At 32.1% G+C, this 72089-nt stretch overlaps 4 protein-coding genes across 4 annotated transcripts; 2 read left to right on the plus strand and 2 right to left on the minus strand.

Annotated features, from left to right (window-relative positions):
• Positions 1-3275: 3275 nt before the first annotated feature.
• LOC133880416 (NADH--cytochrome b5 reductase 1-like) lies at positions 3276-11331 on the minus strand. Its single transcript, XM_062319365.1, has 9 exons — positions 11172-11331; positions 9963-10104; positions 8375-8465; positions 8222-8299; positions 6441-6521; positions 6175-6264; positions 4386-4451; positions 3481-3567; positions 3276-3384 (listed from the first exon to the last, which is right to left on the minus strand). Exons 1-9 carry the CDS (start codon positions 11290-11292, stop codon positions 3292-3294), a joined length of 849 nt encoding a protein of 282 aa, XP_062175349.1. The 5' UTR covers positions 11293-11331; the 3' UTR covers positions 3276-3291.
• A 4574-nt stretch (positions 11332-15905) lies between these two features.
• On the plus strand, positions 15906-16652 carry LOC133878923 (NAC domain-containing protein 41-like). Its single transcript, XM_062317485.1, has one exon. The coding sequence runs from the start codon at positions 15906-15908 to the stop codon at positions 16650-16652; it is 747 nt and encodes a 248-aa protein (XP_062173469.1).
• A 24547-nt stretch (positions 16653-41199) lies between these two features.
• LOC133880410 (NADH--cytochrome b5 reductase 1-like) lies at positions 41200-49346 on the minus strand. The gene is made up of 9 exons (XM_062319356.1): positions 49188-49346; positions 47979-48120; positions 46387-46477; positions 46234-46311; positions 44451-44531; positions 44185-44274; positions 42396-42461; positions 41487-41573; positions 41200-41390 (listed from the first exon to the last, which is right to left on the minus strand). Exons 1-9 carry the CDS (start codon positions 49306-49308, stop codon positions 41298-41300), a joined length of 849 nt encoding a protein of 282 aa, XP_062175340.1. The 5' UTR covers positions 49309-49346; the 3' UTR covers positions 41200-41297.
• Positions 49347-53934: 4588 nt separating this feature from the next.
• On the plus strand, positions 53935-54681 carry LOC133878924 (NAC domain-containing protein 41-like). The gene has a single exon (XM_062317486.1). It carries the CDS (start codon positions 53935-53937, stop codon positions 54679-54681), a length of 747 nt encoding a protein of 248 aa, XP_062173470.1.
• The last annotated feature ends 17408 nt before the right edge of the window (positions 54682-72089 follow it).

The following is a 72089-nucleotide window of genomic DNA, read 5'->3' on the forward strand; positions in this document are numbered from 1 at the left end:
AAAAACTGACATTTGACTCTTTGAAGTTTAGTTTGTAACGGACATTTAGTGGGAGGGGAAGCAGTATTGGAGTAAAAGATTTTACTTGAAGGAAGAGAGAGAGAGGTAGAAATTACTGAGAATTTAATGACAACAAAATTAAATGTTTCTATTCATTTTCTATTCAATGGAAGAGATTTGATTAGGAATATTAAACGCACCGTTTATTTCACTTGAAATATATGGAGCAGTTCAATTTTACTCTTTTTTTTTTTTTTTTTTTTTTCCTCTCTTTGCTTTGAGCACCACTCTCTGGTAATGTAAACAACATTGCAGTTTTGCATAACCACAAACCATTACTTCTCCATATATTTATTTGAGAAAGCCATAGATATTGGAGTGACTTTTGACATTTTCCAAAGAAAAAAAAAAACTGACATTTGACTCTTTGAGGTTTAGTTTGTAACGGACATTTAATAAGAGGGAAAACGGTATTGGAGTAAAAAATTTTACTTAAAGGAAGAGAGAGAGAGAGAGAGAGAGAGAGAGAGAGAGAGGTAGAAATTAGTGAGAATTTAATGACAACAAAATTAAATGTTTCTATTCAATAGAAGAGATTTGATTAGGAATATTAAATGCACCGTTTATTTCACTTGAAATACATGGAGCAGTTCAATTTTACTTTTTTTTTTTTTTTTTTTTTTCTAGTTTTACTTAAAGGAAGAGAAAGAGGTAGAAATTAGTGAGGATTTAATGACAAAAAAAATTTGACGTTTCTATTCATTTTTTATTCAATATAAGATAGTTAATTAGTCATATTAAATGCACCATTTATTTACTTGAAATACACAGACTGGTTTAGTTTTACTTAAATTACCAGTTTTTTACTCAAATGGCCGGTTCAATATTTAAAAAGTATGGATTTATGTCACGTGTCCTAATTCTAGGCCAACTCTAAGTTGGAACTCGGCTTTTAAATATATTCATTTTTTATTTAATATAAGATAGTTAATTAGTCATATTAAATGCACCATTTATTTACTTGAAATACACAGACTGGTTTAGTTTTACTTAAATTACCAGTTTTTTACTCAAATGGCCGGTTCAATATTTAAAAAGTATGGATTTATGTCACGTGTCCTAATTCTAGGTCAACTCTAAGTTGGAACTCGGCTTTTAAATATATATGATATAATATGATATGTTTCAATAAAAATAAAATCCATATAATTTTGAACATTAAAAAAAGAAAAAAAAAACATTTCAAATTTAATGCTTAATTAACTCTTTAGTGTTTTAAAAGCATTTATATTCCTTTTGTGTGCAATAATCAAATAAAATTTTACATTTTTTGACTTTCAAAAGCAGAATAACACTTGCAAAAAATAATTGAAAATCGTAAAAATCACATAAAAGAAAAACAATCATCTCATAAAACATTTAAATGAATTAATACATAAGGCCTTTATTTTTAGTTTAATTCATGTAAATTAAAACATGTTAAAATATTTGTTCACATAGGTGTAGTTTAGAATGAAAATAAGTATGAAAAAGAAAAATAGTAAGAAGAAAACCACGATTTTGATTATCAAAATATAGAATAGAAAATTAGTAGGAATTCTTTTTAATGTTGGTGTGATACCTATTATATTCCAATCCTATATAATTCTAAACATTCGAAAAAGCAAATGAACAAAAAAAAAAATCTCATAAACATTCAAATGAAGAATTGTTCAATCACAAATTTCAAATCCATATAATTTTGAAAATTAAAAAAAAAAAATCAAATTTAATGCTTAATTAACTCTTTAGTGTTTTAAAAGCATTTATATTCCTTTTGTGCACAACAATCAAATAAAATTTTGCATTTTTTGACAGTGAAAATCGTAAAAATCACATAAAAGAAAAACAAATATCTCATAAAACATTTAAATGAATTAATATATAAGACCCTTATTTTTAGTTTAATTCATATAAATTAAATGAACAAAAAAAATTTCATAAACATTCAAATGAAGAATTGTTCAATCATAAATTTCACAAACAAAATGGAAACATATTTAGATTTCAACCAAAAATATAAAAATACCAAATTGTCATACTTAAATCATTAATTGAGAGAGAGAAGCTACTTGTATCATTAATAGAGAGAGAGAGAGAGATTAAATAGACCGGTTATATTTAGATTTCAACCAAAAATATAAAAATACCAAAGAGTCATACTTAAATCATTAATTGAGAGAGAGACTACTTGTATCATTAATAGAGAGAGAGAGAGAGAGAGAGAGAAAGTGAGAGATTAAATAGATAGATTATATTTAGATTTCAACCAAAAATATAAAAATACCAAAAAGTCATACTTATATCATTAATTGAGAGAGAGAGAGAGAGAGGCTACTTGTATCATTAATAGAGAGAGAGGGAGAGATTAAATAGACCGGTTCAATTTTATTTAAAAGACCGGTTCAGTATTTAAATGACCGGTTTAGTCAATAAAAAGTATAGGTTCATGCCACGTGTCACTATTCTATGTCATTCTAAGGAAAAACTCAGCTTTTATATATATATATATATATATGATATATGATATATGATATGATAGAGAGAGAGAGAGATTAAATAGACCGATTATATTTAGATTTCAACCAAAAATATAAAAATACCAAAGAGTCATACTTAAATCATTAATTGAGAGAGAGAGAGAGAGGCTACTTGTATCATTAATAGAGAGAGAGAGAGAGAAAGGGAGAGATTAAATAGACCGGTTATATTTAGATTTCAACCAAAAATATAAAAATACCAAAGAGTCATACTTATATCATTAATTGAGAGAGAGAGGCTACTTGTATCATTAATAGAGAGAGAGAGGGAAAGATTAAATTGACCGGTTCAATTTTATTTAAAAGACCGGTTTAGTCAATAAAAAGTATGAGTTCATGCCACGTGTCACTATTCTATGCCATTCTAAGGAAAAACTCGGCTTTTATATATATATATGATTAGTAGTTTGGGAGTGTATGTGTACTTTTATCTATAAAAAAAACAAATACCGAAAAATAAATAAATAAACAAACATGGTCTTGATAGGTGTAATTTTTTTTTTTTTTTTTTTAATAAACGCCATTGGCCTTCTTTTTTTCTTAATGTATACTATATATTTATCATTCTTAACAAATTATTTTGTTATTTTGTGAAATTGTTTTTTTAGGGACAGCTTCAAATGCTTTGAAGGAATTTAGATCCAGTTCTACATATATAAAAAAACACATACTGAAAAAAGAAAGAAAAAAAAAAAGGACAAGTATTAATAAATTAGAACTCGAACTGCATCCTTAATGTATATCCAAGCGCATTCAGGTGAGCTGCCATAGCCTTGTTCATGGCTGGTGGGCCGCACCTCAGTATCTGCAAACAATCAGTTTTAAGCTCAATGAATTGTGATTCTACTAAACAAACAATTCAAGTGGCATGACATTTTGGAATTAAATATTTTATACCAACCTGAATATCTTTGGCTGGTGCGGGGCAATGAGTTTGAATCATTTCCTTGGATACAAATCCAGTGCCACCATTCCATGGCACAGGAGGCTGGCAATAATGGGTTAGAGTGAGTATCAGTGATAAACATTTTGCTACTAACGACTAAGCTATGAAAGGAAATATAAATGTTAACTAAAATGGGGCAAGATGTATAATTTTTCCTTTTACTTCCTCGGGGCAGGGTGTAAGCATTGAAGGTCTCATACTCATCCTCCAATTGGATAATTTGTTGCAAATTTCAGATGAGTCAGCAGACATTTTGGAATGGAGGCTCATAGAACTGCTGAAATGGAGGCCCATGGCCTCAGACGTAATTTTCATTGGCCTACACTAGTAGCCCAAGGGAATGGGGAACTGTTGATATTCTATTGATATCAACCCTTCCCAAGAAAGCAGTATCCGTTGAGCATCCAAGAAAGGCAAAAATTACCAAAGTCAAGGGCAGATCACAAAGGAAAATCTCTAGCATGATCGACGATTCGACAGACAAAAGCAAGGGATTAATTGATGACAATTCCCTTACTCAAACACACGACCAAAACAAGACTTAGCCTATATAAGGCCAAGAGGAGACTAGGCTTGGATATGCTCTACTATTCTCATATATCTCTTTTAAGCTCATTTTCCCCTCATTTTGTTACTGACTATAGCACTGGAGGTGGTGCCATCACCCCAACAGCGCGCCACTCTGACCCTTTGTTGTCTTGCAAGATTCTTGTGTTGTGGGCTAAATGTGCGTAGTCATTTTATTAACACATTTGACACATATACACGCTAAGTGGATATCTTTGACTAGTGTTACCTAAAGCACCGAAAAATAAGAGGAAAAAGAAATTTAAAAGAAATGTCGTAGCAAATGAACCGACCTGATTCAAAACATAATAGACTTTGAAGCGGCTAGGAAATTTGCTAGCGAAGGCATCTAGCTCTTCCTGCAGAAAGTCCAGAACAAATCCATTCCCATCAATAGTACATCAGATAAAACAGAAGTTGAAGACTTTCTGTATTACAATAAAGTATTGATTTTAATTGAAAATTAGGAGAAAAGCTTTAAAGAAAGAGATCTGACTTTGTCTCATATTGAAAAGAAATAGGAATACTAAGGCCTGCCTATCTATCATAAATAACTTAAAAAGTGAGCCACCATGATGTGTTCTCAGCATGTTTGCCTTACATAGAGACAAAGATATCGGGTAATTTCTTATAGATTTGGTCCATCGTCTTTTATATGTAAGTAAATTGGTTGCAGAAGGAAACATGATTTAGAGACTTTTGAACAGATATAATAGCTACAGCATATACAAAAAATAGATCAGAAAGACCATGTTGTGCATCAAGGCAGTTTTCTTGGACTCTTGGTGATAATTACTTCTTCAGTTCTTCCTAGTATTGAAGTGGAAAAAACTAGAGTTAAACATGCAAAAACCAATGACAAGGATGAAAACTTAAGAAGGCAAAGACAAATCTGCTTTTAAGCTCTGGATTTCATATTGTCACTTATTCAACTAGTAAAGCTAAACAGGCAGGATTTTCATAGATTCCAATGCTGTCAAAGCTCGCAGATTCATTGTCATATTATATATGCATTTTTAAAGATGTTAAAGCTGCTTAATGGAAGCAAAAGGATTGATAACCTCCCCTCAAATGCCAATAGACCAATACTTTTGTGGCCATATGGAGAATGTGAGAAGTTTCTTGTTGGTGTTCAAAGCTCTGTGTGTCTCCTAGGGTTAAGAGGTAGCAGGGCCCGTTCTTAAGCAGTAGATTGGCAATGGGGAGTCAAATTTTTCTTTTCCATGATATTGGCACTCAGACGGACCTCTTATGTAAAAATGTGGTCAAAGAACAATTTTGAGGGTTACTGTCTAAAGTGTTACTTAGCAGGTAGCTGGCACTGACAACCTGCTAGATCTGAAGTTTTGGTTGATGTATAAATGCAAATGCTTAAATTTGCTTATTGATGAAGATTCAGCTGCTTAGGAATCCTCAAATCAGGAGTTTATGTTCAGCTACTTGGTTTGTAGTAATAGGTTCAATTTCTAGAGTTCTTTGTTGGAGAGTCATCTGGTCTCTGAAAACTGTTCCAGGGCACTCTTCTATTGCCTAGTTAACTATTTAAAATAGGGTCTCCACTGAAGACAATTTGATTTGAGGGGCTATAATGGGATCATTGTCTGCAATATTTGAGGGGATTATTTATGGAAACCAGAAATCACCTTTTTTATGAGTATGTTTCCTGAATGATTTGGAGGAGATTACTACAAAACTGTTTGGTTGAGCTCTATTGGATGTCAAAGGCTTGAAAGGGTCTGGCTTTTATTGTGGTGTTGTTCAACTGGTTTGGAAGGCCTTTTACATATCATATTTGGATGGAAGAGAAAACTCCAGTAATCATATGCAAGTGTGCAAAGATGAAGAGGTTGTAGACAAAGTTACTGTTTCTGATTTAAGATTAAGAGTTGCTTTCTTGCATAAAGATTAATGATTTAGAAATTGTTAAATCACCACTTATCTCAAAAGCTTAAGCTAATAGGAATAGGTAAATTTAATCAATTGAATTAATACTTTAACACTCTCATTTATGTATGTGAAATATTTAATTGAAATGAAGTTACATTTGAAGTACATAAAAGAAAGTGAAGCAAGCCAAATTACCTTCAAGAGAATGTCATCCGCCGTGACGTTGGCATAAATAAGATGCACATTGGTCTTATCTTTTGGGTTTTTTAGTATGGCTTGAATGAGCTGGAGCCCCAAAAGGTGGACAAAGAGACAAAGAAAGAGAAGTAGATATGAGAACCTTGAAACCAGCTAATGCTTGAAAAAAACAAAAAACAAAATAAAAGAACAATAACAATAACCATAAGCAAGAAGAAGTCAGAAGACAAAAGTTCTTGCTTTTTAAAAGCTCACATATGTACCTGAAACATCGGGGTTATGCCAGAGCCACCAGCAAGCATTCCAAAAGCTCGAGCTTGGCCAGGTTTGTATTTAAAATGCCCCTTTCAAGCATGAAAATTTGATATTAAAATGCTCAAACAAAGAAATTAGAAAGTTTAGGTTCTAATGAATGTATTTGTAAACAAAACGTGAAATCCCAACTGTATTTAAGAGACCCCCGGCATGGTATCTTAATTTTAGTTGTTTGGCACTGATCGTGAGAGCATGAAGAACATCTAAGAACATGCGGTTCACATCATACCGAAAACCGTTCTAACAATTTGTAACTGCATTTTGAATGGAAACTCAGAACCATTAATTTTTCATTGATAAACTATATATAGCAGTGTTATATTATGATTCATATATTTGTTTAAAATACATGTGATTTATAGATTAAACTGAAAGAATTTCTTACAACTTAGTTTGGAAGAAAACTTTGTCTCTCTTAGCATGTGATTATCTCGCTTAACAGTAGTTTAAAATGCATGTGATAATCACATTTTTTTTCTATATAGTGATTCTGTTTCTTATCAAATTGTCATACAGGGGGTGCTTGGTATCAAGGTCAAGATCATGCTTGATTGGGATCCTAAGGGAAAGGTCGGCCCCACCAAGCCCATACCCGATCTGGTTACCATCCACACTCCCAAGGAGGAAGAGGAACACTTCCGGGCCCCGGTGGTGGCAACTGATATTGAGCTCCCAGTGGCTTAATTGCTGTCCGGAATTATTAGAGCCATCCGTGTTATACTTTATTGTCCTGCATATCTAAATTCTGTGGAGTTTTCTTATTGCCAATTTTGGTTTCTAAGGACTTGTGATGGGTTGTTTGATATCTTCTTTTAGGATGTTTCCCTAATTTTGGTATATCTTAAATCACTATTTTTCCTTGGATTTATTTATATTTATTTAATTTATATTTTTTTTTTTATCATTTTCTTATTTTCTTGTTCTTGACAACCATTTTTTCTTTAATTTCATGGCAAAGAACTGACAGATGGCCACTTTGTATTGAAAAATCTAGCACTAGTTAATTGTTGGAAATTTGGTGGCTGCTTTCAGGACCTAATGTTGTTTCGAGTGTTACTAGTTTATTATAACTGGTTTAATTTCAAAGACTGGATTTTCGTGCAAGCAAACGAAAGCGAAATTTATTTCCTATAATTGGCTGTTTGAATTACATGCAATTAGAATAATTCCCAAAAATGAGTTTAAAAAAAAAAAAGCAAGAATAATTCCCAAAGCAGGGTTTGTTTGTTTAGGGTGCGTTTGGGATTGCGATTTCGTAGACAATAAGTGCAATTTTAAATCAAATCGCAGAACATAGATCGTTTGAGAACTGAGTTTTTAAGAATTGCGATTTGAAAACGCAAAAAATCTGCTTTTCAAATCGCAGATAAGATGGTGTTTTTTTGAAAACGCAGAATTTTAAAGGTAAATTCGCGATTTTAAAGGCTAAACTACGATTTTGCCAAACGCTTAACTGCGTTTTTAAAAATCACTTTTTTCAAATCGCACTTTTTGAAATCGCAAACCCAAACGGACCCTTAGCTCAAAAGGCGTAGAGTATTTTTGGATCAAATAAATTATTATAAATACTAGTGCTGTAATTAAACCTGCATGTATCTCAAACTTCTTCCAGTAACAATGACTGATTGGAAAATTTACTTGACAACATATTTTGAGGAAGAGTAATGTTAGATTTATTGATTACATATATTGCTTAACATGTGATTATCTCCATAAATATACCATGTACCTGGGGGCCTTTAACAGGCAGGCAATCACCTTCTTGCATCTCTCTGAAATGGTGGGACATTTTTCCCTCGGGATACATCTTTCACAGGAAAAATCAAATAAGAAACTGAGTTCCAACTGAAAAACATTATGGGAGAGGTGGGACATCACATACCTTTACAACAAATTCAAAGTAACCAACATCAGAGTCCAAAGTGATTGGGGTGTATGGTGCAATGACTTCTTCACCTTTACTGTCCTTTCCCCTGCTTAACTAAATGGAACACAAACTGTTTTTAGTATTATCACTCGTCATTACGACTGTAAATGAACAAGGTCACTCGTGAACAAGCTTGGTTCGGTTAAGCTCCATAAACATATATAGATAATCAAAGGAGAACTTTAAGGTTCTGTTTGTTTCGACATTAAAAGTTTTTTGAAGGTCATTTTTTCAATTTTTCAATATTTGGTACGACCAAAAATCTCAGTCCATTTGAAAACGTTTTCGGCTAACCAAAAACTTTCTTTAATTTCCATTAAATGGTTATCCTTGATCATAATTTCTGAGAAAAAATAAAGAGAGCAAATGAATATATAATTTAATTTTAATATATAATATAAACAATTCTATTATAACAAATAGAATTTACTATAAAGAATAAATAATAAATATATATCTAGATAATAATTTATATTGAATAATATAAAAATAAGAAATAAAAATAATCCCTTTTTTAAAAGGGTTAAATACCTTTCACCCTTATATGGTTTGACAACTTGATTTTTTTTCCTGCCTATGTTTTATTTTGTAAGGCAAATGGTAAAAGAGATGATACATGCTTTCAACTTCCATTCATATATTGACGGAAATCCACGTCAATGCCTTAAAAATACTAACACGTGGTCTATGCTTCATTAAAAATAATAAAAGAAAAGATAGAAAACTAAAAATATTAAAAACATTATAAAAAAATGGATACTTGCACCATTGGTCCCTATAATTACAAATTGATCCCTTGAGTCAAATTCTATTAAAAAATTTAACAGATTCTGTTAAATGCCACGTCAGTGCCACACCAAACCAATAAGATGGCGACACATGTCCATCTGAATAAAAAAATATAAATTTATTAAAAAAGAAATAAATAAACTTATTAAAAAAAAAAAAAAGGTGGGGTGGCCCTAAGGACCTTCTAGGGTGGCCTTTGGCCACCCCTGGACCTTCTAGGGAGGCTGCGGCCACCCCTAAAGGTGGCCGGGGGTGGCCAAGACACCCCCTTCCCTTTTTTGTTTTTGTTTTTTTTTTAAAAAAATTAAGTTTATTTTTTTAATAAATTTATATTTTTTTTATTAAAATGGACATGTGTCGCTATCTATTGATTTGATGTGACGCTGACGTGGCATTTAACAGAATCTGTCAAAAAATTTAACGAAATTTAACTTCAGGAATCGATTTGTAATTATAGTTTACCACAAAGACCTCCCTTGAACTTTTTAAACCATAGGGAGTGATTTGTAATTATGGCATGCTCAATAACCAATGGTATAATTATCCCTTAAAAAAAAAATAAAAATAAAAAATAAAAAATAAAAAAAGCCACCCTTATAACTGGTTTGGGGCAGCCAAACTACTCTTATTGACCTTAGTCGTGGTTCGCTGAAAACATTTTGTTGAAAAACATTTTTCTAAAAACATTTTACGTCGAAACAAACGGAGCAAAAACTCCTGAAGTGTAGAAACTAACAGAGGCAGTTACTTGAACCTGCAAAGTACATGTTGTCCGACAGGAAGACCCAATACTGAAGAAGCTGTAGGAAGAGCAAATCTGAACTTTGCAGTATCGTGGCTCAGCCGAGTTTTCTTAACAAGTTTGAATTCAATGAACTTCTTAGGATTTAAGCAACCTAGAAAGACATATCATTCAAGTAATCAGTTTTTGGGCAAACAAGAATTAAGACAATTAGAAAAACAAACAATGAATAATGATTGTTTTGTTTGATAATTTCCATGTTGCACCAGGCATGTACAAAACTACAAAAAAAGCCAGAAAATGAATGTGGAGTTGACAACCTCCAAGAATACGAGAAACAAAGTATAGTAAAAGATCCAAAGGCCGTGCAAAAACATCATAGAATTTATTCACAGGTGTATCCTCCAACAATCTCCTTCATATATGAGTCTTCCATACCAGTATGTTCATATATACTATGAATCCGTTTGAATCTGTGCTTCTAAAAAGTATAATTTAAAAAATGGCGATTTCAAAATGTACGATTTGGATTTAGAAACATGAATCTTAAAAAGGTAGTTAAACGTTTAGTAAAATTGTGATTTGTCCTTTAAAATCGCAGCTTAAAATTAGCATTTAAAGCCGTGTGTTTTTAGAAATGTATCCCCTAGCCTGCAATTTAAAAACGCAAATTGCACTTTTGTTTAAAAACGCAAATTGCACTCCCAAACAACACATTTTTTTTTGTAATTTTGTTTAAAATTGCACTTTTCTCCTAAATATGGACATCGAACCATGAGCTCCCTTGCCTCGTCTAACCCTTCAAATGAGGCCTTAATATAACATGTTGAGACATCATTTAATTTAAAAGTTTTAGCTTAAGAATTTGGGCCTAAATGTCACTAACTACAATACCTTGCACTTGTATTAATGCTTTTAATCAAACAAAACTATTTCATGAAAACCTTATTATAATAATACTCATATAATTCACAAGGGGTAGCTCAATCGGTTGGGGAATACACCTCATGAAGCGGAGGTCACTATTTCGATTCTCCATTCCCCCCTCTTGTGTGGACGTGTCAAAATAATAATAATAATACTCATATAAATTAAACTAAATATCGTCATTTCATTATCAAAGTTTCTTTTCTTTTCTTTTCATTTTTCTTTATTATTTTTTGAAAATGGTATCCCATCAAATATGCCCAGATACAAATATGAGAAGATGCTAAGTCATACCTCTGTTTATGTTGGCGTAATATAAAAAGCCAGCAGAAATGCCAACCAAAGCAAGAGCAACGGCTAGCCCTCGCAGCTCGGCATCGGGTAATTGCATGAACTCAAACGGTAACTTAAACATGTTGAGAGACTGAAAGCTCACCTCAAACGGTAACTTCAACGTTTTTCCAATGGATTACAATTTCATATCATATGGGTGCGTATATATAATTAATTAATTAAATACCTCTTTCCACCTTATGCTTTACTTGTTCTTCTCATTCTTGTCCCTCCCCCCTTTATGGATTCCAAGATTTTTTACCAGGGAATGAAGTAAGGGATCATAAAAAAGGCTTTTTGGGACAAACCCATAAATAAATCAATCATAGCCAATCAGAACTTACATGACATATTTGACAATTATTTTGGGAATTAATTTCCAAAAAAGAAGGAAAAAAAGATTTTGGCCAAATTAAATTAAACCCTAAGCTTAATTTATTCAAAGAAAGATTTTTATAAGATAAATGCTTATTTGCATTCTCACTTAGATCTCTTTTAGAAATTAATTACTGGATCTATGAGACTCTCAGTAAATTTAACAAATCAATTATTGATTTGTAAAAAAGTTGTATGAAAATGAACAATAGATAAACCCAAAAAATAAGGAAAAATATTCTTACACAACAGCATTGCACAACTTAGACAATATCGTTGTGCACCAATTACTCCTAAAAAATGTAAGGTAACATATCTCTTTTTATAATGCTGACATGTTGGGTCTTGTGACTCAAATTCTTACAAGTTGATTGTCCTACTAGCACCTATGAGGCAAGTGAATTAAAATACATATATATATATATATATATATATATATATATGTATTTTGGTTTTGTTCCTGCTTCTTTGGGTAAAATTAGTAGAACAATTGGTAGGGTAGGTAACGTATTTTGTCCTAAATAATTGTAGTATTTTTAGCCATCTCAGCATCTTCATGATACCTAGCTATAATCTTGCTATTTTCAAACTATGCCTAGAAATGTAAATAGAAAAAACTGAACAACCTCGTGGGTACATAATTTCATAGGTTGCTAATTGGGCCTTCAAGACGTCTACAAAGGAATTAAAAGAGAAGGCATAAAAGGTTGTCGGGGCGAGCAGTCGGTGGGAGATATTTTAATGCCTGAATTAGTGTCTTCTTTTGAAAAAAAAAAAAAAAAAACTTGAAGTAGTGTATTTGTGCAGGAGAGAAATGAAGCGAATGTTTTCCTTATTCCCCTTTTATCCATTGTTTTTCATGTTTGTGGGCTAGGTAGCGAGTAGTACTAGTAGTGACCGGAGGGGTCAAGTGTCTATAGGCTGCCTTGCTGTGAAGTTCCCTAGGTCATGTCCGCATTCACATCATGCGATTAGTATTCGCGCGGTTATTGTAATTATTGAATACTGTTATTATTTGCTATCAGAATATTAGGTAATAGGCATTTTGGACATATTTTAGTATATATATTAGGTATCTATTAGGGTTTATTCTAAACGATTTTGAAATTATTTTAGGCAAATTTTTAGTGTTTTTTTAAACCCTAATGTTTTAGATGAAATCCATATCTTGATTTCACAATCTTACTTGAAAATAACCAAAAAAAATAAATACAAACACAAATTCACTTTCTTAGATTTTAAAATTTTACTTTGACAGCTTAAATTTTTTGCGGATTTGAAATTTGTCATTTCGTGCATTTTTTTTTTTTGTCCAATTATGCTACGTCTATTAGTGCTACATTACATTAAAATATTATTTTTTTATATTTTATAAAAAAAAATGGAAAATTTTTTACTTAACCCTCTAATCTTCAATTTTAATTACAATTACTTTTTAAACTTCAAAAACTTTTAATTTAGTGTATTCATTTTTCAATCTTTTTTAATTTCACCATTCCGTTATGATTTTTCGTAAAATCATAACCGATGGGTGTAGAAATTTCCAAAATAACCCTCATTTTTATGAGGGGAAAAAAATTGTTAGGATTCAAGTGTATTAACTCTCAATTTAGTGTATTAATTTTTTCAGTTTTTTTCAATTTCATCATTCTGTTAAAATTTTTAGTAAAATCATAACAGAGGGGTGTCAAAATTCCCAAAACACCCCTCTTTTTTATGAAGGGAAAAAAAATTGTAAGGATTTAGATATTGATCAGGAAGAATTGTATCTATCTTTTAATTTTTTTTTTAATAAAAAAAAGTAGTATTTTATAAATTTTGATAGGATTCGATGAAAAATCTTACAAGATAAGTAAAATTAAAAGATAGATACATGAAATTGAGAGTTTGAAGTCTGTAGGTATAATTGTAAAAACAATAACAATTCTGAGAAGGTTAATTGAAGTTTCTGATAAAAGTAAGAAAAAGAAATAAAAATAAAATTTAATAGATAAAAAAATAATAATAAATAAATTTGAAGCTTGTGATTATGAAAATGTAAGAAGTAGATATCTAAAGCTGAATTTATAGGTGTGGTTGTGGATTCTTTTGGAGTTCATTACAAAAAGAAAGAAGTGTGAATTGTTTTCTGTAGTGAATTAAAATCTAAGCGAGGGAAATAAATTGCGATTTTCATTTGGAACTTGTGAATTGGAAGGTTTGGTAACAGGTTGTGATGATTTTTCTTTTAATGTAGATAGATATTTTAATTTGTCCCAAGTGTTTGACAAAGCGTATTGGGGTGGGAGGAGGGGAAGTGTGACGTGGGCATGACGGGTAGAAGACACGTAAGAGGAAGAGAGAAGGCAGAGGGAAAGGATCTAAGTGAAGGGGTGATGGGAGGCGGGTAATGATTGAGAGAAGCATTATTTCCGGAATTCATCCGGAAATATTGCTTGGCCATGGCAAAATTGTAATATAATAATATTACAATTTTGCCATGGCCAAGCAATATTTCCGGATGAATTCCGGAAATAATGCTTCTCCCTAGCACTACTCGATGGGAGGCATAGAGGCTGAGCAGTGGTACTACTTGGACTGAGGCAAAGATTTGATTTGATGGGTTTGGTGTGGGGGCCTCTACACGTCAAATCATCGTGGTAGCTTGTACGGATATAAGAAACCAAAAAGATCTGCGCCTTACAGTATCACCCAAAAAAACAAAACAAAAGGTTATTATTTAATAGATTGTTATATGTTTATTATATAATTAAAATAATGTAATATTAAAAGTAAAGGATTTTTAATGTTATGTTATTAAAAGTTATTTGGTAGTAATATAACAATCTAAGGAATTGTCCCTAAGCTTTGTTTGATAGAATTTTTTAGACGGTAATTTTTTGTTTAATTTGAAAACCGTTTTTGTATTTTTAAAAATGTTTTGTATTTAAGTTATTTGTTTATATAATTATTGATAAAATGTGAATCGTGAGGCATACATTTGGTTTGTTAATTTTATTTTGAGTGTGAATTAAGCTCGATTTATGGTGCTGACGTGACATTTAACAAAATTTATCAAAATTTTTAACGAAATTTGACTTCATGTATCGATTTATAATTCTAATTTACTACAAGGTCTTCCCATTAATTTTTTAAATCATAAAAATTGATCTGTAATTATAATATACCTCAGAAATTAACGATGTATTTATCCTTAATTTTTACACCATATAAAACAATTTGTAAATTAGGTTAAGTATAAGAACTCAATCATTGTATGCTATAACTAGAAGAAAAAAAACTATAGAAAAAATTTTAAAAAAACAATTATTAATAACCGAAATTTATATAAACAAAACCAAAATAAAAAAACCAATTTCTATTTTTTTATATTTTATATTTTTATTTTCACACTAATTTTCATAATTCTAATAATTTTGTAACATAATTTTCATTGAAAAAACACTATCATACAGTTAGCACTCAAATATGGTTTCAGGAATTTTATTACTTTAATTTACGCTCCCAAACATATTTTATAAATATAATATAAAAATATCTAAATCATTTAAATATCTTTTTAAAATTATTATTTTCTTTTTTGGCTTTCATGTAGTAAAATATAGTAAAAAAAAATCGAAATCGAATACACAAACGACGCAACAGATTTTTTCTCATTTTTAAACACTCTTAAACGGATCACTTTTGCAATTTTTAAACACTCTTAAACGGATCACTTTTGCAATTTTGTTTAACGATGCAGTAAATTAATTAGAGAGGGCAGTAAATATGAGCAGTGCTTGAGAAGACAAAAATGTTTTTGTTGACAAGACAAGGCATGATGGGAAGCGTAAAAGCAAAACACCTTCATAGTTCATACAAAGGATGCTCTCTCTGTGCCTGTCATTCTCGAGCCCTGAGTTTGTTCCCAAAAGAAACTGCGTTTAATTCATATATTCGCCTTTCTCTTCAATTTCGATGCATTAACTAGCATCCATTCCTGGCTATCCCCATTCGGTTTATTTCCCCAAGGTCCTAAGCCATCAACTACAGCTCATTTGGATGTCTAAGCCAACTTCAATTATCTCCGGTCTTCTCATTCTTCTCTTTTCTTCCGCCATAGCTCGGTACACCCACAACACCGGCACAGCAATTAAACCAAGCCAGTCTTCAACGGCACCGCCTTATTTAAACTGTTGGTTTGCATGCTTTTATTTTTGTTTTTATTTTTTATTTTTTTTAATTGATCTATTATCCATTTAGGTACGTCGGTCAGTGCATGGCTTATAAATATGTCTTCGATTTGCCCTGGATTTTCCATTTACGCACTGAGAAAAATCCATGGGTGCGAATCGTGCGATGCTGCCGTTAGGGTTTCGGTTCATGCCCACCGATGAGGAGCTCATAAGCCACTACTTGGTGAAGAAGGTCAAGGGCGAAGAACTTTCCTGGGATGGCATCCCCGATTGTGATCTATACGGTGAAAAGCCACCCTGGGAAATCTGCGGCGATCAGGAGAAGGTTTACTTTTTCACCACGTTGAAGAAACTAAGCAAAAATCGTGTTTCACGAACAGCCGGTTGTGGGGTTTGGCATGAAAATTGTACTGTCAAGATTTATGATAATCGGGGTGATATTATCGGGGCCAGGAAACTATTCAATTTCAATGTAAAAGAGGGCTCGACAACGAAGAACTCAAACTGGATCATGCACGAGTTCTCCCTCGTTGGTGAGCAGCAACAGGGTACCAACTTGGTCCTCTGTAGCCTTCAGAAGAAAGGATCAGAATCATCAAGTGGGGTCAAAAGACGCTTCGAGGAGGAATCTCATCAGAGAAAGAGGGTTTGCTGCAATATTGTTGAATGTCCACCGCCTCAGGCAATATGGATCCCAGCGGAGTCTAATATGGAAACCATCATGGGCTGTCTACCGTCCAGTGATCCCTCTGATTTTAATTTTGATTTGGAAACCATCAGGAGCATACAGCCGCCAGAGGTTGGAGATCTGCCGCCAGAGGGTGGAGATCTGCCGATTCTTCCTCCATTGGAAGATTTTTGGGATGCTGACTGGGATGCGTTATTTGCCTAGAGAGATCAATACAGTGATTAGGAAAAAATTGTAATTTTTTATTTGTTTTTTTTTTTGCAATTTTGTTGTAGCATATTGGTTAACTTTCTCAACTTTGTTTGAGATATCATCAAAATAATATTTTAATTTCATGTCTTGATTTTGTTTTTTTGTTCGAGTTCATGATCTATGGGATTTTTGCATTATATCCACACGTTTTAATTGGATTAATTAACCCTAAAGGACCGATCCAAAAGTTCAATTTTTAATTGGATTGATTAGAATCCCAACTAATAACAACGTTATCTTTCTTTATAGGTAAATGAGTTTGAATTGGGTACGTTGTTTATGCCCCCGTTTTTTGGGATTCTAATCAATCCAATTAAACGCATTGAAATATCAACACTGATTCAGTTAACAATGCTCGACCCCTTAAAAATCGTACTAATAAATCTAAACACCGTGGATTTTTTTTATTTTTTAATTATAAAATATATCTATAAATTATTCAGAATTTAGTGAGATTATATATTACTCTCAAATGTCAAAATAGTAAAACAGGCAACATATCAACGAAACCATTTGAGATGATGCTTTATTAAATAGGGTTTAGTTTTTTTTTGTTCTGTGATTTTTTATACGTTTATCGTTTTTTACTAAAAAAATATTTGATTTACAACACCAACATAACAAGTGCACAACAATTCGTTCAAAAAAAAAAAACAAGTGCACAACAACTCTCTACATGAAGGTGGACCCTAATATGTAGGACCCACCCTCATGTGAGGGATTATTGTACACTTGTTGTGATGATGTAGTGTAGAAATCAAATCTCTTTTTACTCGTTGCCATATACTTAAGACAACAAAATGAATCTTGCTAATTAATATCATTCTAGTCTTTCAAAACGAAAGCATTCAATTATTATAGGCCGCAGGCTTTATCCTTTTTTTCATTGAGAAAAACCAAATTTGAGGACAATGTTTTAAAAAAAAATCAAATGCATTTTAAAATACATAATATTTTAAATGTTTAACCCTAATTTTATTATACTCTTAACAATATTTTTAAATTTTCATTTTGAAAATATTTCGAAAATGGTAGATTAAATTAAGAATCTGTTTAGATTTGCATTTTTAAAATTTATGATTTAAAAAAACATAATAATTTGGTTTTTAAAATTACTATTCAAGTTGAGATAGATTACAATTAAATTTAGATTAAATAAAATTTTTAAAAGAAATATCAATTTTTTTTTTTTTTTTTTTTTTAAAAAAAAAGAGAGACTTTGTATTACTCATTTTTTAACACAACTTTGATGCACTCAAATATTTTTTATAACTCTTTAACACGATTCGTTCTAAAGGTGATTGGATGACGAGATTTATATAGATTTTTAATTCATATAGACTTTAAAAAAAAAAACAAAAAACAAAAAACAAAAAAAACAGTGCGATGGCGTGGGAAAATGAACGGTGGAGGGTGGTTTTGAATGGTGATTGGACGTCACATCAAGGCTGCTCTATGTCTGGATCACTGCTCTGCACTTACAAGCTATACATATGAAAAATCTTACTAAATTTAAAAAAAAATATTCCAAAACTATTTTTAGTTAGGACTTGTATTATAAAATATTACGTATATTTGCAAGCAATATAACGCTCCTGCCCCTCATCTCGAGTGCTGAAAGCAAGCAATTCAAGACGAGCCAGGGGCCAGGGCTGTCATTTCATTGCATGCAGTGTACATGATACTTCGTTGGAGGAGTTCTCCCAATCAATGGAGAAGGCCTGGTCGACGAAAATCTCGGTATGACAAAAACTTTTTCTTGAGAAGACATGATGGTAAACTCAGGCTCACCTTCATCCACGTGTTGATTAGATAATGCGTGAATATTGTGTGTGTATATATATATATATATATGAAAGTTCAAGTTCCCGTTCACAAAAAAAAAAAAAAAAAAAAAAACACTAACTTGCATTCCAGATATAGTTTGAGAGTGAAAAAAGAAACAACACATGGTGTGCATATGTCCTCCAACCCACAAATAAGGTGCCTTTTAATAAACACAATATTTTAAATAAGTTTATCTATATTTTTAAAATTTTTAATTTGAAAATATTTCGAAAATGATATACTATATTAAGGATTTGTCTGGATATACATTTTTAAAAAGTACGATTTTAAAATTTATGAGCTAAAAAAAATTGAAAATTTATTATGTTTATGATTTATACAAGGAACTATTTAACTAAATGTAAATGCCATTATTATGTTTATGATTTATACAAGGAACTATTTAACTAAATGTAAATGCCATTTTAGGGGGAAACATTTCAAGGCGTTTTTTGTTTTTTAGTTGTTTTTATCGTTAATTTCGACAAATGAACCTCAAAGGAAAGGCACATCTTGGGTAATTGGTGTGATGGATTTTTTTATTTTTATTTTTTGTTAAATTTGGGGATCAAGCATTATTCTAAAAAAGTTTGGTGATATATAAGAGGGCTATATATATATATATATATAGTTGCTTAATCCCAGTTAGTTGGTTAGGATCACCAAAAAAATGAAGCACAGTTCCTGCACTTACAAATTTTTTTTTTTAAAAAAAAAATTTCCAAAACTATTTTTAGTTAGGGTTCGAACTTGCATTAATAAAATATGGGACATACAGATGGGAACGGAAGTAAATCCAACTGTCAGATAATATATTAATATGTCAAAAATACAGATTTTTTTGAATTCATCATCTGACACGTTAAGAACAAAATTCATCATAAAACTAAATGCAGCTAGCTTCTAACTAAAACACAATTTCTCAGAATATTATTATGACATAATTGAGTTTTGGTAAGAGAGAAAAAAAAAAGAAACAAATAAAAAAATAAATACATATGTAAATAGTGCAACATGCACCAACATGTGCATATTACACTATTGACAAATGCATTTTACATTTAATTTGCACAATTGGACAGGATGAAAAGAGTTTTTAGTAAATTTGTTAGCAATTTTAATATGAAGTTGAAAATTTCCTATGCCAATGAGAATGCTCAGGGGAGTCGGGGACAAGAAAATAAGTCTGTGTTCTATTTTTATTTTTTATTTTTTAAATCATCCCTTTTAAAATTGCACTTTTTAAACATTATATCCAAACCAATCTTAGTTTAGTCTACCATTTTCAAAATGCAATTTTAAAAATGTAATTATAAGTGTCTAGTAAAATAAAGGTTCAATATTTAAAATTGTGTATTTTTTAAAATGCACCCATTAAATCTGATTTGAATGCCTAAATTTTTTTCATTTTCATGTTGCCACTTTCTTTTTTTTCAAACATTCTTAAAACGGATTATTTCTTGCAATTTTGTTTAGAGTAATGCTAGAGATACTAATTCTTTTACTAAAAGATAGATATTAAGATTGAAAAATTGAAATGACTTCTAAAAGTAAAATGTGTGCATAAGTGTCAACAAAAATTAAGGTACAACGGAAAGTAAATGACACAAGGATTTTGTTGACGAAGTGGAAACTCAGTTAAGAGAAAAACCACTCCGGGGCAGCCAAACCCAGGAATTCCACTATTCAGAAGACAAAGCTAGATACAAGATAGTAACACTCACATGTACCGATGCAGTGGTCGTACCTTGCTCTCTAACGTGTAACCCAACACGAACGCTTCCCAACCAGGTTCACCTACCTGAAGGGGTCTTCAATGGAACTCCTTACCTTAGAGCCGACTTCTAAGATAGACTTCGGTTTACAGCGCAGCACACTTGAAAAACGGTTCTAAAGGAAATAACATGTCTCTGAGCTCTAATGGAATTCACACCAAATTCTTGCAGCTCTAAGTACCCAAGGACCCCTATTTATAGTCTGGGGGTCAGAATGAGCGTCAGGCAAAATAAGCCTGTGGGCTGTCCGGACGGTGGATCATGATCGTCCGGACGGACAACTGTGAGACAGGATTTTTCGAAATTTTCGTGGAGAAATCTTTCCTGTATAAGAACATCGTCCGGACGGGATGGCTCGATCGTTCGAACGGACGCACGTCCGCTGCAAGTAATTTCCATAACAGGCTTCGCGCGTCCGGACAAAGAGGCAGGAGCGTTCGGATGGCTAAACTTTAGCACGCAATTTCCATAACTGATGCATGTGCGTCCGGACCATAAGGGGGAGACGTCCGGACGGCTAAACTTCAGCACGCAATTTCCATATCTGATGCGTGTGCGTCCGAACCATAAGGGGGAGACGTCCAGACGGTTGAAGTCGAATCGTCAGTTACCATATACGATGCACCAGCGTCCGAACCACAGCTGTCAGATGTCCGGACGATTCATTTTGAACTGCAATTCTTACCTTACGGAGATACGCGTCCGGACGGTATATCACATCGTCCGAACGGTTGATTGATCTTCCCTTTCTTGGAATTTGAAAAGAATCAGTAAACTGTTCGAGAACTGATAGGCGTCCGGACGTGCTGCTGAAACGTCTGGACGAAGCAAGCTGGCACAGAAGCTTCTCGATACAGTGAAGTGTCCGGACGGAAGAAGCACGTCGTCCGGACGGATGATGCTAGAGTGTCTGGCGTCCGGACAGGATGACATATCGTCCGGACAAATGGAGCAGTAGACAGATGGGCGTCCGGACGGAATGACACATCGTCCGGACGGCTGACAGGGAACTTTGAAATTCTTCTGACTTTACTCTGAACAGTGGAATCCCTGTTTGCAGCATCCTTACATATAAGTGATTTTGTCCAAACACAGAATGGGGCCAAAATACTAACAAAGATGATGTGGAGCTTATTCATTAGTATCCGTAGCATATCTTTTTATTAATTATTTTGATAATTTCTAATTAATAAACTCCACATCATCTTAGTATCCATTTAGTACCTCTAACATTACTCTTTTTGTTTAACAATGCACCTTTTTATTTTATTAAAAAAATTAAATTTAGTTGGATTTGTATGGTAATAAATAGAGAGACTAGTAAATTTGAGGCTGCAAAGGAAATACATAGGAGGTGAAAACCAAATGTTTTATATAGTACATTTCTTTGGAGTATTTCAAGCAATTAGTTCTTAGAAATACAAAAAGTTGAATTTTTCTTGAGAAGACAAGGGTCAGATGGTAGGTTAAGGGTCAGATGCTAGGTTTATGAGAAGCATAAAAGCAAAACATGTTTCATTCTAGAATAGTTGGTAAATTGGCTTATTTAATTCCTATAAGCCCATTGACATATATTTAATGATTAAGGCCTATCTAGAAGTGATTTTACAAGAAGTTCAGAAGCATCAAATTTCGAGATATTCAGGCTACCCGTGTTACTGGGTGCTAGTGATCACAAAGATTCTCTCAATAATTAGTAGAGAAATAATAGTTAGAGTGAACAGTGAAAATGATAGTAGAAAAGTTGAGCAAAATGTATATGCTTTGAAAGAGTAGGTAGTTAAAACATAAAAATATATAGATAATATGAGAGTATTTCTTTCCTACGTTTTATTTTGGAGAAAGTTTGTTTATTTCTGCTTCGGTGAAAAGGAAAGTAGTTCATTAGAAGTAGAAAATATGGATTGAATTCTTTTTCACTTTTGTAAAACACAGAAAATAATTCATTTTCAGCTCGTTGATGTCTATGTGAAGTTAGTTGAATTTGAAAATGTGAAAAATAAAATAATATATATATATATATATATATATATATATATATACACATCCAAACAACATATAAGGGTGTGTTTTAAAAAATACAAGATTTTAAATATTGAACTGTGATTTTACTATACACTTAACTATATTTTTAAATTTTCACTTTCAAAATATTTCAAAAATGGGAGATTAAACTAAGGGTTGGTTTGGATTTACATTTTTAAAAAGTGCAATTTAAAATCTATGCTTTTTTTTTTTTTGAAAAAAAAAAATACAAATCTATGATGTTTGTGATTGATCAAAGGAACTATTTAGCTTAAAGTAAATGCCATTTTTTGGGGACAGATTTCTATGTGGTTTTCTTTTTAAAAAAATAAAAATAAAAATTTAGGGATAATTTGGACAAATGAACCTTAAAAAAAGGCCACGTCTTGGGTAATTGGTGTCTAGGTGTTCGTAACTTATGCATTTTTTTTTTTTTTTGTTAAATTTGACATAAATGGTAACATAAGATGTTAACAATAACGTAATTAATAGAAGTTTGGGGATCAAGCATTATTTTTTAAAAAGTTTGGTGATGTATAATGTTGGATATAATTTTGGATGGTGCACAAAATTCTGATTTGAAATAAAATAATATCAATTTGAAAATTAGAAATTAAATAAATTACTGTTACATAAATAATTGGTTGAAGATATTCTTGTTCATAATAGACCATATTAATCCAAAATAATAATAAAAAATAAATATAGTATAAGTGATTAAAATTAAAACAATGAAAGATTTCACAATGCTATAAAATTATGTAAGAGTGTTGTTTTGAAATGTTAATTCATGCCTCTTGGAATATATAACTTGGTGTGATTGGATCTCTTAACACGCAACTTTTCATGATTAGACTATAGCGTTTATCTTCGTTAATGACATACTTCTAAAAACGAAGATACGATCAAAGTGAATGAGGGACTCCAAAACATATTTTTCTTGTTAAAAAAACTAATAATATAATATATAGCCTCATGCCTTGAAATACTTATTTTGTAACACTCTGTACCTTTTTTCATTTTGGTACTAAAGTCTTTGTAAGTTGTGTGTGTGTGTGTGTGTGTGTGTGTGTGTGTGTGTGTGTGTGTGTGTGTGTGTGTGTGTGTGTGAGAGAGAGAGAGAGAGAGAGAGAGAGAGAGAGAGAGAGAGATAAAAAATTAAAAAAGAAAGAAAGAAAGAAAGAAAAAGAATAAGAAAAAAAAAAAAAACAACCAAATGCCATATGACCGTTCGAAGAACAAAACCATAAAAGAAAATTTTAATAACCAACGGTCAACTGAGCATTAATGTTTTTCTTTTCTTAAATGCCATAAAAAAAAAAAAAAAAAAAAAGATTTTAATGATCACCAACGGTAAAAACATTTCCTGTTTTTTTTTTTTTAAGGCTCAAACAAAACGTAGATATTTTTTTTTAATAAAATCAAGAAGATGACTTAATGTCAAAGGGTAAAAAAAAAAGTCAATGAACAATATTTGTAATATTACAAATAAAAAAAAAAGTCAAATTTTGTTGGTGCAGTTTTCGGCTTGTCTTGTGATTCGCTTTATCCAAGATCTACAAAATAGAGTATTTTTTTTATAGGAAAGTAAAAAGTAATTTTGTTTCCAAAATATAAAAAAATTCATTGAGAATCTACTGCTGGTGCTCTAACATATATACATACACACAATTTCCTCTTATCTGTTTAAATAGTTAAATATTTAAAATATTTTTCATCACAAAGTTTTAAATTTATATAATAAAATATCACGGCTTTTGCAATGTCATTGTTGAATTATCATAAGTTACAATATGAATATTCTATTTTCTAGCCCTTTTTAATTTCACCCATTCCATTTAGTTTGCATTAGCACAAACAGTTAGTTAACTTCAGTAAAATGTCTCTTGTACTCATTGAAATGTTATAAAAATTTAAATTTATCCTTAATCAAAAATTACAAATTGAAAAAAATAAAAAACTAAACCAGGCATGTCAAAATTAAAAGGAGTTGAAAAATAAAATACCCACACATGCCCTAAATGATCAACAAACATTTCAAAGCATTTCACTTCAACTCTGAATGTGTATCACCCATCACTGAGAGCACTCCGAAGGGTGGTAACTTGTCATTTTGAGATCCTTTGCTGAGAGCACTCTGGTGGTTGGCAGCCATCTCTTCTTTTCTTTTTAATATAAAATGTTTTTCGTGTTATATATTTATATTTTTTTTAATAAAGAGTTACAAGTGTCGTGCTTTTATTAGACTTATGTAGTAACCAAACGAAAACGAATTCTGTGAAGTTATGGACGAAAATTGATTTTAGAAAGTAGTTATTTTTGCCTACGACAATAAGGACACCAACTTTTGAATTAATTTTTACACCATATAAAACAATTTGTAAATTAGGCTAGCTATAAGAACCCCATCATATTATGCAATAACCAGAAGAAGAAAAAATGAAGATAAAACTTAAAAAAATTAAAAACAGATTTTTTAATTTTTAATTTTTTTTAAAAAAAAACGTTTGATAAATAACAGAAAAAAAAAATTAAAAAAAAAAAGGGAAAAAAAAAAAAAAAACCTGTTTCTATTTTTTAATATTTTATATTTTTATTTTCACACTAAATTTTCTAACATGATTTTTTTGTGAAAAAACACTATCATACAAATAACACCAAACACATGATTTCAGAATTCTAAACACATTATTTTACACTCTCAAACATATTTTTTAAATATAATTTAACAAGATCTAAATCATTCAAACATCTTTCTAAACACTCCTCCGGTGGTGTGGAGATGGGTGGGTGGAGAATAGAGATGACCAAACCGCGTGAGGTTGAGAGAGATCAGCCGGATAGTGGGCAGCGGCACTGCTTGGTGGTAGGCGGAGGCACTAGATGGCGGCGGCTACACTGCTTGGTGGTGGCCGGCACTGCTTGGTGGGAGAACTAGGCACACCCACAACACATGCAGGGGCAGTTATGAAACAAGCCAATCTTCAGCAACAACGAAGAATGGAAGAATCAGGTTGAGTCGTACAGGGCAATATGGCACCAGCTTACTTAAACGGTAGGCTTGCATGGTGTTATTTTTAATTTTTTTAAAATTTTTTTTATCAATTATCTATTTATCTATGTCTGTCGATGCAGAGCTTACAAATATATCCCTGGGTTGCCCTGGATTTTTCATTTACGTACTGAGAGAAATCTTTATTCTTATCGTTCAAGGAGAAAAGAAAGATTAATGGAGTTTATGGATGCAATGCTGCCGTTAGGTTTTATTTCTTTCTTCACCAAGTAGTGGCTTATGAGCTCCTCATCGGTGGGCTTGAACCGAAATCCTAACAACAGCATCGGATCCATGGACTCCATTAATCTTTATTTTCTCCTTGAACGATAAGAACAAAAATTTCTTTCGGAAAAATTCAGGGCAACCCGGAGATATATTTGTAAGTCCTGCACCGACAGACGTAGATAAATAGATAATTAATAAATTTTAAAATAAAAATAAAAAATAACACCATGCAAGCCTACCGTTTAAATAAGGCGGTGCCGTATTGTCCTGTACGACTCGGCCGGATTCTTCCATTCTTCTTCGTTGCTGCTTAAGATTGGCTTGTTTCATAACTGCCCCTGCATGTGTTGTGCGTGTACTGGGCTATGGCAGAAGAAAAAGAAGAGTGAGAGACAGATTATCCAGATCTGCTAGTTAATGCATTGAAATTGAAGAAAAGGGGGTGCAGTTTCTTTTGGGAACAAACACAGGGCTCGAGAATGACAGGCACAGAGAGAGCATTTCGAAAACATTTTTACTGCTCTCTAATTTTTCATTTTCATTGGGATGAACAAAGGAATCTTACTACCGATTAGGTAAAGCTTTGTATGATTGTATCCGTTGGATGAACGTGTTTTGCTTTTGCGCTTCTCATCGTGCCTTGGGTAATTGGTCTCCAAGTGTTCGTAGTGATGAATTTTTTTTCTTTTTTGTTAAATTTGACATAAATGGTAACATAAGATGCTAGAAATAACGTAATTAATAGAAGTTTGGGGATCAAACATTATTTTTTAAAAAGTTTTGTGTTATTTAATTTTGAGTAATCCCAGTTAGTTGGTTAGGATCACCAAAAAAATAAAGCACAGTTCCTGCACTTATTAATTTTTTTAAAAAAAATTCCAAAACTATCTTTAGTTAGGGATCGAACTTGCATTAATAAAATATGGGACGTACAGATGGAAACGGTTGTAAATCCAACTGCCAGATAATATATTAATATGTCAAAAATACAGATTTTTTTGAATTCATCATAAAACTAAATGTATCTAGCTTCTAACTAAAACACAATTTCTCAGAATATTATTATGACATAATTGAGTTTTGGTGAGGGAGAAAAAAAGAGAAACAAATAAAAATAAATAAATACATATGTAAATAATGCAACATGCACCAACATGTGCATATTACACTATTAACAAATGCATTTTGCATTTAATTTGCATAATTGGATAAGATGAAAAGAGTTTTTAGTAAATTTGTTAGCAATTTTAGTATGAAGGTGAAAATTTCCTAAGCCAATGGGAATGCTCAGGGGACAAGAACCTAAGTCTGTGTTCTATTTTTTTAAAAATATTTTTTATTTTTTTTAAATCATCCCTTTTAAAATCGCATTTTTTAAACATTATATCCAAACTAATCTTAGTTTAGTCTACCATTTTCAAAATGCAATTTTAAAAAAATGTAATTATAATTGTTTAGTAAAATAAAGGTTTAACATTTAAAATTGTGTATTTTTTAAAATGCACCCATTACATCCTATTTGAATGCCTAATTTTTTTTACTCTTTTTGTTTAACAATGCACCTTTTATTTTATTAAAAAAATTAAAATGAGTTGGATTTGGACGGTAACAATTAGAGAGACCAGTAAGTTTGCGGTAGCAAAGGAAATACGTAGGGGGTGAAAACCAGATGTTTTATATGGTACATTTCTTTGGGGTATTTCAAACAATTAGTTCTCGAAAAGACAAAAAGTCATATTTTTCTTGAGAGGACAAGGGTCAGATGGTAGGTTTAAGGGAAAGCATAAAAGCAAAACACGTTCTATTCTCGAATAGTTAGTAAATTGGCTTATTTAATTCTTATAAGCCCATTAATATATATATTTAATGGTTAATGCCCATCGAGAAGTGATTTCACAAAAAGTCTAGAAGAATCTCAGAAGCATCAAATTTCGGGATATTTGGACTGCCCGTGTTGCTGGATGCTAGTGATCAAAAAGATTCTCTCAATAATTATTAGAGAAAGAATAGTTAGAGTGAACAGAAAAAATGATAGTAGAAAAGTTAAGCAGAATGTATATGCTTTGAAACAGTCGGTAATTAAAATAGAAAAATATAAATAACAGGAGAGCATTTCTTTCCTACGTTTTATTTTGGAGAAAGTTTGTTTATTTCTGTTTCGGTTAAAAGGAAAGTAGTTCATTAGAAGTATAAAATATTGATTGAATTCTTTTTCACTTTTGTAAAAGACATAAAATAATTCATTTCCAACTAGTTGATGTCTATGTGAAGTTAGTTGAATTTGAAAATGTGAAAATATATATAGACACACACACACTTCCAAACCGCAGATAAATGTGTGTTGTAAAAAACATAAGATTTTAAATATTGAGCCGTAATTTTATTATACACTTAAACTATATTTTTGTGTTTGATGGGGCTGTAGGGGCTTTAGAGAAATATAGACGTTGTATGCAGCTGGATTGGAAATTGGTAGATAAAGAGCAGGCAGTTATCAAGGCCATAGATAAGAAGTGGACTCCTCCCCCTATTGGAAAAATTAAGGTAAATTGGGAAGCTTCTGTAAATGCAAAGGGTGGGTGCATTGGACTGGGTATTGTAGCAAGGGATTGCAGGGGGATTTTTTGGGTGCTAAATGTGTCAGAAAGCCAATCTTTGTTGAACCAAAGATAGCCGAAGCTATGGTTGCCCTTTGGGCTATTCTTTTTCGTAAAGAGGTGGGATTTTTTAAGGTAGTCTTCGAAGGAGATTTTGCACAAGTAGAGGGAGAGATCCTTTCCAATCCCCCCTATCTGTCTTCGAGTGGCCACTTAATTGAAAGTATAGCCCAAGAGTGCAACAATGTTGCACATATTTTGGCAAAGGAAGGGGTTGAACGATATGAGGACATATGTTGGCTAGAGGAGACACCGGACTGTATTGGAAGTATTATTCTTAGGGAATGTGTTGGTCCGTAGATTCCAATTACTGGAATCAATTATTATTTCTCTTTGGTTTTGTTTTTACAATGATATGCAGTGATAATTCTGTTAAAAAAAAAAAAACTATATTTTTATTAAACTAAGGGTTGGTTTGGATTTGCATTTTCAAAAATCGTGATTTTAAAATCTATAATTTTTTTTTTTTTTTTAAAAAAAAAAAAAAAAAAACAAATCTATGATGTTTATGATTGATAAAATGAACTATTTAGCTTAAAGTAAATGTCATTTTTTGGGGACACATTTCTATGTGGTTTTCTTAAAGGCCACATCTTGAGTAATCGGTGTCCAGGTGTTCGTAGCTGATTCATTTGTTATTTTTTTTTTTTGTTAAATTTGACATAAATGGTAGCATAAGATGTTAACAATAACATAATTAATAGAAGTATGGGGATCAAGCATTATTTTTTAAAAAAGTTTGGTGATATATAATTTTGGATGGTGCACAAAATTCTTATTTGAAATAAAATAATATCAATCTAAAAATTAACAATTAAATAAATTACTGTTACATAAATAATTGGTTGAAGATATTCTTGTTGATAATAGACCATATTAATCCGAAATAATAATAAAAAAAAAAAATGTAGTATAAGTTATTAAAATTAAAGGAAAGATCTCGCAATGCTATAGAATCACGGAAGAGCGTTGTCCTGAAAGGTTGATTCATGCCTCCCAGAGTATATAACTCGATGTGATCGGATCTCTTGACACGCAACCTCTCAGGATTAGATTATAACGTCTATCTTTGTTAATGACACACTTCCAAGAATGAAGATCCAATCAAAATGGATAAGGAACTCCGAAAAATATGTTTCTTTGTAAAAAAACCTAATAATATAATATATGGCCTCATGCCTTGAAACAAGTATTTTGCAACACACTGTACCTTTTTCTTTTTGGTAAGCTACATGTATATACACATACATTCACGTCGGAAAGCAAGAGAAAAGAATAATTAAAAACTGAAGTCTTTGGTAAGTTTTATATATATACGTGAATGATCATAAATGAAAACCAAATGCTCATGACCATTAATGTTTTTCTTTTCTTAAATACCATAAAAAAAAATAAAAAAAATAAAAAAAAAAATTGATTTTCATGATCACCAACGGTAATAACATTTCCTGTTTTCTTTAAGGCTCAAACAAAACGTGAGCTATTTTTTTTAATAAAATCATGAAGATGACTTAATGTCAAACGGTAAAAAAAATCAATGAACAATATTTGTAACATTACAACATATGGGTTAAATATATATATATATATATATATATATATATATATATATATATATATATTTTGCTTTATCCCAGTTAGCTAGTTAATAGGATCACCGAAAAAATAAGCACAGTTCCTACTCTTATTAATTTTTATTTTTTTAAAAAAAAAAAATCCAAAACTAGACTTCCATTAATAAAATATTACGTATATTTACAAATTTAAAGAAAATGAGTTAAGGTAGTCGTCCAAATTAAACCAAACTATGGACGCGGCAAGTTTTTGCTTGCTGCATGCGATCTCCTGCAGGTGTGATCTACGGTGAGCTCTTTTTATTGCTGGGCCCCGCGTCTATCTCAACCGTTGGTTGATTTTTCACTTTCATCTAATGGTGCATAAAAGACAAAAGACTGCCCAAGTATCTCATATAACGCTACCCCTAATCTCAGAGTGTTGAAAAAATAAGCAATTCAATACGTGTAGCGCTGCTATTTTACAAGAGAGTGTATAGCTTGCGGGTGTGATCTCCTGTAGACATGTGCACCAGAGACGCGATAACCCCACATATCCTCATCTATCTCAACCGTTTGATTGAAGAAAACTGTCATCTAGTGGACGAAAATAATCAACTCCCATTCCAGTAGAAATCTGAAGTCTTAGCCTAGCAAACCCTTGACCTCGAATGGCAAAAAATCCTTGAATATTTGGATTGCCCAGATCCCGGGTAGCCCGGAATAAAATCTCAGGATTAGGGAGTTACTTCACACCTTATTCAAAGTGAACAGTTGAAATCTCGTCTATAAATAGGTACAAATCACTAGGTGTTCTTCAGATAAATTTTTAATATATAGACTTGATTTGAATTCTCTTAAAAAGGCAGAGTTAAGCATCGGAGTGGGTCCGGCCAAACTACCAGACATTCTACAGATAGCCCTCCAAACTAAGGGTGTACAAACGGAGCGGTTATGACCGCTAACCGCTTATAACCGCTTAAAACCGCTAACTGCTAACCGCTAGGCGGAGGCGGTTAGCGGTTATAGGGTTTGAAAAAAGCGGTTAATAACCGATAACTGCTTATATATATATATATAAAAATAAAAATCTGGGATGTTGTTGACTTGCTGGGAGAGGGGCGTCATTTTGGGCATTCAGCAATGCCCAAAACGACGCCGTTTTAGACAATCTATATATACAATGTTTTAGGTTTAGGGTTTCGTCACTTTCACTTTCAAATTTCAATTTCATTTTAAGTTTTGGTCTCCTAGCCTTTGCCGCCGCCCAGCCTCTCCTCTCCAGACCTCTCTGGCTCTCCGCTGCCACTCGTCTCCGCCTCCGCTCGTTTCCACCGCTGCTACACTGTAAGCTTCTCTACCAGTTCTAAATCTCATTTTCTCTTGCTTTTTCGGGTTACTCCCCCTTGCCTAATCCTGTTTTTTTTTTTTTTTTTTTTTTTTTGCTTTCCCCCCTTCCTTTTTCTTTGATTTTTGAGCAGTGTCCTTTACTCAAAAGAAGTTTCTGCCCACCAACTGAGGAAGATATTCCAGAAGGTTTAAGAGTTTGATAATCTTGCTTTTGCTCCACATATTTTCGTAGATCTTTTTTGTTTTGTTTTTTGTTATGTTGAGTTTGGTTGCTGAGAAAATGTGAGGAAAGTAAAGTTTCACTATTGTGAGACATTGAGAGTTATCAGTTATGTTTTGTTTTCATCCGTTTGTTACTTTGCTTGCCACCGGAACTCTGGAAAATCCGTTTGCTACTTTGTTTTCATCCGTTTGCTACTTTTCATCCGTTTACTTTTCTTTTTTTCCTCTCCATTTCCGGGAATAAAATAGGGGAATTATTTTTGTTTGTAACTTTGTATATCTTTGATTGCAAGGAGTTCACTCTTGTGATAAGAAGATGAATATATTGTGGACGTAGGTGACCATCAGTGACGGTGACTATGTGGATTTGTAATGTCTTTGAATATTTGGTTATTTGGGTTTGTTTGGTTTTGGAATTTGGAGTATGTGGATTTGTTCAGTTTTGAAATTTGGAGTATGTGCCTATGTGGTTATTTGGATTTGTAATTTTTTGTTTTTGAATTTGGTTATTTGGATTTGTAAAATTAGATTTGGATTTGGTTATATGGTTATTTGTTTGTGTTTTGGATTTGTAATTTTGTATTTAGATTTGTTAATTTTGTACCAAAGGACAAAAGGCCCAAAAAGTATTCAATTTTTTTTTTTTCTTGAAAAAATTAAAACCTGTACAAAAATGGGCCCAAAACCGGTGTAAACTTGGCCCAAAATTGGTGTAAACATAGCCCAAAACCGGTCTAAAGACTCTAAAACCGGTCTAAACCCTGCCCAAAACCGGAATTCAAAAGCGGTTTTGGAACCGCTGGTTATTAAGGTAATAACCGCTAACCGGCGTTTATAAAAATAACCGCCTCCGCCTAAGCGGTTAGCGGTTGCGGTTGGCAAAATAAAATAACCGCTAGGCAGTTAGCAGTTTTAGCCAATAACCGCCGGTTATAACCGCTTGTACACCCCTACTCCAAACTACCAAAAAGTTTTAAAAATGCCCGATTTGACAAAAAATGCCTCTAATACCCTTACTACGTGTCATTTTTCAATTAAAAACTAAAAAACTAAAAAAAAAAAAAGTAAATCTAAAAAAAAGTAATGCCCCATGATTATGATATAATTCTTTCATAATCTGGTGTATATATCAAATATAATATGTAGTTTTTTTTTTATTTTTCTTTTTCTACCATTTTAGGTATATAAAAGCATAACTCTTTTTTTTGCCTATTTTATAAAAACCATGATTAAATCGAATGAAAACGTGATTTGAATCGCAAATTTTGGATAAAGATTTTATTAAAATTAGTCAATAGATTCGGTATGCAATATTTTAAGATCAACTTTTAGTTTATGTGGCTTTTTTATATTTTTCCCTAATATATATATATATATATATATATATATATATATACATACAATGACGGCAAGACCTTGTCGGCTCAACTTTGCGGGATATTTATTAAATGCTTATGTGATATGTAGCATTATTTATATTAATAAATAACAAAGAACATTATGGAAGTTGATATGGAAACTAATGTCTTGTTTGGTTTGCGGAATAGCTATTCCATTAAGAAAAGGAATAGCTATTCCTATGAATAGAAGCCCATCGGTGGTAGCCCAGGTCACCCCCAAATGCATCGAGGGTGGTCGCAATGAATGTTCAGCCAACCACACTATTCATGCAGTTTTTTTTTTTTTCTTTTAAAAAAAAAAAGTTTGAGAGAAAATAAAAAATAATGTAAGTGTTTTTTTTTTTTTTTTTTTTTTTTTTTAAAAAAATAATTTATTCTCTGCTACCGCCGAAGGTTGCTAGAGATTCCCGGTTGCGGTTGGATTCTTGCTAAAGGTAGCTGGATTCTGGCCGAAATTCACTAGATTTCAGCACCGAAAGTCGTCGAAATCTACCACCGATGTTTTCTGGAAGTTGCTAATTGTCTTTTGCCGTCATCGGCATTTGCCTTCCGTTGCTATTTTTCATATGAACCAAATGCACTAAAATGCTTTCAACCGACGAAGATAATTTTTTAAAAACATTTTACATCAAAATAAAGGGAGCTTAAATACTTTTTACATCAGAAAAATGTTTTACGAAGTTTTATTTCCATGTTTTAGACATTTTTTAGGAATTTGTAAAATGAGAATTACTGAGGAGTAGCATATTAAGTAGAATTGATTTAATATATTTTTTTTTCCCTAAGAAGAACTAAATTAGGAGTGTTTTTTATTTTCTGTTCTTTCTGACATAATTTTTAATTCTTTTTCGAAATATGCGTTTAGTAGTATTTAAATTGACCTGTCTCTCATCTCTACTTATTTGTCCTTTCTTCGTCTTAACCAACCTTTCATCAATATGGGAATCTTCTTTTTCAATGCAGAGTTTGTTCCAAAAATAAAAACAAATAAAATAAAATAAAAACTACACCTGCTCTCCATCCGGTCGCATTCGCCGTGGTTGGTGCACTTACCTTGGCAGATTCATACCTATATCTCACCCCGTTATACTGAGCTGATATAGTTGTCAGCCTTTGGATTTTCTTTATTCTTTTAAAAAGGTTGATCCAAAGAGTAACAAACATTGCCACATCATTTCAGTAGGATTTGAGAATAGCATATAGCATTAGTAAAGTCAAATAGTGTCAAACTAAGGAGGTACCCATCCAAGTGAGTGAGACTTACTAAAAAAGAAAAATAACGAGGAGAGTAAGTTACACATAAACCCTTTTGAGTAATTATAAATACTCAATTCACATCTCACTCTCATCCCACTAGGTTAATATATCAATACCCATCAATCCTTAAATTTTTTTCATTTATTTTTTTAATAAAGGCTGATAAGAACTGTCATATCAACCCAATAAGATGAGAGTGATATGGGAATTGAGTATGAACATTACTCCTAAAATAGGATTTGATTAAGGCAATAATTATCTATTCGCTAATGCTCTTAAGAGAGACCCAAAAAGAATAAAAGAGAAAATTAAGGGGTAATAGTGGTAATGGCTAAACTGTGGTCGAGTTGATAGTGTTCCCATGTGTGGAAGGGAGCAACAATTGACAGAAATATTTTACAAATTAAGTTGCAAGAGTTTCTACAACTCAACCTCTAAAAAATATAAGGGTCCACAACAATTTTTGAAATTATGTGAATTCAAATTGTTTCTTGCATTGAGCAGAGTAAAAAATGCTATCTATTAACTTGGGAGTTGAAGTTGCAAAGTTACCCCACCATAGTATCTCTCAGCATTAAAGAAACAATAGAATGGAAAGGAATGGAACAAAAGGGCATTGGTTAGAGAAGGGAGAAACCAAAACAAGTTTGAGAAAATAGGAAGATACGACATGAAAGATTCATATGTTCTTCAAATCATCATACATCGGGGGAAAATACACTTTACATTCCCCCGCGCGGAAGTATGACCACTTTTGTGTTTCAACCTCCAAAGTTTAAAAAGTGACATCCAACCCCTATAAACTACCAAAATGTGATAAGTTAGCCTATCTATTAAGTTTTTTTGTCATTTTAGACAAAATGTAAATCATGTGCATTGCACGTGATCTAAAATTTCAAAAATGACCCTAGGAAAAAGATACTTTACCCCCAAAATATGATGATTTTAATGTTTTAGCATCTAAAGTTAAAAAAATGACATGCGACCCCCAAAAATTACTAAACTATAAAATATTATCCCCTCTATTAAGTTTTTTCGTCTTTTTAGATGGAATGTCAGTCACGTGCATTGCAGGTGACTTCTAACCATCTAAACTCCCAAAAATACCCATGGGGTAAGGTAAAATATATATATTTTTTTTGACAAAAAAGGTGGTTCGGCCACCCTCAAATGGACAAATGGGGGTGGCCGAAAAACCACCCTTAAATGGTTTGGGAGTGGCTCAGTCACCCTTGTTTGGCAGAACTATGGATAAAGAACCACCCCCACAATTCATGAGGTTGTTTGGCCACCCTAAAATGACAAAATGGAAGAATCGGGATGGCCGAAACCATCCTTAAATGGTTTGGGGGTGGCTTGGTTATCCCTATTTGGTCAAACTAGGATGAAGAACCACCACAATCCATGGGGTGGTTTGGCCACCAACAAATGGCCAAATGAGTGTAGTTTCGACCACCCTCTGATTAGTTGAGGGTGGCCAAGCCTCCCCTCATTTAGCCATTTGGGGGTGACCGAACCACCCCCAATGATCATGGGGTGGTTGAGCTACCTCCAATTTTTATTTTTATTTTTTGGATTTTTTCATTCTATTTTATTTTTAACACTTTAGTACTTTACCCTATAGAGCATTTTTACAACACAAATGACTAACATTACATCCAAAAAAAAAAGACTTAATAGTAAGCCAACTTGTCATAGTATGGTAGTTCAAAAGTTATCATACTTCCGAACAGCCTGGGGGGAAGTGTGTGTGTGGGGAGGGCTAAAATGTACTTTTCTCTCATACATTTAAATACATTGTCTTGATATGTGTATTTATTTTATTTTTTTTAATAAACATGATCGACCTTCTTTTTTTCTTAATGTATACTATTTATATATCATTCTCATCAAATTATTTTGTTATTTGTGAAATTGTTTTTTAGGGACAGCTTCAGATATTCTAAAGGAGTTGAGATCCCGTTCTACATATATATAAAAGAAAAAAAAAATAAATGAGAAGTACACATAACATAACCCATTTATTGTCACTGTCCTCACAAACTATCAATTATGTTAGTCTTCCCATCCCCCCCAAATCTCCCTTAAACTATCGAAAAATGTCAATGTCCCCCCTAATGACAAAAACACCATTTATAAAATTATTAATTTTTTTTAATAAAAAACTAATTTTTTTCAAAATACATATATAAAATAATAAAAAAAAATTAAAATAAATAAATAAATAAAGGTTTTTTTTTAAAAAAAAAAAATCAGTTAGTTTTTAATTTTTTTTTTTTAACTTTTCGTTCTTTTTCTTTTTTTAATTTTCTTTTCTTTTCCTTTTTATCTTAATTTTTAAATTTTCTTTTTCTAATTTTTTTTTTAAAAAAGCTTTTTTATATTTTTTTAGTTTTAGTTTTTCTTTTTCAAATTTATAAGGACATTTTTGTCTTATTGAAAAAAATTTATGGTCATTTATGTCTTTTTGTTGATCTTAGACTCTTAGGGGGGACATTGACATATTTTGGTGGTTTGAGATGGGATATTAACACAACTAGCTCGTAACCCGTGCTATGCGCGGGATTCTTCTATATAATTTAGTTTCATAATAATAATAAAAAAAAAATGGAAGAAGAGAAGCATAGAAAATATAGATAAAAAAATGAAAACTGAAAAACACTAATATAATATAATAGGGACAAAAATTTCTTATAAGAAATTTTCTACAACTCACATTTTAAAAAGACACATATCCTTTAAACATGTGAGAAGCACATGCTTTTTTATTGATGCTATTTTTTTTTTCGTACATGCTATTTAAATAACATATGTTTCTCACATGCCAAATGACATATGTCAATCTTATATGTGGATCGTAAGAAATTTTCTACAAACCGGTTTGTAGGAAATTTCTGTTCATATAATAGTGTTATCTTTTTTATATTACACAAAGTAATAAAAAACTACTTAATAAACATAATACGCTAAAAAATCATTATACCCCGTATAAAAAACAACCATAGGAAACTCTTTCTCACCATCATTTTCTTGAATTTAATGTAAAATTTACAAAAGATAAAATAAGCAATTTGAATGAAAAATAATATATTAATTACATAAAAAAAAATAAAAAAAAAAATAAAAGAAGAAAAAGAATAAGAAAATGAGAGAAAATGAAATAAGAGAACCATAGAAAATATAGACAAAAAAAATGAAAAATGAAAAATAACAATAGAATAAATTAAAGTTTTATTTTCCATATATTTTTCTGGTTCATATGAAACCTTGAAAATCAATATTGTCTATCAATTAAGCACATTAACAATGTGCATTATACATTGAAAAAAAAAAATCAATGAACAATATAAATTAAAAAATCGTCATACCTCGTACTCAAAACAACAATTAATGTAAACTCTCTCTCTCCATGGTTTTCTTGAATTCAATGTAAAATTTAGAAAAGGAAAAAGAAAAAAAAAAAAAAAAAAGAAAAAAAAAGAAAAGAAAAAAGAAAAGGAAACTACGGTTAGATAGATATTTTTTAATTCGACCATCATTCTTATATATAGCGTAAAAGAAACTACTTTTCCAACAAAAAAATAATAATAATATAAATTATCAATGCAAAAATAAGGATAGAAAATCAAATCAGAAAAACAGAAGCATATAAAATAAATACAAACATATTATTTACAATTTTATTGAACACAGCCCCGACAAACTTGAAAGGCAAACTAAAAAAAAAAAAGGCTATAGCAGTATTACAAACAAAAAGGTTCCAACAATAGCAAAAACTCCGCTCTCTTTACTTTGAGCACCACTCTCCGGTAATGTAAACAACATTGCAGTTTTGCATAGCCACAAACCATTACTTCTCCATATATTTATTTGAGAAAGCGAGAGATATTAGAGTGACTTTTGACATTTCCCAAAGAAAAAAAAAAAAACTGACATTTGACTCTTTGAGGTTTAGTTTGTAACGGACATTTAGTGGGAGGGGAAGCAGTATTGGAGTAAAAGATTTTACTTGAAGGAAGAGAGAGAGAGGTAGAAATTACTGAGAATTTAATGACAACAAAATTAAATGTTTCTATTCATTTTCTATTCAATGGAAGAGATTTGATTAGGAATATTAAACGCACCGTTTATTTCACTTGAAATATATGGAGCAGTTCAATTTTACTCTTTTTTTTTTTTTTTTTTTTCCTCTCTTTGCTTTGAGCACCACTCTCTGGTAATGTAAACAACATTGCAGTTTTGCATAACCACAAACCATTACTTCTCCATATATTTATTTGAGAAAGCCATAGATATTGGAGTGACTTTTGACATTTTCCAAAGAAAAAAAAAAAAACTGACATTTGACTCTTTGAGGTTTAGTTTGTAACGGACATTTAATAAGAGGGAAAACGGTATTGGAGTAAAAAATTTTACTTAAAGGAAGAGAGAGAGAGAGAGAGAGAGAGGTAGAAATTAGTGAGAATTTAATGACAACAAAATTAAATGTTTCTATTCAATAGAAGAGATTTGATTAGGAATATTAAATGCACCGTTTATTTCACTTGAAATACATGGAGCAGTTCAATTTTACTTTTTTTTTTTTTTTTTTTCTAGTTTTACTTAAAGGAAGAGAAAGAGGTAGAAATTAGTGAGGATTTAATGACAAAAAAAATTTGACGTTTCTATTCATTTTTTATTCAATATAAGATAGTTAATTAGTCATATTAAATGCACCATTTATTTACTTGAAATACACAGACTGGTTTAGTTTTACTTAAATTACCAGTTTTTTACTCAAATGGCCGGTTCAATATTTAAAAAGTATGGATTTATGTCACGTGTCCTAATTCTAGGCCAACTCTAAGTTGGAACTCGGCTTTTAAATATATTCATTTTTTATTTAATATAAGATAGTTAATTAGTCATATTAAATGCACCATTTATTTACTTGAAATACACAGACTGGTTTAGTTTTACTTAAATTACCAGTTTTTTACTCAAATGGCCGGTTCAATATTTAAAAAGTATGGATTTATGTCACGTGTCCTAATTCTAGGCCAACTCTAAGTTGGAACTCGGCTTTTAAATATATATGATATAATATGATATGTTTCAATAAAAATAAAATCCATATAATTTTGAACATTAAAAAAAGAAAAAAAAAACATTTCAAATTTAATGCTTAATTAACTCTTTAGTGTTTTAAAAGCATTTATATTCCTTTTGTGTACAATAATCAAATAAAATTTTACATTTTTTGACTTTCAAAAGCAGAATAACACTTGCAAAAAATAATTGAAAATCGTAAAAATCACATAAAAGAAAAACAATCATCTCATAAAACATTTAAATGAATTAATACATAAGGCCTTTATTTTTAGTTTAATTCATGTAAATTAAAACATGTTAAAATATTTGTTTACATAGGTGTAGTTTAGAATGAAAATAAGTATGAAAAAGAAAAATAGTAAGAAGAAAACCACGATTTTGATTATCAAAATATAGAATAGAAAATTAGTAGGAATTCTTTTTAATGTTGGTGTGATACCTATTATATTCCAATCCTATATAATTCTAAACATTCGAAAAAGCAAATGAACAAAAAAAAAAATCTCATAAACATTCAAATGAAGAATTGTTCAATCACAAATTTCAAATCCATATAATTTTGAAAATTAAAAAAAAAAATCAAATTTAATGCTTAATTAACTCTTTAGTGTTTTAAAAGCATTTATATTCCTTTTGTGCACAACAATCAAATAAAATTTTGCATTTTTTGACAGTGAAAATCGTAAAAATCACATAAAAGAAAAACAAATATCTCATAAAACATTTAAATGAATTAATATATAAGACCCTTATTTTTAGTTTAATTCATATAAATTAAATGAACAAAAAAAATCTCATAAACATTCAAATGAAGAATTGTTCAATCATAAATTTCACAAACAAAATGGAAACATATTTAGATTTCAACCAAAAATATAAAAATACCAAATTGTCATACTTAAATCATTAATTGAGAGAGAGAAGCTACTTGTATCATTAATAGAGAGAGAGAGAGAGAGAGAGAGAGAGAGAGATTAAATAGACCGGTTATATTTAGATTTCAACCAAAAATATAAAAATACCAAAGAGTCATACTTAGATCATTAATTGAGAGAGAGACTACTTGTATCATTAATAGAGAGAGAGAGAGAGAGAGAGAGAGAGAGAGAGAGAGAGAAAGTGAGAGATTAAATAGATAGATTATATTTAGATTTCAACCAAAAATATAAAAATACCAAAAAGTCATACTTATATCATTAATTGAGAGAGAGAGAGAGAGAGGCTACTTGTATCATTAATAGAGAGAGAGGGAGAGATTAAATAGACCGGTTCAATTTTATTTAAAAGACCGGTTCAGTATTTAAATGACCGGTTTAGTCAATAAAAAGTATGGGTTCATGCCACGTGTCACTATTCTATGTCATTCTAAGGAAAAACTCAGCTTTTATATATATATATATATATATATATATATATATATATATATATATGATATATGATATATGATATGATAGAGAGAGAGAGAGATTAAATAGACCGATTATATTTAGATTTCAACCAAAAATATAAAAATACCAAAGAGTCATACTTAAATCATTAATTGAGAGAGAGAGAGAGGCTACTTGTATCATTAATAGAGAGAGAGAGAGAGAGAGAGAGAAAGGGAGAGATTAAATAGACCGGTTATATTTAGATTTCAACCAAAAATATAAAAATACCAAAGAGTCATACTTATATCATTAATTGAGAGAGAGAGGCTACTTGTATCATTAATAGAGAGAGAGAGAAAGATTAAATTGACCGGTTCAATTTTATTTAAAAGACCGGTTTAGTCAATAAAAAGTATGAGTTCATGCCACGTGTCACTATTCTATGCCATTCTAAGGAAAAACTCGGCTTTTATATATATATATATGATTAGTAGTTTGGGAGTGTATGTGTACTTTTATCTATAAAAAAAACAAATACCGAAAAATAAATAAATAAACAAACATGGTCTTGATAGGTGTAATTTTTTTTTTTTTTTTTTTAATAAACGCCATTGGCCTTCTTTTTTTCTTAATGTATACTATATATTTAACAAATTATTTTGTTATTTTGTGAAATTGTTTTTTTAGGGACAGCTTCAAATGCTTTGAAGGAATTTAGATCCAGTTCTACATATATAAAAAAACACATACTGAAAAAAGAAAGAAAAAAAAAAGGACAAGTATTAATAAATTAGAACTCGAACTGCATCCTTAATGTATATCCAAGCGCATTCAGGTGAGCTGCCATAGCCTTGTTCATGGCTGGTGGGCCGCACCTCAGTATCTGCAAACAATCAGTTTTAAGCTCAATGAATTGTGATTCTACTAAACAAACAATTCAAGTGGCATGACATTTTGGAATTAAATATTTTATACCAACCTGAATATCTTTGGCTGGTGCGGGGCAATGAGTTTGAATCATTTCCTTGGATACAAATCCAGTGCCACCATTCCATGGCACAGGAGGCTGGCAATAATGGGTTAGAGTGAGTATCAGTGATAAACATTTTGCTACTAACGACTAAGCTATGAAAGGAAATATAAATGTTAACTAAAATGGGGCAAGATGTATAATTTTTCCTTTTACTTCCTCGGGGCAGGGTGTAAGCATTGAAGGTCTCATACTCATCCTCCAATTGGATAATTTGTTGCAAATTTCAGATGAGTCAGCAGACATTTTGGAATGGAGGCTCATAGAACTGCTGAAATGGAGGCCCATGGCCTCAGACGTAATTTTCATTGGCCGGCCTACACTAGTAGCCCAAGGGAATGGGGAACTGTTGATATTCTATTGATATCAACCCTTCCCAAGAAAGCAGTATCCGTTGAGCATCCAAGAAAGGCAAAAATTACCAAAGTCAAGGGCAGATCACAAAGGAAAATCTCTAGCATGATCGACGATTCGACAGACAAAAGCAAGGGATTAATTGATGACAATTCCCTTACTCAAACACACGACCAAAACAAGACTTAGCCTATATAAGGCCAAGAGGAGACTAGGCTTGGATATGCTCTACTATTCTCATATATCTCTTTTAAGCTCATTTTCCCCTCATTTTGTTACTGACTATAGCACTGGAGGTGGTGCCATCACCCCAACAGCGCGCCACTCTGACCCTTTGTTGTCTTGCAAGATTCTTGTGTTGTGGGCTAAATGTGCGTAGTCATTTTATTAACACATTTGACACATATACACGCTAAGTGGATATCTTTGACTAGTGTTACCTAAAGCACCGAAAAATAAGAGGAAAAAGAAATTTAAAAGAAATGTCGTAGCAAATGAACCGACCTGATTCAAAACATAATAGACTTTGAAGCGGCTAGGAAATTTGCTAGCGAAGGCATCTAGCTCTTCCTGCAGAAAGTCCAGAACAAATCCATTCCCATCAATAGTACATCAGATAAAACAGAAGTTGAAGACTTTCTGTATTACAATAAAGTATTGATTTTAATTGAAAATTAGGAGAAAAGCTTTAAAGAAAGAGATCTGACTTTGTCTCATATTGAAAAGAAATAGGAATACTAAGGCCTGCCTATCTATCATAAATAACTTAAAAAGTGAGCCACCATGATGTGTTCTCAGCATGTTTGCCTTACATAGAGACAAAGATATCGGGTAATTTCTTATAGATTTGGTCCATCGTCTTTTATATGTAAGTAAATTGGTTGCAGAAGGAAACATGATTTAGAGACTTTTGAACAGATATAATAGCTACAGCATATACAAAAAATAGATCAGAAAGACCATGTTGTGCATCAAGGCAGTTTTCTTGGACTCTTGGTGATAATTACTTCTTCAGTTCTTCCTAGTATTGAAGTGGAAAAAACTAGAGTTAAACATGCAAAAACCAATGACAAGGATGAAAACTTAAGAAGGCAAAGACAAATCTGCTTTTAAGCTCTGGATTTCATATTGTCACTTATTCAACTAGTAAAGCTAAACAGGCAGGATTTTCATAGATTCCAATGCTGTCAAAGCTCGCAGATTCATTGTCATATTATATATGCATTTTTAAAGATGTTAAAGCTGCTTAATGGAAGCAAAAGGATTGATAACCTCCCCTCAAATGCCAATAGACCAATACTTTTGTGGCCATATGGAGAATGTGAGAAGTTTCTTGTTGGTGTTCAAAGCTCTGTGTGTCTCCTAGGGTTAAGAGGTAGCAGGGCCCGTTCTTAAGCAGTAGATTGGCAATGGGGAGTCAAATTTTTCTTTTCCATGATATTGGCACTCAGACGGACCTCTTATGTAAAAATGTGGTCAAAGAACAATTTTGAGGGTTACTGTCTAAAGTGTTACTTAGCAGGTAGCTGGCACTGACAACCTGCTAGATCTGAAGTTTTGGTTGATGTATAAATGCAAATGCTTAAATTTGCTTATTGATGAAGATTCAGCTGCTTAGGAATCCTCAAATCAGGAGTTTATGTTCAGCTACTTGGTTTGTAGTAATAGGTTCAATTTCTAGAGTTCTTTGTTGGAGAGTCATCTGGTCTCTGAAAACTGTTCCAGGGCACTCTTCTATTGCCTAGTTAACTATTTAAAATAGGGTCTCCACTGAAGACAGTTTGATTTGAGGGGCTATAATGGGATCATTGTCTGCAATATTTGAGGGGATTATTTATGGAAACCAGAAATCACCTTTTTTATGAGTATGTTTCCTGAATGATTTGGAGGAGATTACTACAAAACTGTTTGGTTGAGCTCTATTGGATGTCAAAGGCTTGAAAGGGTCTGGCTTTTATTGTGGTGTTGTTCAACTGGTTTGGAAGGCCTTTTACATATCATATTTGGATGGAAGAGAAAACTCCAGTAATCATATGCAAGTGTGCAAAGATGAAGAGGTTGTAGACAAAGTTACTGTTTCTGATTTAAGATTAAGAGTTGCTTTCTTGCATAAAGATTAATGATTTAGAAATTGTTAAATCACCACTTATCTCAAAAGGTTAAGCTAATAGGAATAGGTAAATTTAATCAATTGAATTAATACTTTAACACTCTCATTTATGTATGTGAAATATTTAATTGAAATGAAGTTACATTTGAAGTACATAAAAGAAAGTGAAGCAAGCCAAATTACCTTCAAGAGAATGTCATCCGCCGTGACGTTGGCATAAATAAGATGCACATTGGTCTTATCTTTTGGGTTTTTTAGTATGGCTTGAATGAGCTGGAGCCCCAAAAGGTGGACAAAGAGACAAAGAAAGAGAAGTAGATATGAGAACCTTGAAACCAGCTAATGCTTGAAAAAAACAAAAAACAAAATAAAAGAACAATAACAATAACCATAAGCAAGAAGAAGTCAGAAGACAAAAGTTCTTGCTTTTTAAAAGCTCACATATGTACCTGAAACATCGGGGTTATGCCAGAGCCACCAGCAAGCATTCCAAAAGCTCGAGCTTGGCCAGGTTTGTATTTAAAATGCCCCTTTCAAGCATGAAAATTTGATATTAAAATGCTCAAACAAAGAAATTAGAAAGTTTAGGTTCTAATGAATGTATTTGTAAACAAAACGTGAAATCCCAACTGTATTTAAGAGACCCCCGGCATGGTATCTTAATTTTAGTTGTTTGGCACTGATCGTGAGAGCATGAAGAACATCTAAGAACATGCGGTTCACATCATACCGAAAACCGTTCTAACAATTTGTAACTGCATTTTGAATGGAAGCTCAGAACCATTAATTTTTCATTGATAAACTATATATAGCAGTGTTATATTATGATTCATATATGTGTTTAAAATACATGTGATTTATAGATTAAACTGAAAGAATTTCTTACAACTTAGTTTGGAAGAAAACTTTGTCTCTCTTAGCATGTGATTATCTCGCTTAACAGTAGTTTAAAATGCATGTGATAATCACATTTTTTTTCTATATAGTGATTCTGTTTCTTATCAAATTGTCATACAGGGGGTGCTTGGTATCAAGGTCAAGATCATGCTTGATTGGGATCCTAAGGGAAAGGTCGGCCCCACCAAGCCCATACCCGATCTGGTTACCATCCACACTCCCAAGGAGGAAGAGGAACACTTCCGGGCCCCGGTGGTGGCAACTGATATTGAGCTCCCAGTGGCTTAATTGCTGTCCGGAATTATTAGAGCCATCCGTGTTATACTTTATTGTCCTGCATATCTAAATTCTGTGGAGTTTTCTTATTGCCAATTTTGGTTTCTAAGGACTTGTGATGGGTTGTTTGATATCTTCTTTTAGGATGTTTCCCTAATTTTGGTATATCTTAAATCACTATTTTTCCTTGGATTTATTTATATTTATTTAATTTATATTTTTTTTTTTTTATCATTTTCTTATTTTCTTGTTCTTGACAACCATTTTTTCTTTAATTTCATGGCAAAGAACTGACAGATGGCCACTTTGTATTGAAAAATCTAGCACTAGTTAATTGTTGGAAATTTGGTGGCTGCTTTCAGGACCTAATGTTGTTTCGAGTGTTACTAGTTTATTATGACTGGTTTAATTTCAAAGACTGGATTTTCGTGCAAGCAAACGAAAGCGAAATTTATTTCCTATAATTGGCTGTTTGAATTACATGCAATTAGAATAATTCCCAAAAATGAGTTTAAAAAAAAAAAAGCAAGAATAATTCCCAAAGCAGGGTTTGTTTGTTTAGGGTGCGTTTGGGATTGCGATTTCGTAGACAATAAGTGCAATTTTAAATCAAATCGCAGAACATAGATCGTTTGAGAACTGAGTTTTTAAGAATTGCGATTTGAAAACGCAAAAAATCTGCTTTTCAAATCGCAGATAAGATGGTGTTTTTTTGAAAACGCAGAATTTTAAAGGTAAATTCGCGATTTTAAAGGCTAAACTGCGATTTTGCCAAACGCTTAACTGCGTTTTTAAAAATCACTTTTTTCAAATCGCACTTTTTGAAATCGCAAACCCAAACGGACCCTTAGCTCAAAAGGCGTAGAGTATTTTTGGATCAAATAAATTATTATAAATACTAGTGCTGTAATTAAACCTGCATGTATCTCAAACTTCTTCCAGTAACAATGACTGATTGGAAAATTTACTTGACAACATATTTTGAGGAAGAGTAATGTTAGATTTATTGATTACATATATTGCTTAACATGTGATTATCTCCATAAATATACCATGTACCTGGGGGCCTTTAACAGGCAGGCAATCACCTTCTTGCATCTCTCTGAAATGGTGGGACATTTTTCCCTCGGGATACATCTTTCACAGGAAAAATCAAATAAGAAACTGAGTTCCAACTGAAAAACATTATGGGAGAGGTGGGACATCACATACCTTTACAACAAATTCAAAGTAACCAACATCAGAGTCCAAAGTGATTGGGGTGTATGGTGCAATGACTTCTTCACCTTTACTGTCCTTTCCCCTGCTTAACTAAATGGAACACAAACTGTTTTTAGTATTATCACTCGTCATTACGACTGTAAATGAACAAGGTCACTCGTGAACAAGCTTGGTTCGGTTAAGCTCCATAAACATATATAGATAATCAAAGGAGAACTTTAAGGTTTTGTTTGTTTCGACATTAAAAGTTTTTTGAAGGTCATTTTTTCAATTTTTCAATATTTGGTACGACCAAAAATCTCAGTCCATTTGAAAACGTTTTCGGCTAACCAAAAACTTTCTTTAATTTCCATTAAATGGTTATCCTTGATCATAATTTCTGAGAAAAAATAAAGAGAGCAAATGAATATATAATTTAATTTTAATATATAATATAAACAATTCTATTATAACAAATAGAATTTACTATAAAGAATAAATAATAAATATATATCTAGATAATAATTTATATTGAATAATATAAAAATAAGAAATAAAAATAATCCCTTTTTTAAAAGGGTTAAATACCTTTCACCCTTATATGGTTTGACAACTTGATTTTTTTTCCTGCCTATGTTTTATTTTGTAAGGCAAATGGTAAAAGAGATGATACATGCTTTCAACTTCCATTCATATATTGACGGAAATCCACGTCAATGCCTTAAAAATACTAACACGTGGTCTATGCTTCATTAAAAATAATAAAAGAAAAGATAGAAAACTAAAAATATTAAAAACATTATAAAAAAATGGATACTTGCACCATTGGTCCCTATAATTACAAATTGATCCATTGAGTCAAATTCTATTAAAAAATTTAACAGATTCTGTTAAATGCCACGTCAGTGCCACACCAAACCAATAAGATGGCGACACATGTCCATCTGAATAAAAAAATATAAATTTATTAAAAAAGAAATAAATAAACTTATTAAAAAAAAAAAAAAAAGGTGGGGTGGCCCTAAGGACCTTCTAGGGTGGCCTTTGGCCACCCCTGGACCTTCTAGGGAGGCTGCGGCCACCCCTAAAGGTGGCCAGGGGTGGCCAAGACACCCCCTTCCCTTTTTTGTTTTTGTTTTTTTTTAAAAAAAATTAAGTTTATTTTTTTAATAAATTTATATTTTTTTTATTAAAATGGACATGTGTCGCTATCTATTGATTTGATGTGACGCTGACGTGGCATTTAACAGAATCTGTCAAAAAATTTAACGAAATTTAACTTCAGGAATCGATTTGTAATTATAGTTTACCACAAAGACCTCCCTTGAACTTTTTAAACCATAGGGAGTGATTTGTAATTATGGCATGCTCAATAACCAATGGTATAATTATCCCTTAAAAAAAAAATAAATAAATAAAAATAAAAAAATAAAAAAAGCCACCCTTATAACTGGTTTGGGGCAGCCAAACTACTCTTATTGACCTTAGTCGTGGTTCGCTGAAAACATTTTGTTGAAAAACATTTTTCTAAAAACATTTTACGTCGAAACAAACGAAGCAAAAACTCCTGAAGTGTAGAAACTAACAGAGGCAGTTACTTGAACCTGCAAAGTACATGTTGTCCGACAGGAAGACCCAATACTGAAGAAGCTGTAGGAAGAGCAAATCTGAACTTTGCAGTATCGTGGCTCAGCTGAGTTTTCTTAACAAGTTTGAATTCAATGAACTTCTTAGGATTTAAGCAACCTAGAAAGACATATCATTCAAGTAATCAGTTTTTGGGCAAACAAGAATTAAGACAATTAGAAAAACAAACAATGAATAATGATTGTTTTGTTTGATAATTTCCATGTTGCACCAGGCATGTACAAAACTACAAAAAAAGCCAGAAAATGAATGTGGAGTTGACAACCTCCAAGAATACGAGAAACAAAGTATAGTGAAAGATCCAAAGGCCGTGCAAAAACATCATAGAATTTATTCACAGGTGTATCCTCCAACAATCTCCTTCATATATGAGTCTTCCATACCAGTATGTTCATATATACTATGAATCCGTTTGAATCTGTGCTTCTAAAAAGTATAATTTAAAAAATGGCGATTTCAAAATGTACGATTTGGATTTAGAAACATGAATCTTAAAAAGGTAGTTAAACGTTTAGTAAAATTGTGATTTGTCCTTTAAAATCGCAGCTTAAAATTAGCATTTAAAGCCGTGTGTTTTTAGAAATGTATCCCCTAGCCTGCAATTTAAAAACGCAAATTGCACTTTTGTTTAAAAACGCAAATTGCACTCCCAAACAACACATTTTTTTTTGTAATTTTGTTTAAAATTGCACTTTTCTCCTAAATATGGACATCGAACCATGAGCTCCCTTGCCTCGTCTAACCCTTCAAATGAGGCCTTAATATAACATGTTGAGACATCATTTAATTTAAAAGTTTTAGCTTAAGAATTTGGGCCTAAATGTCACTAACTACAATACCTTGCACTTGTATTAATGCTTTTAATCAAACAAAACTATTTCATGAAAACCTTATTATAATAATACTCATATAATTCACAAGGGGTAGCTCAATCGGTTGGGGAATACACCTCATGAAGCGGAGGTCACTATTTCGATTCTCCATTCCCCCCTCTTGTGTGGACGTGTCAAAATAATAATAATAATACTCATATAAATTAAACTAAATATCGTCATTTCATTATCAAAGTTTCTTTTCTTTTCTTTTCATTTTTCTTTATTATTTTTTGAAAATGGTATCCCATCAAATATGCCCAGATACAAATATGAGAAGATGCTAAGTCATACCTCTGTTTATGTTGGCGTAATATAAAAAGCCAGCAGAAATGCCAACCAAAGCAAGAGCAACGGCTAGCCCTCGCAGCTCGGCATCGGGTAATTGCATGAACTCAAACGGTAACTTAAACATGTTGAGAGACTGAAAGCTCACCTCAAACGGTAACTTCAACGTTTTTCCAATGGATTACAATTTCATATCATATGGGTGCGTATATATAATTAATTAATTAAATACCTCTTTCCACCTTATGCTTTACTTGTTCTTCTCATTCTTGTCCCTCCCCCCTTTATGGATTCCAAGATTTTTTACCAGGGAATGAAGTAAGGGATCATAAAAAAGGCTTTTTGGGACAAACCCATAAATAAATCAATCATAGCCAATCAGAACTTACATGACATATTTGACAATTATTTTGGGAATTAATTTCCAAAAAAGAAGGAAAAAAAGATTTTGGCCAAATTAAATTAAACCCTAAGCTTAATTTATTCAAAGAAAGATTTTTATAAGATAAATGCTTATTTGCATTCTCACTTAGATCTCTTTTAGAAATTAATTACTGGATCTATGAGACTCTCAGTAAATTTAACAAATCAATTATTGATTTGTAAAAAAGTTGTATGAAAATGAACAATAGATAAACCCAAAAAATAAGGAAAAATATTCTTACACAACAGCATTGCACAACTTAGACAATATCGTTGTGCACCAATTACTCCTAAAAAATGTAAGGTAACATATCTCTTTTTATAATGCTGACATGTTGGGTCTTGTGACTCAAATTCTTACAAGTTGATTGTCCTACTAGCACCTATGAGGCAAGTGAATTAAAATACATATATATATATATATATATATATATATATATGTATTTTGGTTTTGTTCCTGCTTCTTTGGGTAAAATTAGTAGAACAATTGGTAGGGTAGGTAACGTATTTTGTCCTAAATAATTGTAGTATTTTTAGCCATCTCAGCATCTTCATGATACCTAGCTATAATCTTGCTATTTTCAAACTATGCCTAGAAATGTAAATAGAAAAAACTGAACAACCTCGTGGGTACATAATTTCATAGGTTGCTAATTGGGCCTTCAAGACGTCTACAAAGGAATTAAAAGAGAAGGCATAAAAGGTTGTCGGGGCGAGCAGTCGGTGGGAGATATTTTAATGCCTGAATTAGTGTCTTCTTTTGAAAAAAAAAAAAAAAAACTTGAAGTAGTGTATTTGTGCAGGAGAGAAATGAAGCGAATGTTTTCCTTATTCCCCTTTTATCCATTGTTTTTCATGTTTGTGGGCTAGGTAGCGAGTAGTACTAGTAGTGACCGGAGGGGTCAAGTGTCTATAGGCTGCCTTGCTGTGAAGTTCCCTAGGTCATGTCCGCATTCACATCATGCGATTAGTATTCGCGCGGTTATTGTAATTATTGAATACTGTTATTATTTGCTATCAGAATATTAGGTAATAGGCATTTTGGACATATTTTAGTATATATATTAGGTATCTATTAGGGTTTATTCTAAACGATTTTGAAATTATTTTAGGCAAATTTTTAGTGTTTTTTTAAACCCTAATGTTTTAGATGAAATCCATATCTTGATTTCACAATCTTACTTGAAAATAACCAAAAAAAATAAATACAAACACAAATTCACTTTCTTAGATTTTAAAAATTTACTTTGACAGCTTAAATTTTTTGCGGATTTGAAATTTGTCATTTCGTGCATTTTTTTTTTTTGTCCAATTATGCTACGTCTATTAGTGCTACATTACATTAAAATATTATTTTTTTATATTTTATAAAAAAAAAATGGAAAATTTTTTACTTAACCCTCTAATCTTCAATTTTAATTACAATTACTTTTTAAACTTCAAAAACTTTTAATTTAGTGTATTCATTTTTCAATCTTTTTTAATTTCACCATTCCGTTATGATTTTTCGTAAAATCATAACCGATGGGTGTAGAAATTTCCAAAATAACCCTCATTTTTATGAGGGGAAAAAAATTGTTAGGATTCAAGTGTATTAACTCTCAATTTAGTGTATTAATTTTTTCAGTTTTTTTCAATTTCATCATTCTGTTAAAATTTTTAGTAAAATCATAACAGAGGGGTGTCAAAATTCCCAAAACACCCCTCTTTTTTATGAAGGGAAAAAAAATTGTAAGGATTTAGATATTGATCAGGAAGAATTGTATCTATCTTTTAATTTTTTTTTTAATAAAAAAAAGTAGTATTTTATAAATTTTGATAGGATTCGATGAAAAATCTTACAAGATAAGTAAAATTAAAAGATAGATACATGAAATTGAGAGTTTGAAGTCTGTAGGTATAATTGTAAAAACAATAACAATTCTGAGAAGGTTAATTGAAGTTTCTGATAAAAGTAAGAAAAAGAAATAAAAATAAAATTTAATAGATAAAAAAATAATAATAAATAAATTTGAAGCTTGTGATTATGAAAATGTAAGAAGTAGATATCTAAAGCTGAATTTATAGGTGTGGTTGTGGATTCTTTTGGAGTTCATTACAAAAAGAAAGAAGTGTGAATTGTTTTCTGTAGTGAATTAAAATCTAAGCGAGGGAAATAAATTGCGATTTTCATTTGGAACTTGTGAATTGGAAGGTTTGGTAACAGGTTGTGATGATTTTTCTTTTAATGTAGATAGATATTTTAATTTGTCCCAAGTGTTTGACAAAGCGTATTGGGGTGGGAGGAGGGGAAGTGTGACGTGGGCATGACGGGTAGAAGACACGTAAGAGGAAGAGAGAAGGCAGAGGGAAAGGATCTAAGTGAAGGGGTGATGGGAGGCGGGTAATGATTGAGAGAAGCATTATTTCCGGAATTCATCCGGAAATATTGCTTGGCCATGGCAAAATTGTAATATTATTATATTACAATTTTGCCATGGCCAAGCAATATTTCCGGATGAATTCCGGAAATAATGCTTCTCCCTAGCACTACTCGATGGGAGGCATAGAGGCTGAGCAGTGGTACTACTTGGACTGAGGCAAAGATTTGATTTGATGGGTTTGGTGTGGGGGCCTCTACACGTCAAATCATCGTGGTAGCTTGTACGGATATAAGAAACCAAAAAGATCTGCGCCTTACAGTATCACCCAAAAAAACAAAACAAAAGGTTATTATTTAATAGATTGTTATATGTTTATTATATAATTAAAATAATGTAATATTAAAAGTAAAGGATTTTTAATGTTATGTTATTAAAAGTTATTTGGTAGTAATATAACAATCTAAGGAATTGTCCCTAAGCTTTGTTTGATAGAATTTTTTAGACGGTAATTTTTTGTTTAATTTGAAAACCGTTTTTGTATTTTTAAAAATGTTTTGTATTTAAGTTATTTGTTTATATAATTATTGATAAAATGTGAATCGTGAGGCATACATTTGGTTTGTTAATTTTATTTTGAGTGTGAATTAAGCTCGATTTATGGTGCTGACGTGACATTTAACAAAATTTATCAAAATTTTTAACGAAATTTGACTTCATGTATCGATTTATAATTCTAATTTACTACAAGGTCTTCCCATTAATTTTTTAAATCATAAAAATTGATCTGTAATTATAATATACCTCAGAAATTAACGATGTATTTATCCTTAATTTTTACACCATATAAAACAATTTGTAAATTAGGTTAAGTATAAGAACTCAATCATTGTATGCTATAACTAGAAGAAAAAAAACTATAGAAAAAATTTTAAAAAAACAATTATTAATAACCGAAATTTATATAAACAAAACCAAAATAAAAAAACCAATTTCTATTTTTTTATATTTTATATTTTTATTTTCACACTAATTTTCATAATTCTAATAATTTTGTAACATAATTTTCATTGAAAAAACACTATCATACAGTTAGCACTCAAATATGGTTTCAGGAATTTTATTACTTTAATTTACGCTCCCAAACATATTTTATAAATATAATATAAAAATATCTAAATCATTTAAATATCTTTTTAAAATTATTATTTTCTTTTTTGGCTTTCATGTAGTAAAATATAGTAAAAAAAAATCGAAATCGAATACACAAACGACGCAACAGATTTTTTCTCATTTTTAAACACTCTTAAACGGATCACTTTTGCAATTTTGTTTAACGATGCAGTAAATTAATTAGAGAGGGCAGTAAATATGAGCAGTGCTTGAGAAGACAAAAATGTTTTTGTTGACAAGACAAGGCATGATGGGAAGCGTAAAGGCGAAACACCTTCATAGTTCATACAAAGGATGCTTTTACCTGCTCAACACTTTGAAAATGAAAAACTTTTTTCGAAATGCTCTCTCTGTGCCTGTCATTCTCGAGCCCTGAGTTTGTTCCCAAAAGAAACTGCGTTTAATTCATATATTCGCCTTTTTCTTCGATTTCAATGCATTAACTGGCATCCATTCCTGGCTATCACCATTCGGTATATTTCCCCAAGGTCCTAAGCCATCAACTATAGCTCATTTGGATATCTAAGCCGACTTCAATTATCTCCGGTCTTCTCATTCTTCTTTTTTCTTCCGCCATAGCTCGGTACACCCACAACACCGGCACAGCAATGAAACCAAGCCAGTCTTCAACGGCACCGCCTTATTTAAACTGTTGGTTTGCATGCTTTTATTTTTGTTTTTATTTTTTATTTTTTTTAATTGATCTATTATCCATTTAGGTCCGTCGGTCAGTGCATGGCTTATAAATATGTCTTCGATTTGCCCTTGATTTTCCATTTACGCACTGAGAAAAATCCATGGGTGCGAATCGTGCGATGCTGCCGTTAGGGTTTCGGTTCATGCCCACCGATGAGGAGCTCATAAGCCACTACTTGGTGAAGAAGGTCAAGGGCGAAGAACTTTCCTGGGATGGCATCCCCGATTGTGATCTATACGGTGAAAAGCCACCCTGGGAAATCTGCGGCGATCAGGAGAAGGTTTACTTTTTCACCACGTTGAAGAAACTAAGCAAAAATCGTGTTTCACGAACAGCCGGTTGTGGGGTTTGGCATGAAAATTGTACTGTCAAGATTTATGATAATCGGGGTGATATTATCGGGGCCAGGAAACTATTCAATTTCAATGTAAAAGAGGGCTCGACAACGAAGAACTCAAACTGGATCATGCACGAGTTCTCCCTCGTTGGTGAGCAGCAACAGGGTACCAACTTGGTCCTCTGTAGCCTTCAGAAGAAAGGATCAGAATCATCAAGTGGGGTCAAAAGACGCTTCGAGGAGGAATCTCATCAGAGAAAGAGGGTTTGCTGCAATATTGTTGAATGTCCACCGCCTCAGGCAATATGGATCCCAGCGGAGTCTAATATGGAAACCATCATGGGCTGTCTACCGTCCAGTGATCCCTCTGATTTTAATTTTGATTTGGAAACCATCAGGAGCATACAGCCGCCAGAGGTTGGAGATCTGCCGCCAGAGGGTGGAGATCTGCCGATTCTTCCTCCATTGGAAGATTTTTGGGATGCTGACTGGGATGCGTTATTTGCCTAGAGAGATCAATACAGTGATTAGGAAAAAATTGTAATTTTTTATTTGTTTTTTTTTTTGCAATTTTGTTGTAGCATATTGGTTAACTTTCTCAACTTTGTTTGAGATATCATCAAAATAATATTTTAATTTCATGTCTTGATTTTGTTTTTTTGTTCGAGTTCATGATCTATGGGATTTTTGCATTATATCCACACGTTTTAATTGGATTAATTAACCCTAAAGGACCGATCCAAAAGTTCAATTTTTAATTGGATTGATTAGAATCCCAACTAATAACAACGTTATCTTTCTTTATAGGTAAATGAGTTTGAATTGGGTACGTTGTTTATGCCCCCGTTGTTTGGGATTCTAATCAATCCAATTAAACGCATTGAAATATCAACACTGATTCAGTTAACAATGCTCGACCCCTTAAAAATCGTACTAATAAATCTAAACACCGTGGATTTTTTTTATTTTTTAATTATAAAATATATCTATAAATAATTCAGAATTTAGTGAGATTATATATTACTCTCAAATGTCAAAATAGTAAAACAGGCAACATATCAACGAAACCATTTGAGATGATGCTTTATTAAATAGGGTTTAGTTTTTTTTTGTTCTGTGATTTTTTATACGTTTATCGTTTTTTACTAAAAAAATATTTGATTTACAACACCAACATAACAAGTGCACAACAATTCGTTCAAAAAAAAAAACAAGTGCACAACAACTCTCTACATGAAGGTGGACCCTAATATGTAGGACCCACCCTCATGTGAGGAATTATTGTACACTTGTTGTGATGATGTAGTGTAGAAATCAAATCTCTTTTTACTCGTTGCCATATACTTAAGACAACAAAATGAATCTTGCTAATTAATATCATTCTAGTCTTTCAAAACGAAAGCATTCAATTATTATAGGCCGCAGGCTTTATCCTTTTTTTCATTGAGAAAAACCAAATCAAACCCACTTCGGGGCAGCCAAACCCACTTCGGGGCAGCCACTTCGGGGCAGCCAAACCCAGGAATTCCACTATTCAGAAGACAAAGCTAGATACAAGATAGTAACACTCACATGTACCGATGCAGTGGTCGTACCTTGCTCTCTAACGTGTAACCCAACACGAACGCTTCCCAACCAGGTTCACCTACCTGAAGGGGTCTTCAATGGAACTCCTTACCTTAGAGCCGACTTCTAAGATAGACTTCGGTTTACAGCGCAGCACACTTGAAAAACGGTTCTAAAGGAAATAACATGTCTCTGAGCTCTAATGGAATTCACACCAAATTCTTGCAGCTCTAAGTACCCAAGGACCCCTATTTATAGTCTGGGGGTCAGAATGAGCGTCAGGCAAAATAAGCCTGTGGGCTGTCCGGACGGTGGATCATGATCGTCCGGACGGACAACTGTGAGACAGGATTTTTCGAAATTTTCGTGGAGAAATCTTTCCTGTATAAGAACATCGTCCGGACGGGATGGCTCGATCGTTCGAACGGACGCACGTCCGCTGCAAGTAATTTCCATAACAGGCTTCGCGCGTCCGGACCAAGAGGCAGGAGCGTTCGGATGGCTAAACTTTAGCACGCAATTTCCATAACTGATGCATGTGCGTCCGGACCATAAGGGGGAGACGTCCGGACGGCTAAACTTCAGCACGCAATTTCCATATCTGATGCGTGTGCGTCCGAACCATAAGGGGGAGACGTCCAGACGGTTGAAGTCGAATCGTCAGTTACCATATACGATGCACCAGCGTCCGAACCACAGCTGTCAGATGTCCGGACGATTCATTTTGAACTGCAATTCTTACCTTACGGAGATACGCGTCCGGACGGTATATCACATCGTCCGAACGGTTGATTGATCTTCCCTTTCTTGGAATTTGAAAAGAATCAGTAAACTGTTCGAGAACTGATAGGCGTCCGGACGTGCTGCTGAAACGTCTGGACGAAGCAAGCTGGCACAGAAGCTTCTCGATACAGTGAAGTGTCCGGACGGAAGAAGCACGTCGTCCGGACGGATGATGCTAGAGTGTCTGGCGTCCGGACAGGATGACATATCGTCCGGACAAATGGAGCAGTAGACAGATGGGCGTCCGGACGGAATGACACATCGTCCGGACGGCTGACAGGGAACTTTGAAATTCTTCTGACTTTACTCTGAACAGTGGAATCCCTGTTTGCAGCATCCTTACATATAAGTGATTTTGTCCAAACACAGAATGGGGCCAAAATACTAACAAAGATGATGTGGAGCTTATTCATTAGTATCCGTAGCATATCTTTTTATTAATTATTTTGATAATTTCTAATTAATAAACTCCACATCATCTTAGTATCCATTTAGTACCTCTAACATTACTCTTTTTGTTTAACAATGCACCTTTTTATTTTATTAAAAAAATTAAATTTAGTTGGATTTGTATGGTAATAAATAGAGAGACTAGTAAATTTGAGGCTGCAAAGGAAATACATAGGAGGTGAAAACCAAATGTTTTATATAGTACATTTCTTTGGAGTATTTCAAGCAATTAGTTCTTAGAAATACAAAAAGTTGAATTTTTCTTGAGAAGACAAGGGTCAGATGGTAGGTTAAGGGTCAGATGCTAGGTTTATGAGAAGCATAAAAGCAAAACATGTTTCATTCTAGAATAGTTGGTAAATTGGCTTATTTAATTCCTATAAGCCCATTGACATATATTTAATGATTAAGGCCTATCTAGAAGTGATTTTACAAGAAGTTCAGAAGCATCAAATTTCGAGATATTCAGGCTACCCGTGTTACTGGGTGCTAGTGATCACAAAGATTCTCTCAATAATTAGTAGAGAAATAATAGTTAGAGTGAACAGTGAAAATGATAGTAGAAAAGTTGAGCAAAATGTATATGCTTTGAAAGAGTAGGTAGTTAAAACATAAAAATATATAGATAATATGAGAGTATTTCTTTCCTACGTTTTATTTTGGAGAAAGTTTGTTTATTTCTGCTTCGGTGAAAAGGAAAGTAGTTCATTAGAAGTAGAAAATATGGATTGAATTCTTTTTCACTTTTGTAAAACACAGAAAATAATTCATTTTCAGCTCGTTGATGTCTATGTGAAGTTAGTTGAATTTGAAAATGTGAAAAATAAAATAATATATATATATATATATATATATATATATACACATCCAAACAACATATAAGGGTGTGTTTTAAAAAATACAAGATTTTAAATATTGAACTGTGATTTTACTATACACTTAACTATATTTTTAAATTTTCACTTTCAAAATATTTCAAAAATGGGAGATTAAACTAAGGGTTGGTTTGGATTTACATTTTTAAAAAGTGCAATTTAAAATCTATGCTTTTTTTTTTTTTTGAAAAAAAAAAATACAAATCTATGATGTTTGTGATTGATCAAAGGAACTATTTAGCTTAAAGTAAATGCCATTTTTTGGGGACAGATTTCTATGTGGTTTTCTTTTTAAAAAAATAAAAATAAAAATTTAGGGATAATTTGGACAAATGAACCTTAAAAAAAGGCCACGTCTTGGGTAATTGGTGTCTAGGTGTTCGTAACTTATGCATTTTTTTTTTTTTTGTTAAATTTGACATAAATGGTAACATAAGATGTTAACAATAACGTAATTAATAGAAGTTTGGGGATCAAGCATTATTTTTTAAAAAGTTTGGTGATGTATAATGTTGGATATAATTTTGGATGGTGCACAAAATTCTGATTTGAAATAAAATAATATCAATTTGAAAATTAGAAATTAAATAAATTACTGTTACATAAATAATTGGTTGAAGATATTCTTGTTCATAATAGACCATATTAATCCAAAATAATAATAAAAAATAAATATAGTATAAGTGATTAAAATTAAAACAATGAAAGATTTCACAATGCTATAAAATTATGTAAGAGTGTTGTTTTGAAATGTTAATTCATGCCTCTTGGAATATATAACTTGGTGTGATTGGATCTCTTAACACGCAACTTTTCATGATTAGACTATAGCGTTTATCTTCGTTAATGACATACTTCTAAGAACGAAGATACGATCAAAGTGAATGAGGGACTCCAAAACATATTTTTCTTGTTAAAAAAACTAATAATATAATATATAGCCTCATGCCTTGAAATACTTATTTTGTAACACTCTGTACCTTTTTTCATTTTGGTACTAAAGTCTTTGTAAGTTGTGTGTGTGTGTGTGTGTGTGTGTGTGTGAGAGAGAGAGAGAGAGAGAGAGAGAGATAAAAAATTAAAAAAGAAAGAAAGAAAGAAAGAAAAAGAATAAGAAAAAAAAAAAAAACAACCAAATGCCATATGACCGTTCGAAGAACAAAACCATAAAAGAAAATTTTAATAACCAACGGTCAACTGAGCATTAATGTTTTTCTTTTCTTAAATGCCATAAAAAAAAAAAAAAAAAAGATTTTAATGATCACCAACGGTAAAAACATTTCCTGTTTTTTTTTTTTTTAAGGCTCAAACAAAACGTAGATATTTTTTTTTAATAAAATCAAGAAGATGACTTAATGTCAAAGGGTAAAAAAAAAAGTCAATGAACAATATTTGTAATATTACAAATAAAAAAAAAAGTCAAATTTTGTTGGTGCAGTTTTCGGCTTGTCTTGTGATTCGCTTTATCCAAGATCTACAAAATAGAGTATTTTTTTTATAGGAAAGTAAAAAGTAATTTTGTTTCCAAAATATAAAAAAATTCATTGAGAATCTACTGCTGGTGCTCTAACATATATACATACACACAATTTCCTCTTATCTGTTTAAATAGTTAAATATTTAAAATATTTTTCATCACAAAGTTTTAAATTTATATAATAAAATATCACGGCTTTTGCAATGTCATTGTTGAATTATCATAAGTTACAATATGAATATTCTATTTTCTAGCCCTTTTTAATTTCACCCATTCCATTTAGTTTGCATTAGCACAAACAGTTAGTTAACTTCAGTAAAATGTCTCTTGTACTCATTGAAATGTTATAAAAATTTAAATTTATCCTTAATCAAAAATTACAAATTGAAAAAAATAAAAAACTAAACCAGGCATGTCAAAATTAAAAGGAGTTGAAAAATAAAATACCCACACATGCCCTAAATGATCAACAAACATTTCAAAGCATTTCACTTCAACTCTGAATGTGTATCACCCATCACTGAGAGCACTCCGAAGGGTGGTAACTTGTCATTTTGAGATCCTTTGCTGAGAGCACTCTGGTGGTTGGCAGCCATCTCTTCTTTTCTTTTTAATATAAAATGTTTTTCGTGTTATATATTTATATTTTTTTTAATAAAGAGTTACAAGTGTCGTGCTTTTATTAGACTTATGTAGTAACCAAACGAAAACGAATTCTGTGAAGTTATGGACGAAAATTGATTTTAGAAAGTAGTTATTTTTGCCTACGACAATAAGGACACCAACTTTTGAATTAATTTTTACACCATATAAAACAATTTGTAAATTAGGCTAGCTATAAGAACCCCATCATATTATGCAATAACCAGAAGAAGAAAAAATGAAGATAAAACTTAAAAAAATTAAAAACAGATTTTTTAATTTTTAATTTTTTTTTTTAAAAAAACGTTTGATAAATAACAGAAAAAAAAAATTAAAAAAAAAAAGGGAAAAAAAAAAAAACCTGTTTCTATTTTTTAATATTTTATATTTTTATTTTCACACTAAATTTTCTAACATGATTTTTTTGTGAAAAAACACTATCATACAAATAACACCAAACACATGATTTCAGAATTCTAAACACATTATTTTACACTCTCAAACATATTTTTTAAATATAATTTAACAAGATCTAAATCATTCAAACATCTTTCTAAACACTCCTCCGGTGGTGTGGAGATGGGTGGGTGGAGAATAGAGATGACCAAACCGCGTGAGGTTGAGAGAGATCAGCCGGATAGTGGGCAGCGGCACTGCTTGGTGGTAGGCGGAGGCACTAGATGGCGGCGGCTACACTGCTTGGTGGTGGCCGGCACTGCTTGGTGGGAGAACTAGGCACACCCACAACACATGCAGGGGCTGTTATGAAACAAGCCAATCTTCAGCAACAACGAAGAATGGAAGAATCAGGTTGAGTCGTACAGGGCAATATGGCACCAGCTTACTTAAACGGTAGGCTTGCATGGTGTTATTTTTAATTTTTTTAAAATTTTTTTTATCAATTATCTATTTATCTATGTCTGTCGATGCAGAGCTTACAAATATATCCCTGGGTTGCCCTGGATTTTTCATTTACGTACTGAGAGAAATCTTTATTCTTATCGTTCAAGGAGAAAAGAAAGATTAATGGAGTTTATGGATGCAATGCTGCCGTTAGGTTTTATTTCTTTCTTCACCAAGTAGTGGCTTATGAGCTCCTCATCGGTGGGCTTGAACCGAAATCCTAACAACAGCATCGGATCCATGGACTCCATTAATCTTTATTTTCTCCTTGAACGATAAGAACAAAAATTTCTTTCGGAAAAATTTAGGGCAACCCGGAGATATATTTGTAAGTCCTGCACCGACAGACGTAGATAAATAGATAATTAATAAATTTTAAAATAAAAATAAAAAATAACACCATGCAAGCCTACCGTTTAAATAAGGCGGTGCCGTATTGTCCTGTACGACTCGGCCGGATTCTTCCATTCTTCTTCGTTGCTGCTTAAGATTGGCTTGTTTCATAACTGCCCCTGCATGTGTTGTGCGTGTACTGGGCTATGGCAGAAGAAAAAGAAGAGTGAGAGACAGATTATCCAGATCTGCTAGTTAATGCATTGAAATTGAAGAAAAGGGGGTGCAGTTTCTTTTGGGAACAAACACAGGGCTCGAGAATGACAGGCACAGAGAGAGCATTTCGAAAACATTTTTACTGCTCTCTAATTTTTCATTTTCATTGGGATGAACAAAGGAATCTTACTACCGATTAGGTAAAGCTTTGTATGATTGTATCCGTTGGATGAACGTGTTTTGCTTTTGCGCTTCTCATCGTGCCTTGGGTAATTGGTCTCCAAGTGTTCGTAGTGATGAATTTTTTTTCTTTTTTGTTAAATTTGACATAAATGGTAACATAAGATGCTAGAAATAACGTAATTAATAGAAGTTTGGGGATCAAACATTATTTTTTAAAAAGTTTTGTGTTATTTAATTTTGAGTAATCCCAGTTAGTTGGTTAGGATCACCAAAAAAATAAAGCACAGTTCCTGCACTTATTAATTTTTTAAAAAAAAATTCCAAAACTATCTTTAGTTAGGGATCGAACTTGCATTAATAAAATATGGGACGTACAGATGGAAACGGTTGTAAATCCAACTGCCAGATAATATATTAATATGTCAAAAATACAGATTTTTTTTGAATTCATCATAAAACTAAATGTATCTAGCTTCTAACTAAAACACAATTTCTCAGAATATTATTATGACATAATTGAGTTTTGGTGAGGGAGAAAAAAAGAGAAACAAATAAAAATAAATAAATACATATGTAAATAATGCAACATGCACCAACATGTGCATATTACACTATTAACAAATGCATTTTGCATTTAATTTGCATAATTGGATAAGATGAAAAGAGTTTTTAGTAAATTTGTTAGCAATTTTAGTATGAAGGTGAAAATTTCCTAAGCCAATGGGAATGCTCAGGGGACAAGAACCTAAGTCTGTGTTCTATTTTTTTAAAAATATTTTTTATTTTTTTTAAATCATCCCTTTTAAAATCGCATTTTTTAAACATTATATCCAAACTAATCTTAGTTTAGTCTACCATTTTCAAAATGCAATTTTAAAAAATGTAATTATAATTGTTTAGTAAAATAAAGGTTTAACATTTAAAATTGTGTATTTTTTAAAATGCACCCATTACATCCTATTTGAATGCCTAAATTTTTTTACTCTTTTTGTTTAACAATGCACCTTTTATTTTATTAAAAAAATTAAAATGAGTTGGATTTGGACGGTAACAATTAGAGAGACCAGTAAGTTTGCGGTAGCAAAGGAAATACGTAGGGGGTGAAAACCAGATGTTTTATATGGTACATTTCTTTGGGGTATTTCAAACAATTAGTTCTCGAAAAGACAAAAAGTCATATTTTTCTTGAGAGGACAAGGGTCAGATGGTAGGTTTAAGGGAAAGCATAAAAGCAAAACACGTTCTATTCTCGAATAGTTAGTAAATTGGCTTATTTAATTCTTATAAGCCCATTAATATATATATTTAATGGTTAATGCCCATCAAGAAGTGATTTCACAAAAAGTCCAGAAGAATCTCAGAAGCATCAAATTTCGGGATATTTGGACTGCCCGTGTTGCTGGATGCTAGTGATCACAAAGATTCTTTCAATAATTATTAGAGAAAGAATAGTTAGAGTGAACAGAAAAAATGATAGTAGAAAAGTTAAGCGGAATGTATATGCTTTGAAATAGTCGGTAGTTAAAATAGAAAAATATAAATAACAGGAGAGCATTTCTTTCCTACGTTTTATTTTGGAGAAAGTTTGTTTATTTCTGTTTCGGTTAAAAGGAAAGTAGTTCATTAGAAGTATAAAATATTGATTGAATTCTTTTTCACTTTTGTAAAAGACATAAAATAATTCATTTCCAACTAGTTGATGTCTATGTGAAGTTAGTTGAATTTGAAAATGTGAAAATATATATAGACACACACACACTTCCAAACCGCAGATAAATGTGTGTTTTAAAAAAACATAAGATTTTAAATATTGAGCCGTGATTTTATTATACACTTAAACTATATTTTTGTGTTCGATGGGGCTGTAGGGGCTTTAGAGAAATATAGACGTTGTATGCAGCTGGATTGGAAATTGGTAGATAAAGAGCAGGCGGTTATCAAGGCCATAGATAAGAAGTGAACTCCTCCCCATATTGGAAAAATTAAGGTAAATTGGGAAGCTTATGTAAATGCAAAGGGTGGGTGCATTGGACTGGGTATTGTAGCAAAGGATTGCAGGGGGATTTTTTGGGTGCTAAATGTGTCAGAAAGCCAATCCTTGTTGAACCAAAGATAGTCGAAGCTATGGTTGCCCTTTGGGCTATTCTTTTTCGTAAAGAGGTGGGATTTTTTAAGGTAGTCTTCGAAGGAGATTTTGCACAAGTAGAGGGAGAGGTCCTTTCCAATCCTCCCTATCTGTCTTCGAGTGGCCACTTAATTGAAAGTATAGCCCAAGAACGAAATTGTTTTCGGTCGGTAAGTTTTGTTCACGTTAATAGAGAGTGCAACAATGTTGCACTTATTTTGGCAAAGGAAGCGGTTGAACGATATGAGGAGATATGTTGGCTAGAGGAGACACCGGACTGTATTGGAAGTATTATTCTTAGGGAATGTGTTGGTCCGTAGATTCCAATTACTGGAATCAATTATTATATCTCTTTGGTTTTGTTTTTACAATGATATGCAGTGATAATTCTGTTAAAAAAAAAAAACTATATTTTTATTAAACTAAGGGTTGGTTTGGATTTGCATTTTCAAAAATCGTGATTTTAAAATCTATGATTTTTTTTTTAAAAAAAAAAAATACAAATCTATGATGTTTATGATTGATAAAATGAACCATTTAGCTTAAAGTAAATGTCATTTTTTGGGGACACATTTCTATGTGGTTTTCTTAAAGGCCACATCTTGGGTAATCGGTGTCCAGGTGTTCGTAGCTGATTCATTTGTTTTTTTCTTTCTTTTGTTAAATTTGACATAAATGGTAGCATAAGATGTTAACAATAACATAATTAATAGAAGGATGGGGATCAAGCATTATTTTTTAAAAAAGTTTGGTGATATATAATTTTGGATGGTGCATAAAATTCTTATTTGAAATAAAATAATATCAATCTAAAAATTAACAATTAAATAAATTACTGTTACATAAATAATTGGTTGAAGATATTCTTGTTGATAATAGACTATATTAATCCGAAATAATAATAAAAAAAAATGTAGTATAAGTTATTAAAATTAAAGGAAAGATCTCACAATGCTATAGAATCACGGAAGAGCATTGTCCTGAAAGGTTGATTCATGCCTCCCGGAGTATATAACTCGATGTGATCGGATCGCTTGACACGCAACCTCTCAGGATTAGACTATAACGTCTATCTTCATTAAGGACACACCTCCAAGAATGAAGATCCAATCAAAGTGGATAAGGGACTCTGAAAAATATGTTTCTTTGTAAAAAAACTAATAATACCTTTTGCAACACACTGTACCTTTTTCTTTTTGGTAAGCTACATGTATATACACATACATTCACGTCGGAAAGCAAGAGAAAAGAATAATTAAAAACTAAAGTCTTTGGTAAGTTTTATATATATACGTGAATGATCATAAATGAAAACCAAATGCTCATGACCATTAATGTTTTTCTTTTCTTAAATGCCATAAAAAAAAAAAAAAAAATAAAAAAATTGATTTTCATGATCACCAACGGTAAAAACATTTCCTGTTTTCTTTAAGGCTCAAACAAAACGTGAGCTATTTTTTTTAATAAAATCATGAAGATGACTTAATGTCAAACGGTAAAAAAAATCAATGAACAATATTTGTAACATTACAACATATGGGTTAAATATATATATATATATATATATATATATATATATATATATATATATATATATATATATATATATATATATATATATATATATATATATATTTTTTTTTTTTTGCTTAATCCCAGTTAGCTAGTTAATTAGGATCACCGAAAAAATAAGCACAGTTCCTACTCTTATTAATTTTTTTTTTAAAAAAAAAAAATCCAAAACTAGACTTCCATTAATAAAATATTACGTATATTTACAAATTTAAAGAAAATGAGTTAAGGTAGTCGTCCAAATTAAACCAAACTATGGACGCGGCAAGTTTTTGCTTGCTGCATGCGATCTCCTGCAGGTGTGATCTACGGTGAGCTCTTTTTATTGCTGGGCCCCGCGTCTATCTCAACCGTTGGTTGATTTTTCACTTTCATCTAATGGTGCATAAAAAACAAAAGACTGCCCAAGTATCTCATATAATGCTACCCCTAATCTCAGAGTGTTGAAAAAATAAGCAATTCAATACGTGTAGCGCTGCTATTTTACAGGAGAGTGTACAGCTTGCGGGTGTGATCTCCTGTTTTCATGTGCACCAGAGACGCGATAACCCCACTTATCCTCATCTATCTCAACCGTTTGATTGAAGAAAACTGTCATCTAGTGGACGAAAATAATCAACTCCCATTCCAGTAGAAATCTGAAGTCTTAGCCTAGCAAACCCTTGACCTCGAATGGCAAAAACTCCTTGGATATTTGGATTGCCCAGATCCCGGGTAGCCCGGAATAAAATCTCAGGATTAGGGAGTTACTTCACACCTTATTCAAAGTGAACAGTTGAAATCTCGTCTATAAATAGGTACAAATCACTAGGTGTTCTTCAGATAAATTTTTAATATATAGACTTGATTTGAATTCTCTTAAAAAGGCAGAGTTAAGCATCAGAGTGGGTCCGGCCAAACTACCAGACATTCTACAGATAGCTCTCCAAACTAGGGGTGTACAAACGGAGCGGTTATAACCGCTTTAAAATCGCTAACCGCTTAAAACCGCTAACCGCTTAAAACCGCTAACCGCTAACCGCTAGGCGGAGGCGGTTAGCGATTATAGGATTTGAAAAAAGCGGTTAATAACCGCTAACTGCTTATATATATATATATATATATATATATATATATATATATATATATATATATATATATATATATATATATTAAAATATAAAAATAAAAATCTGGGATGTTGCTGACTTGCTGGGAGAGGGGCGTCGTTTTGGGCATTCAGCAATGCCCAAAACGACGCCGTTTTAGACAATCTATATATACAATGTTTTAGGTTTAGGGTTTCGTCACTTTCACTTTCAAATTTCAATTTCATTTTAAGTTTTGGTCTCCTAGCCTTTGCCGCCGCCCAGCCTCTCCTCTCCTGACCTTTCTGGCTTTTCGCTGCCACTCGTCTCCGCCTCCGCTCGTTTCCACCGCTGCTACACTGTAAGCTTCTCCACCAGTTCTAAGTCTCGTTTTCTCTTGCTTTTTCGGGTTACTCCCCCTTGCCTAATCCTGTTTTTTTTTTTTTTTTGCTTTCCCCCCTTCCTTTTCTTTTGATTTTTGAGCAGTGTCCTTTACTCAAAAGAAGTTTCTGCCCACCAACTAAGGAAGATATTCCAGAAGGTTTAAGAGTTTGGTAATCTTGTTTTTGCTCCACATATTTTCGTAGATCTTTTTTGTTTTGTTTTTTGTTATGTTGTGTTTGGTTGCTGAGAAAATGTGGGGAAAGTAAAGTTTCACCATTGTGAGACACTGAGAGTTATCAGTTATGTTTTGTTTTCATCCGTTTGTTACTTTGCTTGCCACTGGAACTCTTGAAAATTCGTTTGCTACTTTGTTTTCATCCGTTTGCTACTTTTCATCCGTTTACTTTTCTTTTTTTCCTCTCCATTTCCGGGAATAAAATAGGAGAACTATTTTTGTTTGTAACTTTGTATATCTTTGATTGCAGGGAGTTCGCTCTTGTGATAAGAAGATGAATATATTGTGGACATAGGTGACCATCAATGACGGTGACTATGTGGATTTATAATGTCTTTGAGTATTTGGTTATTTGGGTTTGTTCGGTTTTGAAATTTGGAGTATGTGGATTTGTTCGGTTTTAAAATTTGGAGTATGTGCCTATGTGGTTATTTGGATTTGTAATTTTTTGGTTTTGAATTTGGTTATTTGGATTTGTAAAATTAGATTTGGATTTGGTTATATGGTTATTTGTTTGTGTTTTGGATTTGTAATTTTGTATTTAGATTTGTTAATTTTGTACCAAAGGACAAAAGGCCCAAAAAGTATTCAATTTTTTTTTTTCTTGAAAAAATTAAAACCTGTACAAAAATGGGCCCAAAACCGGTGTAAACTTGGCCCAAAATTGGTGTAAACATAGCCCAAAACCGGTCTAAAGACTCTAAAACCGGTCTAAACCCTGCCCAAAACCGGAATTCAAAAGCGGTTTTAAAACCGCCGGTTATTAAGGTAATAACCGCTAACCGGCGGTTATAAAAATAACCGCCTCCGCCTAGGCGGTTAGCGGTTGCGGTTGGCAAAATAAAATAACCGCTAGGCGGTTAGCGGTTTTAGCCAATAACCGCCGGTTATAACCGCTTGTACACCCCTACTCCAAATTACCAAAAAGTTTTAAAAATGCCCGATTTGACAAAAAATGCCTCTAATATCCCTACCACGTGTCATTTTTCAATTAAAAACTAAAAAACTAAAAAAAAAAAAATATATTTTATTTTATTTTAAAAAAAAACAGGTTGTCCACCTTCACAGTTCTTTGTTGTAGGTCGTTGGATTGATAAGGTTATAAATCTCTATGAATTTTTCAGTTAGTAAATCTAAAAAAAAGTAATGCCCCATGATTATGATATAATTCTTTCATAATCTGTGTATATATCAAATATAATATGTAGTTTTTTTTTTCTTTTTCTTTTTCTACCATTTTAGGTATATAAAAGCATAACTCTTTTTTTTGTCTATTTTATAAAAACCTTGATTAAATTGAATGAAAACGTAATTTGGATCGCAAATTTTGGATAAAGATTTTATTAAAATTAGTCAATAGATTCGGTATGCAATATTTTAAGATCAATTTTTAGTTTATGTGGCTTTTTTATATTTTTCCCTAATATATATATATATATATATACATACAATGACGGCAAGACCTTGTCGGCTCAACTTTGCGGGATATTTATTAAATGCTTATGTGATATGTAGCATTATTTATATTAATAAATAACAAAGAACATTATGGAAGTTGATATGGAAACTAATGTCTTGTTTGGTTTGCGGAATAGCTATTCCATTAGAAAAAGGAATAGCTATTCCTATGAATAGAAGCCCATCGGTGGTGGCCCAGGTCACCCCTAAATGCACCGAGGGTGGTCGCAATGGATGTTCAGCCAACCACACTATTCACGCAGTTTTTTTTTTTTTCTTTCTTTTAAAAAAAAAAAGTTTGAGGGAAAATAAAAAATAATATGTGTTTTTTTTTTTTTTTTTGTAAAATAAAGTCTATTCTTTTAGGAATAGCTGTTCCTCTAATTTCTTAGAGGAAGACCTATTCTTCTTGGTAAGGGAATAATTATTCTAATGAATAAATTCCTACCAATTACAAGAATGACTATTCCTATGGACTGGTCATTCTATTCGAAGGGTTTATTCCGAAAACCAAACGAGGCCTAAAGATGATAGCTAAACATTGAAAAATTAGTAATGTTCCTGAAAAATATGTTTAACTTTGCTTGTTATGTATAAAATGTTTTTGGATTTTTTTTTTTTTTGTTGTATTTTTCGGTATTTGGTGCGACCCAAAAATGTTTTTATGTGAGCGAAAAAGCTTCTTTAATCTTCTGAAAATGGTTTCCATTTTTTTATTATCGTAAACTATTTTTTGAGTTTGAGCTTCTCCTTCTTGTACACATTCTCTCACAGTTTATTCTCTGCTACCGCCGAAGGTTGCTAGAGATTTCCGGTTGCGGTTGGATTCTTGCTAAAGGTAGCTGGATTCTGGCCTAAATTCACTAGATTTCAGCACCGAAAGTCGTCGAAATCTGCCACCGATGTTTGCTGGAAGTTGCTAATTGTCTTTTGCCGTCATCGGCATTTGCCTTCTGTTGCTATTTTTCATACGAACCAAATGCACTAAAATGCTTTCAACCGATGAAGATAATTTTTTAAAAACATTTTACATCAAAATAAAGGGAGCTTAACTACTTTTTACATCAGAAAAATGTTTTACGAAGTTTTATTTCCATGTTTTAGACATTTTTTAGGAACTAAATTAGGAGTGTTTTTTATTTTCTGTTCTTTCTGACATAATTTTTAATTCTTTTTCGAAATATGCGTTTAGTAGTATTTAAATTGGCCTCTCTCTCATCTCTACTTATTTGTCCTTTCTTCGTCTTAACCAACCTTTCATCAATATGGGAATCTTCTTTTTCAATGCAGAGTTTGTTCCAAAAATAAAAACAAATAAAATAAAATAAAAACTACACCTGCGCGCTCTCCATCCGGTCGCATTCGCCGTGGTTGGTGCACTTACCTTGGCAGATTCAATATCATTACTTGCGCAAGTAATCGATCATGTTTAGGGTCGAATTCAACTTCCACCTTCATTTCTTCAAACTTGATTTATTTATTCTTTTTTTTTTTTTTTTTTTTTTTTTTTTTTAAAATAAGATGCCATTTTGTACGGTGAACTGCTATATACTACATCTCTATCCCATTACTATTTCAATATGTGTGGCATTGTGAATTCCCTTTCAGATCAATAATATCACGTAAGCATAATACGATAATAATGAAATAGGGATTTGGTATATAACATTACTCTTTTATGTAACCCAAATGAGTAATACTAAATATTATACCTACCTCTCACCCCATTTCAATGAACTAATGTGGTATATATTACTATTCTTTTGCAGGGACGGAGCCAACAACTCTTATGAACAGGGGCCAAAAAAATTTATTGTAGGGGCTAGTAGGCTATTAATATTATTATTATTATTTTACCTACTGAATATCATACCTATATCTCACCCCATTATACTGAGCTGATATAGTTGTCAGCCTTTGGATTTTCTTTTTTCTTTTAAAAAGGTTGATCCAAAGAGTAACAAACATTGCCACATCATTTCAGTAGGATTTGAGTGTAGCATATAGCATTAGTAAAGGCAAATAGTGTCAAACTAAGGAGGTACCCATCCAAGTGAGTGAGACTTATTAAAAAAGAAAAATAACGAGGAGAGTAAGTTACACATAAACCCTTTTGAGTAATTATAAATACTCAACTTACGTCTCACTCTCATCCCACTAGGTTGATATACCAATACCCATCAACCCTTGAATTTTTTCATTTATTTTTTAATAAAGGCTAATCTAAGGGCTGATAAGAACTGTCATATCAACCCAATAAGATGAGAGTGATATGGGAATTGAGTATCGAACATTACTCCTAAAATAGGATTTGATTAAGGCAATAATTATCTATTCGCTAATGCTCTTAAGAGAGACCCAAAAAGAATAAAAGAGAAAATTAAGGGGTAATAGTGGTAATGGCTAAACTGTGGTCGAGTTGATAGTGTTCCCATGTGTGGAAGGGAGCATCAATTGACAGAAATATTTTACAAATTAAGTTGCAAGAGTTTCTACAACTCAACCTCTAAAAAATATAAGGGTCCACAACAATTTTTGAAATTATGTGAATTCAAATTGTTTCTTGCATTGAGCAGAGTAAAAAATGCTATCTATTAACTTGGGAGTTGAAGTTGCAAAGTTACCCCACCATAGTATCTCTCAGCATTAAAGAAACAATAGAATGGAAAGGAATGGAACAAAAGGGCATTGGTTAGAGAAGGGAGAAACCAAAACAAGTTTGAGAAAATAGGAAGATACGACATGAAAGATTCATATGTTCTTCAAATCATCATACATCGGGGGAAAATACACTTTACATTCCCCCGCGCGGAAGTATGACCACTTTTGTGTTTCAACCTCCAAAGTTTAAAAAGTGACATCCAACCCCTATAAACTACCAAAATGTGATAAGTTAGCCTATCTATTAAGTTTTTTTGTCATTTTAGACAAAATGTAAATCATGTGCATTGCACGTGATCTAAAATTTCAAAAATGACCCTAGGAAAAAGATACTTTACCCCCAAAATATGATGATTTTAATGTTTTAGCATCTAAAGTTAAAAAAATGACATGCGACCCCCAAAAATTACTAAACTATAAAATATTATCCCCTCTATTAAGTTTTTTCGTCTTTTTAGATGGAATGTCAGTCACGTGCATTGCAGGTGACTTCTAACCATCTAAACTCCCAAAAATACCCATGGGGTAAGGTAAAATATATATATTTTTTTTGACAAAAAAGGTGGTTCGGCCACCCTCAAATGGACAAATGGGGGTGGCCGAAAAACCACCCTTAAATGGTTTGGGAGTGGCTCAGTCACCCTTGTTTGGCAGAACTATGGATAAAGAACCACCCCCACAATTCATGAGGTTGTTTGGCCACCCTAAAATGACAAAATGGAAGAATCGGGATGGCCGAAACCATCCTTAAATGGTTTGGGGGTGGCTTGGTTATCCCTATTTGGTCAAACTAGGATGAAGAACCACCACAATCCATGGGGTGGTTTGGCCACCAACAAATGGCCAAATGAGTGTAGTTTCGACCACCCTCTGATTAGTTGAGGGTGGCCAAGCCTCCCCTCATTTAGCCATTTGGGGGTGACCGAACCACCCCCAATGATCATGGGGTGGTTGAGCTACCTCCAATTTTTATTTTTATTTTTTGGAT

The sequence above is a fragment of the Alnus glutinosa genome, chromosome 10 (assembly GCF_958979055.1).
Source record: "Alnus glutinosa chromosome 10, dhAlnGlut1.1, whole genome shotgun sequence".
Taxonomy (NCBI): Eukaryota; Viridiplantae; Streptophyta; class Magnoliopsida; order Fagales; family Betulaceae; genus Alnus; species Alnus glutinosa.

Bases quoted from the DNA above. Each gene is read 5' to 3' on its own strand.
- LOC133880416 (XM_062319365.1), bottom strand. From the start codon at position 11,292: ATGTTTAAGTTACCGTTTGAGTTCATGCAATTACCCGATGCCGAGCTG. The intron at 8,466-9,962 runs GTTCAAGTAACT...TTAGTTAAGCAG, and splicing joins GGACAACATGTACTTTGCAG to GGGAAAGGACAGTAAAGGTG. The intron at 3,568-4,385 runs GTCGGTTCATTT...CATTATTGCCAG, and splicing joins TCTATTATGTTTTGAATCAG to CCTCCTGTGCCATGGAATGG.
- LOC133878923 (XM_062317485.1), top strand. From the start codon at position 15,906: ATGGGTGCGAATCGTGCGATGCTGCCGTTAGGGTTTCGGTTCATGCCC.
- LOC133880410 (XM_062319356.1), bottom strand. From the start codon at position 49,308: ATGTTTAAGTTACCGTTTGAGTTCATGCAATTACCCGATGCCGAGCTG. The intron at 46,312-46,386 runs GTATGTGATGTC...TTCCTGTGAAAG, and splicing joins ACTTTGAATTTGTTGTAAAG to ATGTATCCCGAGGGAAAAAT. The intron at 41,574-42,395 runs GTCGGTTCATTT...CATTATTGCCAG, and splicing joins TCTATTATGTTTTGAATCAG to CCTCCTGTGCCATGGAATGG.
- LOC133878924 (XM_062317486.1), top strand. From the start codon at position 53,935: ATGGGTGCGAATCGTGCGATGCTGCCGTTAGGGTTTCGGTTCATGCCC.